Consider the following 72089-nt stretch of genomic DNA (forward strand, 5'->3'; position numbering starts at 1 on the left):
AAGTAAAATCACAAAATTACTGATGATTCCAAGGAAAATTCAAAACGGAAAATCTGTAATCAAATGACAAAGTCAAAAGCTCAAACACATCAAACGAATGGATAACAACTGTCATATTCCTGACTTGGTACAGGCATTTTCTTATGTAGAAAGTGGTGGATAACACCTGTTTTTTTAAACTAGCTCAACCTCTAACTTGTATGGCAGTACATCAAATTCCAATATATCGATAACAATGTGTGAAGAAAACAAACAGTCATAAGAGGTAAAAAGGTCACAAATAGGGCTACAGCAGTCTACATCGTGATATAATCTTAATCAATATAAGACACATTAGCAATATGAAAAATTAACAAATATGGAACAATGAAGCACAAAAAAAACATAAAGACAAAGCACATTAACAAAAATGAAAGACAAGAATACAAAAATTACAATAGCACTATTACACAATGACGGGATGTACAAGTACAGAGCCACGTCTTATGCATTAAATAAAACACAGAAAGGCATATAGACAAAGCACATTAGCAAAAATGTAAGACAATAATACACAAATTGTCACAGAACATTTACACAATGACGGGATGTATAAGTACAGAGCCACGTTATATGTATCAAAGAAACACTACAAGGCATATAGGCAAAGGACGTTAGCAAAAATGAAAAAAAAAATTTTTTAGAACAATAACACCAACACGGGATGTATAAGTACAGAGTCACGTCAAATGAATACCACCAAAAATAAACTACACAGTGAAAGTTAATCGTCAAATTGATACGGAATATGTATCAATGAAGTCATATATAAGTACAGATTCACGTCAAATGGATAGCACAAAATATAGACTAATCAGTGAAAGTTATTCGTTAAATTGATACGGAATATTTATCAACAAGGTATTGGTTGGTACCGTCCGATGAACGTTTTTAGAAAAAGGACGAAACGTTTTTTGACATACCCCTGGTTCATCCACTTTCTCCTGAGACATTGGTGACATTTTACAAGGTCTGAGAAGAAGCTGGAAGCTCTTGTATACCGAATAAGTTGGGAAATATATATCCCATATGCAGTGAGTAGGAGCTAGAAGCTCTTGTATACCGAATAAGTTGGAAAATGTATATCCCATATGCAGTGAGTAGGAGATAGAAGCTCTTGTATACCCAATAAGTTGGAAAATGTATATCACATAAGCTGGTGAAGTTGGTATATTGATACTAAGGTGAGGGAAATCGGTAAATCTTATTTTGCTAGTTATTTTTGCAGTTCACTTTTTAATTGAAGTTATAAAGGAAATTAATAAGATACAAAAAAGAATTATAAAAAAACCAGTCCCAATAGACCACGATCGCACCACGCTCACCGCAATCTAAAATAAATTCAGATCTTGGTAAGGTCGCGGTATGAGCGGCATGAAAATGTAAATTTTCGTTGCTTTCACGATGCTACTACGTCCTTACGCTTCTACAACGATCCCGCTACGATTATACCACGTTCTCACCACGCTTTTTCTACGATGATCACGTTCTCACCCCGACCATACCAGGAGTTATCCGATTGCAACACGATCTTACCACGCTTCTAATGCGATTATCGCACGTTCTTTCCATGATTATACAACATATATATATGTACGTTCATACCGCGATCTTACTACGTTTTCAACATTAACGTCAACATCGTGTTCCATACAAATACGGTCCCTTTCCTTATATTTTTTTTATTAATACGTAGATTTCTCGGTATCAACACAGTCATAACACCACAATCTACCAGACCACGTGGACGTGGCGGTGGTAGTAGATGTAGAGGCAGACGGAGTTCTGATAGTAACGAATCCAGACGGAGTTCTGATAGTAACGAATCCTGATCAAGTAGATATGTCGGACCCAGGAAACCAACCTAAATCACAACCGTTTTGCTGGTCCATCAAGCTCAAATGGCTATATTTTAGTGAACGATAGCAGGGATGACACAAATGTGACAAGCAAAACTAAGCCGTTGGAAAAATGGACAAGAGGTTCATACAGACAAATAAAACCTGGAGAACCTTTAAATATTTCATGTGAAAATGACAATGAGCAATTAAGCTAGGTTCACACTGCCGATCAGATCAACTCGATCAATCCCGATCAGACCAACTCGATCAATCCCGATCAGACCAACTCGATCAATCCCGATCAGACCAACTCGATCAAGCCCGATCAAGACAAACTAAGCGATCTGGAGACTGATCTGGCTCAACCGAAAAAGATGTTCGGGATGGTCTTCTTTGGTCGTCATCGATTTGACTTTCTACCCGAGAGTTTTTGACATGTCAAAAACATTCGAGTAAAGATCGAGAAGCCAGTCACTCGAAAAGAGATCGAGAATTTGTCGAGTAGTGGTCGAATTGATCGAGAAAGGATCGTGTAGAGATCGAGTTTGGTCGGAATACAAATAATTTACCGCTCTTTACTCGATCATTTCGATCCTTGCTCGACTTATTTCCGATCATTTCTCTGTCTTTTATATTATTGTTTTCAAGAAATTGCAAAACGCTAGAAATCATCTTTTCATAAAAAAATCCTTCAATTATATTTATACCTTATCGTGCTGATCATTTGTTAAGCTAGGTTCACACTGCCGATCAGATCAACTCGATCAAGCCCGATTAAGACAAATAACGTGATCTGGTGACTGGTCTGACTCAATCGACAATAATGTTCGGGATAGTCTACCTTGTTCGTCATCGGTCTGACTTTCTACCCGAGAGTTTTTGACATGTCAAAAACATTCGAGTAAGGATCGAGAAGCAAGTCACTCGAGAAGATATCGAGAATTCGTCGAGTAGCGGTCGAATTGATCGGGAAAGGATCGAGTTTGGTCGGAATACAAAAATTTTACCGATCAGTACTCGATCATTTCCAGATTAACTCGACCAATTCCCTATCGCCTCCAGATCACTGCGACTTGTATATTTATTTCATCCTAGACCAACTCGACCAATACGCGATTCCTTCGCGACCATATTCGACCACTCTTCGATCTCTACTCGGCCATACACGAGAACACATGACAAATGTCGAAAACAAACCGACACAACCATAGCGAAAAACAAAAATCGACGAGAAGACAAACATCACAGTCCGCATAACATAGAAAACTAAAAACTTAGCAACGCGTAACCCAACAAAACCTGGAATGATCTAAGTTGTTCCGGATGGGAAGAAAATCCTGCAACTTTGGCACCGGCGGATTTTTTAAATATTAAAGTAGTTGTGCAATAATATTCATTGTAAGACTGCTGATGACTAAATTATCTTTCAAAGTTTGTTTATAAGAAAATCAAGATTATATTTGACCTGTTTTATGGGCTATTTTCTGTTTTGTCTGTCCGTATTTTCCGTTTGTCCAGAAATGTTTGTAGCATTTGAAAAGAAGATGTGGTACACATGTCAATGAGACAGCTCTTCACAGAACACCAAATGACACAGAAGTTATCAATAACAACACGTTTTGATAATTTGTTACTAACATACTTTTGCAAGTTTGCATAAACTTTGACAAACTATACATTCGCTGCAAATGCGTCTATAGTTAGTCGTTCGTCGTTTGTTATTTCAAACGTTTCATTTCTTTCTAGCTTTAACATTAAACCAATTATCTAAACGTGTTCTTGCTTGTCATAACTCAAAACATTGTCTAAAATTACTCAAAACCTCAATCCCCCCTAACCAAACGATGCATTTGTTTCTACTTCTGTAACGTTTAACAAACTATAAGAAACGGCACACAACGTTTAGCAAACTTTGGTTAGAAAGAAATACACTCTTGATCTCTTGATAGATATATGTAAAGTTGAAAACTGTTTCAGAAAAGGTATCACTCCAGGGGATTGAAATTCTACTTAGGGTCAAATTTTGGGGAAATATGTGAAATCTTTGCCCTCTTTTAGCAATATTGTTGGCAAATACATACAGGTTGTTGTTATACAGCAAAAAGAAAATAAATATCTTTAACCATTCAACTACTGGATATCAAATCTATGAAAATACTGATTACATATTTATGCACATATATTTGACAAACAGTACGCTTTATTTGTAAGAAAGCAAGGAAATAAGGATGGTAAAGTTTATGTATATTGCTATTTAACATACGTACTAATCCAGTGAAAAATCTCATTTTGTGGTGTCATTTCCAAAAAAGAGCAACAAAACTACCATTACATATCAGTGTCCACTATGAGGAAGTATTTATAAGCATTGGGTTCCTCTTTGTTGATTTAGTGCAAGTCTCTCATACTGCCCACACAGTGGTCGTGTTGTCAGCCACTGCCTCACCTAGATTTCTCGGCGCCGGTGCTGTCTACACCATCTTCTCTGCACTCTTCAAGCTCCGTCAACGCTATTAACCTGTCTCTCTGAGCCCTTACCACCTTGCCCACTTATCCAATTGCTTTATTTCTATGTAGATATTTTGAATGTATGATTTTACTCGGACCTTCTACTGAATATAACCAAATGAACGGAGAATGAGTTCATAGGACACTAATAATGCCACAGCTAGCATATATAACATTATAAAGGGTTATGTTGGGACGTATTTGCGTACGGACAGACAAGGGTAACACTTAATGCCCACTCCGAAGCGGCGGGGAATAAAACATTCGGATGTTTTTATACTAAAATGTGCATACCTGACCAATTCCCGATTATCCGTACGACCCATATACGATCAGGTCGATCTGGTCTGGTTGATATCAGGCTAAGATCTTGAATAGTTGATTTGGTCTAGCTAGTCGAGTATAGATCGTGTAAATGTCGTGAATTGATCGGAAATATTGAATAAACCGATTCATTTTGTTGTCGGGATGGAGTCGTGATGGAGTCACTAAGGAGTCGTGATTGGTCGAGTTAAGGTCGTGTACAGTCGAATGGCGGTTGAGTAGAAGTCGTAAACAGGCCCGATCAAGAATTTGGTTGAGCCTTGTCGTGGAAATTTGGACAATCGGGATCACCGAGTTGATCTGATCGGCAGTGTGAACTTAGCTTTATGTCCATTTTCTTTCATCTTTTATAGTTGTAATGATAATTGTAAAAAGGCAGATGAGTTAAGCTACTCTTAACACAATCAAAAGTTTAATAGCAATAGACAATACCATGACCAAAAATAAAGACGACGAACAGACAAACAACAATAACAATGCTTTACCCAGACACATGAAAATTGAGAACCACAAACTCCACCAAAATCTCGGATGAATCAAATGCCCCGGAAGAATAGTTATTCCAGTTTAGGCACCCGTTGGGTTAATGATTACAAGTTAATGTCCAATGATGAAACAAGTTGGTTAATGGAGAGTGAGTGAAAGAGGATAAGATCTAGTTATGACATATCAGTTGTCATCTATGACACAACAAATACATTTTACTAGACACTTTTATGATGATTCAGCAATGGTTTGGTTAAAGTTGGTGCTTTTCAATAACATATGATCAAATCGTTGAATGACCCTTCGTCTAATGGTTGAAAACTGCATTGACAAAAAATGTCTTGATGTAAAGTAGTATCACTCACCAGGAGCTAATATATATATAAAGTAGTATCTCTTACCAGGAGCTAATATATATATAAAGTAGTATCTCTTACCAGGAGCTAATATATATATAAAGTAGTATCTCTTACCAGGAGCTAATATATATATAAAGTAGTATCTCTTACCAGGAGCTAATATATATATAAATGAAGATGTGGTAGGATTGCAAATAAGACAACTTTTTACTAGACCAAATTACACAGAAATTAACATATATATAGGTCACTGTATAGCCTTCAATGATGATCAAAACCTATACAGCATAGTCAGCTGTAAAAGGCCACTTAAGGACAAATGTAAAACAATTAAAACGAGATAAATAACTGCTTAATTTATACGTACAAAAATGAACGAAAAACTAATATGTAACACAGCAACATACGACAACCACTGAATTTGAATCGACCAATGCTAAAACGATAGTAATTTATCATTATGTACATGTAATAATTCCGTACTGTTGCTTAAAGATCATGCAGGTACCGTCACTGTCATTTAGCAGCTGACATGACCCTTCTGGGGTTCAACCAGTTTTAACCCACTTTAACACCTTAATTTTGTTTTTACTTTACAATGACAAAAACAAAATAAATGAGATATTGTTGAAAACGTCTGGAGTTATAATTATCCATTATTCTTCGTTAGCACAGTATATCATAATATTAAGCTCAGGTAAACCAATAGATTGTTTAACGCGCTGATTGGCTATTATTGTAAGGAGATTTTCTTCACAAACACAATATAAAAAGTTCAAAATGAAGAAGAAAACTTCTGTTGTCGTTTATTGATTATTGATAAGTGAGAGATGTATGTTATTGTGATCTAGAAATGGATACTACGGTTCTTATAACTACGATTTATAAAGATTTACAAATGTGCAAACTGTGATGGAAAAAGTCATCAAAAGACATTATCTATAAACCTGTGGTTAAAAAGTTATACGCCTGACAATGTTCGGGGAACAGACGCAATGCTAACCTACGATACAACGAATAGTTAAAGTACTATTTTGGTTTATTTTCAAACAATGGATGTAGAAAGTTGGAATATAATTTTGTAGATAATGGTTAATGATAGCAATGGGAGTCTAGTTCTACATCCGGGTACTCCGTGGAACCAGTCAACATTCTGGACCCCAGATTTTAATGACTCCGATTTAGTTCTGTCAGATTTCGACGGAATCATTGAAGCGTGGAAACAAAGTTTGATCACTTTAAACCAGCCCAATACAATTGTTTTAATAGCTTTATATGTGCCTGTATTTTTGACCGCTATAATAGGGAATCTGACCGTCCTGTTTGTGATTATTCCTAATCGACGGATGTGGAGTGTTACTAATAATTTCTTACTTAATCTGGCTATAGCAGACCTCTTAGGTAAGTCAAATTTTAGTAAAGTAAAACAGGGCATATAGTATATAATGTGGAATAAATGTTATCTTTCAAATTTACAGGGCATATAGTAATTACTGTGGGATTAATGTTCTCTTTCAAATTTACAGGGCATATAGTAATTACTGTGGGATAAATATTCTCGTTGAATTTTACAGGGCATGTAGTATATACTGTGGGATAAATATTCTCTTTCAAATATACAGGGTATGTAGTATATAATGTGGGATAAATACTCTCTTTCAAATTTACAGGGCATGTAGTATATACTGTGGGATAAATACTCTCTTTCAAATTTACAGGGTATGTAGTATATACTGTGGGATAAATATTCTCTTTCAAATTTACAGGGCATATAGTAATTACTGTGGGATAAATGTTCTCTTTCAAATTTACAGGGCATATAGTAATTACTGTGGGATAAATATTCTCGTTGAAATTTACAGGGCATGTAGTATATACTGTGGGATAAATATTCTCGTTCAAATTTACAGGGCATGTAGTATATACTGTGGGATAAATATTCTCTTTCAAATCTACAGGGTATGTAGTATATACTGTGGGATAAATGTTCTCTTTCAAATCTACAGGGTATGTAGTAATTACTGTGGGATTAATGTTCTCTTTCAAATCTACAGGGTATGTAGTATATACCGTGGGATAAATGTTCTCTTTCAAATTTACCGGGTATGTAGTATATACTGTGGGATAAATGTTCTCTTTCAAATTTACCGGGCATATAGTATATACTGTGGGATAAATGTTCTCTTTCAAATCTACAGGGTATGTAGTATATACTGTGGGATAAATGTTCTCTTTCAAATTTACAGGGCATATAGTAATTACTGTGGGATTAATGTTCTCTTTCAAATTTACAGGGCATATAGTAATTACTGTGGGATAAATATTCTCGTTGAATTTTACAGGGCATGTAGTATATACTGTGGGATAAATATTCTCGTTCAAATTTACAGGGCATGTAGTATATACTGTGGGATAAATATTCTCGTTCAAATTTACAGGGCATGTAGTATATACTGTGGGATAAATATTGTCGTTCAAATTTATAGGGCATATAGTATATACTGTGGGATAAATGTTCTCTTTCAAATCTACAGGGTATGTAGTATATACTGTGGGATAAATGTTCTCTTTCAAATCTACAGGGTATGTAGTAATTACTGTGGGATTAATGTTCTCTTTCAAATCTACAGGGTATGTAGTATATACCGTGGGGTAAATGTTCTCTTTCAAATTTACCGGGTATGTAGTATATACTGTGGGATAAATGTTCTCTTTCAAATTTACCGGGCATATAGTATATACTGTGGGATAAATGTTCTCTTTCAAATCTACAGGGTATGTAGTATATACTGTGGGATAAATGTTCTCTTTCAAATTTACAGGGCATATAGTAATTACTGTGGGATTAATGTTCTCTTTCAAATTTACAGGGCATATAGTAATTACTGTGGGATAAATATTCTCGTTGAATTTTACAGGGCATGTAGTATATACTGTGGGATAAATATTCTCGTTCAAATTTACAGGGCATGTAGTATATACTGTGGGATAAATATTCTCGTTCAAATTTACAGGGCATGTAGTATATACTGTGGGATAAATATTGTCGTTCAAATTTATAGGGCATGTAGTATATACTGTGGGATAAATATTCTCGTTCAAATCTACAGGGTATGTAGTATATACTGTGGAATAAATGTTCTCTTTCAAATCTACAGGGTATGTAGTATATACCGTGGGATAAATATTCTCTTTCAAATCTACAGGGTATGTAGTATATACTGTGGGATAAATATTCTCATTCAAATTTACACCTGGCATGTAGTATATACTGTGGGATAGATATTCTCGTTGAAATTTACAGGGCATATAGTTTATACTGTGGGATAAATATTCTCGTTGAAATTTACAGGGCATGTAGTATATACTGTGGGATAAATATTCTCGTTGATATTTACAGGGCATGTAGTATATACTGTGGGATAAATATACTCGTTCAAATTTACAGGGCATATAGTATATACTGTGAGGTAAATGTTCCCGTTTAAGAACCACTATTATAACATGTACAAGATAACTAAGTGTTACTTTTCATTTTTGGAAATGTGTTTTTTTGGAAATAAAAAGAATAAACAAACCCATAGAAAAGGCAACAATTAGACATAGATATAGGAAGATGTGGTATGAGTGCCAATGAGACAACTCTCCATCCAGTAAATATAGGAAGATGTGGTATAAGTGCCAATGAGACAACTCTCCATCCAATAGATATAGGAAGATGTGGTATGAGTGCCAATGAGACAACTCTCCATCCAATAGATATAGGAAGATGTTGTATGAGTGCCAATGAGACAACTCTCCATCCAATAGATATAGGAAGATGTGGTATGAGTGCCAATGAGACAACTCTCCATCCAATAGATATAGGAAGATGTTGTTTGAGTGCCAATGAGACAACTCTTCATCCAATAAATATAGGAAGATGTGGTATGAGTGCCAATGAGACAACTCTCCATCCAATAGATATAGGAAGATGTTGTTTGAGTGCCAATGAGACAACTCTCCATCCAATAGATATAGGAAGATATAGAAAGATGTTGTATGAGTGCCAATGAGACAACTTATAGTATAATAATAATAATAATAGTATAATACAAATTATAGGTCAAGGTACGGCCTTCAACACGGAGCATTGGCTGACACCGAACACTCTATAAAGGGCCCAAAATTACTAGTGTAAAACCATTCAAACGAGAAAATGAACGGTTTTATCTATAGTAAAAAAAGGAGAAACGAGAAACACGTATAAATTGCATAAACAAACAACAACTACTGTACATCTGATTTCTGACTTAGGACAGGTGCAAACATTTGCAACGGGGTTAAACGTTTTAATGGTACCAAACCTTCTCCCTTTTACTGAGACAATAGTATATCAACTATTTAAGTTTTATATTACAGATGTTATTATTTTTGTAACGAGTTTATACATTATGTATGTCATATCTATATACTCCATGTACTTTAGCATGTGCAATTTCTGATCACAACGTTATCTATCTATACCGGTAACCAGAGATGTATTATATGCTTATGTGTTATATCCATGATATCTGAATACTACATCCTAATTTCCGGTCACTAAGTAAGATAAACTTCACAGCAACGCAATAGAAAACAAATAAATACGTAACTCAAAGGTCATAACGACCGAACAGAAAACAATTTAACAAATTACCAAACGGTAACGGCAACCCAACAGGAAACAACTTAACACATAGCTTAGCGGTGACAGCAATCCAACGGTAAACAACTTAACACATAGCTTAGCGGTGACATAAACCCAACATGAAACACCTTAACACATATCTTTACGGTAACAGCAATCTAACAGAAAACAACTTAACACATAACTCTACGGTGACAGCAAACCAACAGAAAACAACTTTACATATAGCTTAACGGTGACAGCAACCCCAAAAAAAACCAACTTAACACATAGATCAACATTGACATCCCTACAAGCAAAACTCATCAAGATGCAGGTAATACCAGTGGACTACCTCTAGAAAAGAAGAAACTATATGTATTCTCAGTCACAATGATCAGTCATAACACTGGTAAGAAACGGATTTAAAGATTTGTAAAAAGTTGAATGTAGTACCGGTTATGATCAAAAGATAATTAACTGTAAAATTACAGGTCGACGTACCTGTAACATGCCGTCGTTAATAAAAGATAAATGGTTTACGAGGCTCTCTAAACATAACAATAAACAATGTACAATAAATACTTCACATGTACGGTGAAACACAAACCATCTGTTGCTGCTCGCGACATAATTTATTATATAACTAATTTACATTAGCCTTTTTATTATATACTTACTTTGTAAATGATTCTGTCATATAAATATAAAGTAAAAAGACATTTCGCTTGAATTCAGACTTTAATTTCACTTTAAAGTGTTCATCATGTACTAATGCAACAACATACAAATAATATATAGGCAAAAGAAGTTTAGTCACAGAATTAAAACCGAGTTTAAACGGGAAATGTTCATTACGCTTATATAAATTTGTAAAATTTTGAACTAAGAACATTTAACATTTTTGGTCTATTTATGCTGGTCGCCGATTGGTACATTTGACATTTTGGGTCTACATATGCTGGTCGCCGACTGATACGTTTGATATTTTGGTCTACTTATGTTGGTCGCCGATTGATACATTTGACATTTTGGGTCTACTTATGCTAGTCGACGATTGATACATTTGATATTTTGGGTCTACTTATGCTAGTCGACGATTGATACATTTGATATTTCGGGTCTACTCCTCGACGAATGACAAATTCAGTACACTTTGATATTTTGGGTCTACTCCTTGACGAATGACAAATTTAGTACAGTTTGATATTTTGGGCCTACTTATGGTGGTCACCGATTGATACATTTGATAATTTTGGTCTACTTCTCCTCGGAGATTATGCCCGAGTGTGCTTTACCAAAGTTAATGCAAATGTTCGCTTCATTATACGCCACATGTTTGAATTTTCATTGTTGTAAATTTCTATTTCAATAAAAGATACCAAATGTCTCGTCATTTATTTTAAAATTCGTAAGAACTCATCAGCTCGATTCTCTAAGGTATACGTTACTTCCTCATTCTACCAATTATCATCAACAAATACAATAAAACGACATTTATTGTTTGAATTCTATAAATACGATAAAAACTGAAGCGATATTATATATTTGATACTTTTCTTATACAATGTGTCCATGTTTCTTTTTATGGCGATTTCTTCTTTAGTGAAATATTTCAATATAAATCTAGACATGTTATAAAATGTTTAATTCAAACTCGCTTATGGAACTGAATTTTATTTGACGCACTGAAAATTTCACAGCTCGTGCATAATATCTTTTTTTTTCAAGTGCACAGTAATTTTTCTTCATTCAATTTCAAATATAATTTGTGAACTTGAAATTTTTTATTAATCCTGATTAAAGCACAGACTGATAGTTCTGGTGTAGAACTGAAACAGATCAACAGAAGAACGCAGTTGAGTGCAACTGTTAATTCCCTTCTAGTTCCTCCAAAGCCCGAAAGTACGCTGTTGAGTGCAGCTGTTCGTTCCCCTATAGTCCCACCAAACCCCGGAAGTACGCTGTTGAGTGCAGCTGTTAGTTCCCATCTAGTCTCACCTAATCCCAGAAGAACACAGTGGTGCAGCTGTTAATTCTCCCTCTAGTCCAACCAAACCGCGGAAGTACGCTGTTGAGTGCAGCTGTTAGTTCCCCTCTAGTTCCACCAAACCCCGGAAGTACGCTGTTGAGTGCAGCTGTTAGTTCCCCTCTAGTTCCACCAAACCTCGGAAGTACACAGTTGAGTGCAGCTGTTAGTTCCCCTCTAGTCCCACCAAACCTCGGAAGTACACAGTTGAGTGCAGCTGTTAGTTCCCCTCTAGTCCCACCAAACCCCGGATAAACGCAGTTGAGTGCAGCTGTAAATTCCCCCTCTAGTCCCACCAAACCCCGGATGTACGCTGTTGAGTGCAGCTGTTAGTTCCCCTCTAGTTCCGTCAAACCCCGGAAGTACGCTGTTGAGTGCAGCTGTTAATTCCCCTCTAGTCCCACCTAACCCCGGAAGTACGCAGTTGAGTGCAGCTGTTAATTCCCCTCTAGTCCCTCCAAACCCCGGAAGTACGCTGTTGAGTGCAGCTGTTAGTTCCCCTCTAGTCTCACTATATAATGGAATTTGATGCGACTGTCAAAAAAGTGAGAGGTTTCGCGCCATAAAACCAGGTTATATCCACCATTTTCTACTTTTGAAAATGTCTGTACCAAGTCAGGAATATGACAGTTGTTGTCCATTCGTTTGATGTGTTTTATCATTTGATTTTGCAAGTTGATTAGGTTCTTTCCGTATTGAATTTTCCTCGGAATTCAGTATTTTTATTATTTTATTACCTTTTTCTCAAATCTATGGAATTTGATATGCATTATTTCATGTCCCAATATAAAGGCAACAATAGTATACTTGTATATATTAAATAAGATACATTTAAAAATATAATTTTCTCAAGTTGTACTTCGAAAAAGTTATCCCTAGCTGCAATATATTTGCAAAAGAGTACTCAAACTCTCCTTGCGCATGAGTAAAAAAAAATCAAATTATATTGATAAAAAAAATAAATACCGACTCCAGCACCGAAAAAACTGGTACTGCAAGTGACCAATAATTGAAGTTGATATTGATATTGATTGTATCCAGCTTGTGTTGTCACTAGGGCGATGGCTAGAAAACAACAAGATGAGGATTTGCAAGAAAACCCGTTTGATTACATGGACCTTTCTGACACTTTCCTAGCCGACATTGAAGGTCCTGGTAGCTCAGAAAAGGCCATAATAAGACCACCTAATGTTAACAAGAATGTAATTATGCCATGGCCAGACGTAAGCAGCCATTCATTAAACAAAAAGAACCTTTTCGAGGAACAAAATAAAGACCCTGAAGTTCTTCAGCTCCGCAAGAGGGCTCAACCACAGGAGGAAGCAGACAAAGTGGCTGAATGCTATTTCCATCAGGACAGCATTTTAATGAGGAAGTGGAGGCCTCCTGATGCTACCCCAGAGGAGGAATGGAGAGTGGTATACCAAGTGGTGGTGCTTAAAGTTTATAGGCAAGAAATTATTGGTATTGCCCATGACAACCCCTTGGCTGGACACTTAGGTATAAGGAAGACTTGCCTTAAGATATTGCAGCATTTCTACTGACCCAGACTTCGAAATGATGTCGCAGAATACTGCAAATCATGCCATATATGCCAGGTTGTTGGTAAGCCTAACCAGAAAATACCAACAGCACCACTTCTGCCTATTCCAGCCTTTGACGAACCTTTCAGCAGAGTTCTAATTGACTGCGTTGGACCTTTACCAAAGACCAAAACTGGAAATGCGTATTTATTGACAATCATGTGTACATCCACTCGCTTTCCTGAGGCTATTCCGCTAAGAAATATCAAGACACCTACTATTGTCAAAGCAATTATCAAATTTTTCACATTAGTAGGACTTCCTAAGTCTATACAGTCCGACCAGGGATCAAATTTCATGTCAGGTTTATTTCAGCAAGTCATGTACCAGTTAGGGATTGCTCAGTATAGATCAAGTGCGTACCATCCAGAATCTCAAGGTGCCTTAGAACGTTTTCATCAAACATTGAAGAACATGATTAGAACTTTTTGTCTTCAATTTGACAGAGACTGGGATGATGGAGTTCACTTTCTATTTTTTGCAGTCCGAGAGGCTGTTCAAGAATCCCTTGGATTTAGTCCCTTTGAGTTAGTATTTGGCCATACTATAAGGGGACCGTTAAAATTGATTAAGGAAAAGTGGCTTACTGAACATACTGACTTGAATCTTTTAGACTATGTATCTAGATTTAAAGAAAAATTCTATACTGCTTGTCAAATTGCTCAGAAAAACTTAAAAAATGTACAGAACAAGATGAAAATTTGGTATGATAAAGATGCCAGGGATAGAGTTTTTGAGCCTGGTGATAAGGTACTTGTATTTTTGCCGGTCCCTGGACATCCTTTACAGGCTAAATATTGTGGTCCTTATACAATAGAAAGTAAAATCAATGATTTGAATTATATTGTAAAAACTCCAGGTCGGCGTAAACAAAACAGAGTGTGTCATATTAATATGTTAAAACCATATTTTGAGCGTACTAATGAATGTGAGAGTAAATACTAACTTCAAAACTTGATATTACCACGCTAAAACTTGATATTAATACACTAAAACTTTATATTACTACGCCCAAACTTGGTATTACTCACGCCAATTCTTGTTACGAACGTCGAAACCGCAAAAATAATTAAATAAAAAGGAAAACAAAATAAATGTGTTTCATGAAGTTCAATATCGGTATGCCAATAATTCTCGAGATTCTATACATATCATAAAACACGACAAAAAAGGCATATATAAGAAAATGTTCTATGTATAATAGATAATGATCTTTTTTGAAATTATAGATAAAGCAAAGACTCTAAGCATTCTGCATATTCCTTTATATGTCTGTTGATAACTATATTACTGCTATGTCTAATGAGATCAAGTAACATCCAAGCATGGAAGTAATATTTAAATATTACTTCCATGATCCAAGTAACTGCATGAAATATATTTCATTGACTATAATTGATTATATCTCAAATTTTGAACTTGTCTGAGCTTATATACTTATTATATATATGACTCAGGCAAAGTTGGTCTTAGCTGAATTAGGTTATTGTTTTAATTATATATATATATTAAAATTATATTAATGTCCCTTTTGTTTATATAAATCCTAACATTTCTACATATTCTATGTTTACACTCGTGGATTTTAAATGTTCCCGATGGAGGTAAAAGTACAAATACCACTAAAGTAATAAAATGCAGCTGATAATGACATCTAAAAACTTTTTTTTAATTATTTTTCATGTTTTAACAATCTTTAGAATTACTTATTTTTTTATAGTAGTTATATTATGTTTTATGTTGTGTTATTTCTGTGCGAATTCAAGCGCTTCTATTATTGGGCGACAGACAGTCGGTTAAATAGTTTAATATACAAATAACACGTGTTACATATTCAATGTGACAGTCTTGATACTATATTTTGAACAATTATCTTTCCATTTTAGTCCAATGGAATAATTAGCGTCACGTCTTTTCTGAATAGTACTCTATCAATGTTATGGATATAAATATTCATTATTATGGATATGAATATTCATTTTGCGTTGATACTGGGTTAATTGAAAATTATAGTGTAGTCACTTGTTATGTTGTCTTCAATAAGTGGAGCGTCTTCTTAATTTGTCAGAATAATGTCTTGACTTCAGTCTGTTAACATTTCATATGTTTTAAAATGTTCTTCCTTGAAACCTTGAAAACGATTAATGAACGAATCTAGCCCTCAAAGTATCCACACAAGAGTACCCGCGGTTACAGAAACATTTCAAATTTCAAACAACAATCAAACCATTTTCCTCAAACTTGTAACAATCTGTACAAGCTTACTAAACGAAATGACGACGTTATACAGTGCTGCCAATATCACAGACAAACAGACAAATGGCGAAAAAATAAGAAATGTATCAGATAAAGAAATTATACCAATATGTACACTAATGATCACAATTACTTAAATAATGCAAAGAATGTCTGCTACCATTTAAAAAAATCATAAATGATTTTAAGCTCTAGTCTTGTTTTTGTAGATAAGATGAATTTCTACAATGTTAACAACTGTATTTATCTATTTCTCAAAGGATTTTATCTATTGCAATAATATATACAATCCCAAAACATTCTTGTAAACAGATTCTTCATGCTCTCAAAATAACGGATTCATAGATCGAAAACATTAAAACAATATTTCTATCAACAAATAGCTTATTACAAGGCCTAATGTTCGTCTTTTTGTTTACATAATCTGTACAAAGAATGAACTAACGAAGTTCTGTCGCCAGGTTCTTTCTGGTTTGTTTGGTCTTTGTGGTAATTGATATATTTGCTCTTGTTAATTCGGTATTCAAACTAAACAGTAACAAGGTAATAAAAATAACAAAATGTACACAATATGATGACAAGGACAGACATTGATGTATCAGTGGGTCTGAAGATTCGCCTTATAATGGTAACAGCTACAACAGGGAATCTCCAAGTGATAATCAAGTTATAATAAGTTGGGGAGCGACCATTTAACTTAAAAGGGGAGAGGAGTTATTGTTCTTTTTTCAAAAAAATAATCTGATCCCTAAGATGATGAAAAAAAAATATATATTGGTCAAGCAGACTTCCCTCAAACCTTAGGCTTACAGTGTTAAATTTTGGAGGAAAAAAAATGATAGAAAGCGTCGAAAAAAAATGGTTGCTCAATTGTCGGACTAGGAAATCAAATTTTATAAAAAAGAAAAAAAAAAGATATAAAAAGAAGATGTGGTATGATTATCAATGAGACAACTCTCCACAAGAGACCATATAATAACAAAAAAATTAACAACTACACCTTCATCTATAAAAGGGCCGAAATGACAACGTTAAACAATTTAAACGAGAAATTAACGGCCTAATTTATGTACAAAAATTGAATGAAAAACAAATAAGTAAGACATAAATAAACGACAACCACTGAATTACAGGCTCCTGACTTGGGACAGGCACATATATACAGAATGTGGCGGGGTTAAATATGTTAGCGGGATCCCAACCCTCCCCTAATCTGGGACAGTGGTATAACAGTACAACATAAGAACGAACTATAAAAATCAGTTGAAAAAACTTAACTCATCAGATGGACAAAAATACAAGTGGACGTGGACGGGTACTTGTACATCCTTACAACAAACAACACCAGATGTAAGCATAAAGATTGAAAGACTCCAAACAAAGACATTTATAGAAAAATAACACTTTATATGACTTTAAACGCGACTCATACTTTTATAACATTGCATATTATTTGTAGTGATCTTAGAAATCATTTTACCTGTCAAAGCTCTATGTTGAAGGCCGTAATTTTGACCTGATGGTTTACGTTGTAGATGTAGAGTTGTCTCATTGGAATTCATACCATATCTTATTTTATCTAAGTCGATATCTAAGTAGGAAAGATGGAAACAATGCGGTATTATTTGTGGTGACATTTATATTGCGGAAAAAAATTGGCAATTTTCCACACCTTATTTGAAAATGAGAATTTTAATATCCAATTATCTGCAAAGGAATTATAACTCAATCAATAACAGTAAAGAAGTATGAAGAGGTTAACACACCAATTATGCAACAGCTTGGTCGTAAGATTTAACATATAATTGCCGGTTTGTATCGTATTACATTGACCGAATGGTCAACCATCAATGTATAAACCCAACCTTCCGATGACATGTCAACAACCGAATCAATTGATTCAATGGTCTAGTACTAGTTCACAAGATAAAAAGGTGTAACATATGCACGCGTTTAATATCATGAATAGTAGTGTAGCAGTTCACGAAGTAATAATCTATCAATTACGTCACACGCGTGTGAATCAGAACTTGACTCAATAAAAGTGAGACTGGTTGTGTAACAAAAGGAATGGCTTCATACAATAGTTAATCCCATAGTTCTGTTGTCTGGTATGTGGCCTATTTATTTGAATGAAATGACCTAAAACCTACCGACAAGTTAAGAAAACAGTGGATTAAGGTAACCAGATGCTTCCATATTGATCGCATATCGTGAAATTATTACACAAGTACTAATATAATGTTATGGCCGTTGAAAAATAGTAACTTCTGTATATATTGACTTAAAAGGTTACAAACAACAGAAGGACATGAAGAATTAGAGAGTATTCTGAGATCTGAATCACAACGTATAAACATTGATACCCATAATAATTGTCAACACGAATATTGAGTCTTTGCCTCATATAATATAGACTTTTTTCTGGGATGTATAGACACGCTGCCACGTCAGTGTTTTCAATTGTTGTTTTCTGCTTTGTGTCGATCTGGTGAATTCAACCTTATTTAAATGATTGTTACTGGTGTTCTAATGTTGTACTGTACGTTACACCGCTGTCCCAGGTTAGGATGGGGTTTTGTGCCAGCAAACTAGTTTAACCCTGTCACGGTCTGTATGTTCCTGTCCGAAATAAGGAGTCTGTAGTTCAGTGGTTGTCGTTGGGTCATGTCTGTCATACTAGTATTTATTTTTCGTAAATTGTTTAAATATTAATTAGGCCGTTAGTTTTACTCAATTGAAATATTTTCTATTTTTCCTGAAGTTATATGATCTATAATTGCTTACGTCAACTTCATTTGAATGTTGATGGGTAGTTGTTTCTTTTTATATCATCGTTAATCATGACCGCACCCCCCCCCCCCCCCTTATTGAATGGAATCATTCCCACACTATTTAATCAACTTTATCTTTCATCTAACAAATCTATAATTAAATAGTAGAGCATATAATCATGAATTATATTTAATTAAAACCGTCTGAATCATTTGACCTTGGTCTAATTGTCATGGTTAATTGGTAGACATGTTTTCGTAATTTGGTTCAATACTAAGATACTATTTAGTAATACAATGAGTGTAAATGTCTGTCTAATAAGGTTTCGTTTCATCTTCAACTTCAAATTGATTACTTGTCAAAATTCATACTGGACATCTAATAACGAGGGGTTGTGTGTGTGTGACTAGTGTGACCCGAGTCATTTGCTCATTTGCTAGGTTCATTGGTCAATCTTAAATATTTTGTGTATACATTTTCAGATACTGTAAGCGGTAGTTGAACTATTTTTTATGAATAGAATATTTGAAAAAAGTCCATAAAATGTTTTTAAAAATCAAACAAAGGAAAACAAAAGCTCTAAAACTGTAACAGAGGTCAACAATAAACCGAGAAAGGTGGACGAACTGACGGAAGACCCCAGCCTCCAATAAAAGGACCATCAAATCCTTTCTATGGGCTATCGTGAGGAGTGGTGAGCTTTGCTATAGGCTGCAGTGGTGACTACACAATATGCAGTAAGAACATAGAAGTAACCAAAACACTTATGCAACAATTTAATGACTTGTATAACAATTAAAAACTTGAGAGTTATCTCATTTTCAACTTGTATGCCAAATATTGATTTAGTCTAAACGGGATTTTTTGTTAAAGCATTACAAATTATTTTTTCTTTCTGTTTTTATATATTTTTATTTGTCTGTCTATTTATGTGCATATAATACTCTACAAATATATTCATTATTTGACCCAAATCCAAGTATAAATTGTATGTGGTATAGTTGATAAACTACGACATCCGTTCATTTTCATGCTGATTATATAAAGTTATATTTTATAATTATATATGACATGGGTGTTTCTCATATGTAAACTTTTATGTAAGTTTTCATGAAACTGTCAATCAAATTGTAAACAGAGACGTGAAAAATGGGCCATAACATTAAGCCAATGTATTAATAAATAGTCAACACTTTTGCCGTCTTGGGAATCGTTCCAAGGTTTCAAATTAATTTTCGTAAAATAAAAAAAATGTATTATATCGTATTATATATACTACTTGTACATTTATTTGTAAAAGATATCTTTTACAAATAAATTTATTTCAAGGATTACTTAATTTGTTTGAGGTGTATTAAGATTGACGTGCTTTACAAACAACATTATTTCAAAAACTAAATGTGCTATCCTGATTTATACAAATTCTATATATATATATATGTCCAAACTACAAGATCAAGTATTTGTAGCGTTTTGAATGAATTTGAGAATTTCAACGTTATATTGTTTGGTTTGATACATTTAGTAAGGATTACAGGGTTTGTAGTAACCCGTGAACGATATATTAATCATACTTGACTGACATATCCATCATTAGTTGATTTATAAACCCGGTCAATGTGTTACTTTATAATTTTAAGTAACTTTAAGGGAATAATTTCTTATGCATGACGTTACTTCGTTAGCGTCTTGTCCACATTAATTTTCATTAAAACGCTAAAATGCAACGGCTGTAATTGCCTTGTTAAAGAGCATTAATCGTGCGTGAACAATTCCACGAGACTAAAAGAGTTAAAAGCAACTGAGCAGCCTTTTTACCAGAATAGGTTGGTTACAATTATTGATGATTCTGTTAAACGCCAACGACAAAGCATACTTAATCACCACACTAATGGTGACAAGACATTACTGCACTCAAATACTATTCAACCATCCCCCACAAACCACGCAGATGAATGTAAATGGACAGTGGGGGCTTGGTTTAGGCGGCTTATCCCAGGCATAGATTACCCAAGTCGTATTTGGCACAACTTTTTGGAATTTTGGGTCCCCAATGCTCTGCAATTTTGTAAATGTTTGGCTTTACAACCTTTTGATCTGAGTGTCACTGATGGTCTATATAAAGTTATTCCAGATAACTCTACCTTCAGTTTGAAGAAGTTTTATCTCTGCTGGTTGCCTGTGCATATAATAATGGTGTGCATGTGGTCAGACTTTTTGGTTTTTATATTGATATTTGCTCTTTAGAAAGATCGTTGAACTTTGTTATTTTTTAGAGTATATACTTGCATAAGAGTTGCAAAGCATTTCGGATATCTTCTCCTACAGTTTGAATGTCAGCATACACGAAGTTCACCTCATTGAAAAATGAATTGATATAATCATATTGAAATACTTGATCCCAAACAATAAATAAATGGTTAGATAGCCCCGAATTTGGCCAAGTTGAAGTAATGGGTAAATATCAATATCAGAAAACATAAACATCCGTCAACGAAGTCCGTTCCTTTGTTCCTTTACAGATCTGTGGAATAACGTATAACTAATTAGTTCGAAAGATTCTCTCGTGTTTTACAAATTGTTCTGGTATCTTTATGTCATGTTAAAATCTATGTATTTGTTAAAATCAGTGTTTTTGTTAAAATCAGTGTTTTTGTTAAAATCTTTTTTTTTTTTTGTTAAAATCAGTGTTTTTATTAAAATCTGTTTTTTTTTTTTTTTTTTTGTTAAAATCTGTGTTTTTGTTAAAGTCTGTGTTTTATTTTAAATTTTCACACTGAGAGCTAAGAAGGGAATCCATGATTGTGAAAACAAAACATACGAAAAATACATATGACCTTGATAAAAAGGTGATACCATTTTTTTGAATCTTTTATTGGGCAGGGTAAAAACATAATAAAAGTACACAAGACTTCGAAGAAAACGTAGTTTAGCAACTACAGGACAAGACGATCGATTTGTTGTTGTATCATCAATGGTGATTTTACTTCAAAGAATCTATTAATAATATATCTTTATTCTTAATCAAACGGCGTCAATTATTCATCCAACAGGAGAAATTAAAAAAAATATCAATAATTGTGAAACTACCACTAAGCGATCAGACCATTTATATGAAACGTATTGGTAAATGTCTGTTAGCACCGCTTACGTCAACATTAAAGATTGTCTGGATATGGGTAAACTATATCTTGTTTTGAAAACCTTAACTGACGAAACTAACAAGTTGTTAACCGAAAACAAAATTGGTCCTGTGTTAAATACCTTCACTGGTCCAGTCGTTAAAATGCCGAATGGGTGTCCTCTGGGGCATGATAGAACCCTTAGGAATTAGTTGAATAGTACACTACAGTACATACACAGACGTAATAAATACCAAAGTTCACTCTAGAAATAACAAAGTAGTCCGCTAGAACAGTACATGAATGAACATGTTAACGCGTTTTAATACTAATTAGTTATCAAAGGTACACAAGACTCACCAGTGACACTCAGATCAAATTGGTTAGAAGACCAAACAAGGAAGTATTGAATATGTCAACATCTTTTACATTTCTACATTGGCTAGAGGTATAGGGGGAGGGTTGAAATCTCATGAAAATGTTTAACCCCGCCGCAATTTTGCGCCTGTCCCAAATCAGGAGCCTCTGGCCTTTGTTAGTCTTGTATGATTTTTAATTTTAGTTTCTTGTGTATAATTTGGAGTTTAGTATGACGTCCATTATCACATTAAATACATCTTTTTTAGGGGCCAGTTGAAGGACACCTACGGGTGTGGGACTTCTCGCTACATTGAAGACCCATTGGTGGCCTTCGGCTGTTGTCTGCTCTATGGTCGGGTTGTTGTCGCTTTGACACATTCCCCATTTCCTTTCGCAATTTTATCTATATTGGGAAAACAGCTGCTGCATTCCGAAACCTAAATAACGTATGAACAAACAACAGAATATCAAGAAAGATGGGGTTGTATGTGAGCAATGTTAGATCAGTTCTGCTTTACGGTTCATAAACATGAAAACAACTAATCAAATAGAAAAGTCGAATTAAGGGATTTGAAGGACGATGTTTGAAACGAATTATTAACATCAGATGGCCAAACGTAATTATTAACATCAGATGGCCAAACGTAATTGAAACGAATTATTAACATCAGATGGCCAAACGTAATTATTAATATCAGATGGCCAAACGTAATTATTAACATCAGATGGCCAAACGTAATTATTAACATCAGATGACCAAACGTAATAATTAACATCAGATGACCAAACGTAATTATTAACATCAGATGACCAAACGTAATTATCAACATCAGATGGCCAAACGTAATTATCAACATCAGATGACCAAACGTAATTATCAACATCAGATGGCCAAACGTAATTATTACATCAGATGGCCAAACGTAATTATATAGTAAATGACACCATGAGAAGGTGGTGGAAATATATTGGACATATATTGTAAATGACATCATGAGAAGGTGGTGGAAACATATTGGACATATATTGTAAATGACATCATGAGAAGGTGGTGGAAACATATTGGACATACATAGTAAATGACATCATGAGAAGGTGGTGGAAATATATTGGACATATATAGTAAATGACATCATGAGAAGGTGGTGGAAATATAGTAGATGACATCATGAGAAGGTGATGGAAATATATTGGACATATATTGTAAATGACATCATGAGAAGGTGGTGGAAACATATTGGACATATATTGTAAATGACATCATGAGAAGGTGGTGGAAATATATTGGACATATACTGTAAATGACATCATGAGAAGGTGGTGGAAATATATTGGACATATATAGTAAATGACATCATGAGAAGGTGGTGGAAACATATTGGACATATATTGTAAATGACATCATGAGAAGGTGGTGGAAATATATTGGACATATATTGTAAATGACATCATGAGAAGGTGGTGGAAACATATTGGACATATATTGTAAATGACATCATGAGAAGGTGGTGGAAATATATTGGACATATATTGTAAATGACATCATGAGAAGGTGGTGGAATCATATTGGACATATATAGTAAATGACATCATGAGAAGGTGGTGGAAACATATTGGACATATATTGTAAATGACATCATGGGAAGATGGTGGAAATATATTGGACATATATAGTAAATGACATCATGAGAAGGTGGTGGAAACATATTGGACATATATAGTAAATGACATCATGAGAAGGGGGTGGAAACATATTGGACATATATTGTAAATGACATCATGAGAAGGTGGTGGAAATATATTGGACATATATTGTAAATGACATCATGAGAAGGTGGTGGAATCATATTGGACATATATAGTAAATGACATCATGAGAAGGTGGTGGAAACATATTGGACATATATTGTAAATGACATCATGGGAAGATGGTGGAAATATATTGGACATATATAGTAAATGACATCATGAGAAGGTGGTGGAAACATATTGGACATATATAGTAAATGACATCATGAGAAGGGGGTGGAAACATATTGGACATATATTGTAAATGACATCATGAGAAGGTGGTGGAAATATATTGGACATATATTGTAAATGACATCATGAGAAGGTGGTGGAAACATATTGAACATATATTGTAAATGACATCATGAGAAGGTGGTGGAAACATATTGGACATATATTGTAAATGACATCATGAGAAGGTGGTGGAAATATATTGGACATATATAGTAAATGACATCATGAGAAGGTTGTAGAAATATATTGAACATATATTGTAAATGACATCATGAGAAGGTGGTGGAAACATATTGGACATATATTGTAAATGACATCATGAGAAGGTGGTGGAAACATATTGGACATATATTGTAAATGACATCATGAGAAGGTAGTGGAAATATATTGGACATATATAGTAAATGACATCATGAGAAGGTTGTAGAAATATATTGAACATATATTGTAAATGACATCATGAGAAGGTGGTGGAAACATATTGGACATATATAGTAAATGACATCATGAGAAGGTGGTGGAAACATATTGAACATATATTGTAAATGACATCATGAGAAGGTGGTGGAAACATATTGGACATATATTGTAAATGACATCATGAGAAGGTGGTGGAAATATATTGGACATATATTGTAAATGACATCATGAGAAGGTGGTGGAAATATATTGGACATATATAGTAAATGACATCATGAGAAGGTGGTGGAAATATAGTAGATGACATCATGAGAAGGTGGTGGAAATATATTGGACATATATTGTAAATGACATCATGAGAAGGTGGTGGAAATATAGTAGATGACATCATGAGAAGGTGGTGGAAATATATTGGACATATATTGTAAATGACATCATGTAAAGGTGGTGGAAACATATTGGACATATATTGTAAATGACATCGTGAGAAGGTGGTGGAAACATATTGGACATATATAGTAAATGACATTATGAGAAGGTGGTGGAAACATATTGGACATATATAGTAAATGACATCATGAGAAGGTGGTGGAAACATATTGGACATATATTGTAAATGACATCATGAGAAGGTGGTGGAAACATATTGGACATATATTGTAAATGACATCATGAGAAGGTGGTGGAAACATATTGGACATATATTGTAAATGACATCATGAGAAGGTGGTGGATTCATATTGGACATATATTGTAAATGACATCATGAGAAGGTGGTGGAAACATATTGGACATATATTGTAAATGAATAATAACCGGTATGAGAAAAAAGTGCTGGTATCGACACCACAAAGGACAAGAGAGCCCGGAAGACATAAAAGCACACGGAGAAGAGTTATAGCATCAGAGGTTAAAAGACATAGATAGAGAAAATCACGAAAGATAGAACGAGTTGGAAGTTCCTTGTTGATGTCTTATATGTTTCAGAACATGAAGAGGATCCAGACAAACCAGATTATTAATTGATATTAATTTATGACCGTTGTATTTTAAATGTTCTCAAGAACAATGTCATTTGTCTGGCGTTCGACAGACAGTAGGAATAAACAGAAACAGTTACAGGACAACGGCCCATTCACCCAAGGACATCCGTATTATCTCTGTCTACTCAAAGAACATAAAGGATGAAATAATTAAAACGTTATACAATGTAGAAGAAACAATTATCTCTGAGGAACACATTTATCATTGTTTCAAGATGATTTGTTTAGCCGGGGTTATTTAACGTCGATACATCCTCATTTATACTAATAGTTTAAATTGCTGTTGTTCAAATAATGATGAACGACATACTTGACTTTCACAGAAATTTATCTACAATTCTACAACATGGCATGGTGGTGGTTTGAATTGTCTAAATCAGCCTGAGAGAAGAATCATAACATGAACTACTTTGAAAAATCTGCCAAAAAATCAGCAGTTTTAAATATCTTAATTGCTTTACAAAAAAATAGGAAAATACAAACATATTTCAGTTTGGGAAAATCTAAAACAAAAATCGATATATATATATACTTGCTATGCATTGAAATACTTGGAGATTGACTGTCAGAGTGCTGGCTAACTTGCTATAAATAATTTAAACTATCCTCATGGGAACACTAGGTAGTTTGACTGTCATAGCGCTGACCAGCTGGCCACATATCGAAACTATATTGATGTAAAACAAAGAGCTTGACTGGAATAGTGGTTAATAGCTAGCTTGTTACCTAAACGATCCTCGTAAACTATTTGGAGGATGACTGACTGTCATAGTGCTGATTAGCTAACTAGTGATCTAAACGATCCTTGTAAAACATTTGTAGGGTGACTGACTGTAATAGTGCTGATTAGCTAACTAGTGACCTAAACTATCCTCGTGAAACATTTGGAGGATGGCTGTAATAGTGCTGACGAGCTAACTAGTTACCTAAACTATCCTCGTGAAACATTTGGAGGATGGATGTAATAGTGCTGACTAGCTAACTAGTGACCTAAACGATCCTCGTAAAACTTTTGGGGGTGACTGTAATAGTGCTGATTAGCTAACTAGTGACCTAAACGATCCTCGTAAAACATTTGGAGGATGACCATCATAGTGTTGATTAGCTAGCTAGTTACATTTGGAGGATGGCTGTTATAGTGCTGACTCACTGGCTAGTTACCTAAAGTTCCTCGTTAAACATTTAGAGGGTGACTGTCATAGTGCTGACTAGCTAGCTAGTGACCTAAACGATAAGAATGAGTAGTTAATTAACTCAACAAATTCATTACGTTTTACTTAAAGTTGCATGTAATGCATATAGCTATGACGTCGCGATAACATGCACATTTAATCGGTCGCCCCACTGTCTATAACACTCTGCTCAGCTCTTAATACTATTGCATATCACAAGTTTTTGACGTCAAATATGTTGATCCGTTCTTAATAACTTTGACCCGGACAGATCAGCGACGTCATAATGTTTGAACCGACTCCGATAAGTTTGACCCGAACTTATACAATCATCTTCCGGTTGCTTGTGAAACTAAGAAAACAGCTCCAAAAGACTCAAATACAGCCCGATAAATCGACTATCATATTAATATTGTAAATTATCAGCTGCTCGACACATTATGAATGCTCACTCGACAAAAAGCTTCGTATGATGTCTGGCAGCATTTTCAGCCAGGCGTTGTCAGTTTATTTTCCATTTATGAGTTTGACTGTCCTTTTGGTATCTTTCGTCCATCTTTTATATTTTACTATATCAATATGCAGACAACCTGATAATCGGCACGGAGGCATCCATGTCAGAACCTATAGCTGATGCCTTGTTTGTGGTAGTTTATCGCTTACACGTTTTCAGTATATACTTTACATGTGCATCATCAAATTTATCATAAGGTCTGCTGCATCTTTTGAAGATTCTGACTTTCGAACTTCAAGACATTGGGGTCAATTTACATGATTTTAATATCCACGGGCTACAAAGTTTACTCGACTTAACCAAGTATTCGTATCAACCAAGTTCATGCATTGATAAAACGGCAAATTTACGGTGACCGAAAAATTATTTCGACTCATCCGAATTTTCGACACAACCGACTTCGAGTGTGATAAAACTACCTATGATTTCGGAAGATGAAACACTTATAAACATGGAAAAAGTCAGCCTCAAACAAACAGTGATAATAATACTAGAGGAACTAAAATGGGTTAATTCTCTTTCTCGTCCTTGAAACCAAATACAAATATATTTCAGTCAAGATAGGTGGTCCCATTTTTCCTTGGAATATTTTCAAGGCTAGAGTAGGGAAGGTGTGTAATATTGATCTAGGGAATATTGTTTTACTTTGATTCGCTAGTGATCACGGGAACATGCCTGAGACATGAAATGGTATAACATAACTTTTACATATTGCAAAAACGTTTATTGGGAATCATTTCATCGCAGTGCAATCTTCTAACTGTCAATTATCTTTCATCGTACAACAAAAAACAATAACAGATAATACAAAAAAATCATATGGTTAACATTGCTAATGTCGTGTGAAAACATGCGGTTAACATTGTTAAAGCCTTGTGAACGATTGACATGTTTGGATGCTTGCATTCAATAGTTTGTAAATGCATCTTATTGTAATTTCAATGAAAAAAATCAACACAATTATTTGTACACTTTAATTTAAACTGTAATTGTACTGCTCCCGGGGGCGTCTTGATTGACAAATAAAAATTGTTGTTGTTGTTGTTGTTGTTGTTGTTGTAAGAGGTCGTGGTGAATAAGTTGAATAGTCAAACATGTTAAATGATTGGTGTCTATGTCGATAGCTTGGAAAATAACAGAGATTAAAAGGCGAAAAAAATGACTCAAACACAACAGTCACCAATTCCCGAATGATATAAATAAAAAATATTTATCACAACTAATTGATTATTTTTATGATTCTTACTCAATTTGTCCTTTTCCTGATCTGTTGATTTTTTTTCATCTACAATGTAAAAAGTAAAATACCAAAATACTGACCTCCGAGGAAAATTCAAAATGGAAAGTCCCTAATCAAATGGCAAAATCAAATGATATAACACACCAGACCAAACGAGAAATTCTACGTCTTTAAGCATTTTTAAAAGTCGTATAAAAACCCAAATAATAAATGCCCTAATTTTTACTACACTGGTACAAGAATGGGTCAAGTATTACATGCCAGGTTAAGGATGAATAGTAGTTCTCTAAATGAACATTTGTTCAAACGAAATATAGTAGATTCTTCGAACTGCTCGTGTGGTTTGATCGAGTCTACAGCTCATTTGTTATTGCATTGTAAAAAATATGATGAATTGCGTAATGACATTATTTTCTCAATTAATTACCCAGTCACACTAAATACAAATTTACTTTTATTTGGATCACAAGCTCTAAATTTAGACCAAAATTAAGATATTTTTGGAAAAGTACAAAAATTCTTACTAAAGTGCAAGAGATTTACAAGATACATTGTTATTCACTATTTTCACAAAGTTGCATTTCATCTAAACATGTGTATATTATTTCAGTGTAGTTTTCTTTTTTCCTTTTTTTCCTTTTTTTTTCTTCTTTTGTTGTATTTATTTTCATTATTTTAAAAAATAAGTTTTTTTTTCGCCTTTCCTTTTCAGTTATATAGTTACTTATTTATTCTTGTTCCATATCATTGTAATATTGCATGCTATTTTTATGTAATAGTTAACTGGAGTTGGTATTTCAAGGAAACGGATTAATATAAGCTGTATATAGCTTGTTCGGAAACACATCACACGAATGGATAACAACTGTCATATTCCTGACTTAGAACACGTGAGGTTAGGTTGATTTTTTTGTATGTTGTCGATAACATGGATAACTTATACGGGTTTTAAAAGAAGTGAATATAAGCCAAATCTAAATTTAAAAAATGACCTTGACCTTAACCATGACTTACTTTTAGTTTAAACATAGTTTATTTGCTGAATTAAAGCAAAATGGATTAGACACAAGTAAATCATACTTATGAAGTCTTCTCCATAATACAATATAAAGTTACAATAATAGTATAATATAATGGACATGCATATAAAACAAACAGTTTATACAATATAATACTAGCTTTCATAGGTGAACAAAGAGGAGACAAAGTAAAAAAGGAAAAAGAAAGTTTGAAAAATCGTATACTTCTGTGACGATGACTTGTGGATTGATGGCAACGATGACGTCCTGTGTCAGCAATAATAACGCTCTATCAAGGCATAAGAAATCTGTTTGACCTTTTTATGTAATTCTGAACATGTTTGAAAATTTGAATATTTTGTTCGTTCGAAAGTTCCAAGTGTCCGCAAATTAATAGTTTTGTATCTAAAACAAAGTTTTCAGATAGCCAGTTAAGGTTATCGAATAAGTTTTTCCTACATAATGTGTATTTTGGGCAAACGAAAAAGTAATGGTAGACATCCTCAATATCGGACCCACAATGACAAGAGGGATCATTTATAATGTTAGCTCTAAATAGGTCATTGTTTAAGGATGAAGCGGAACATCGCAATTGCGTTAAGATAATATTTAATTTCCTTGGGCCGTACAAATAAAACGTTTCAATTTTACATACTAGACTATCGTTTTTTAATTCTTTCTTAAATTTAGAAATAGAGTCGACACTGCGAATTTTTGGATCAAGTTTATTCCATTCACGTATAGTAGAGGGAATAAACGATTCAGTAGTAAGGGAAAGTCTACAAAATGGAACAATAATATCTTGACCATTTCGCAACGGGTAGTTGGTTGTACTTTGTACACAAGGAGGTACAAGATTACATAGATATTCTGGTGCATGCTTTTGGTTCATGTTATAAAACATCTGTAATTTTCTTCTTCTTCTTTCAAAAAGAGATTCCCAGCCAACCTCAGAATATAAAGTTTCAGTTTTTGTAAATATTGGTAGACCTGTTACTATTCTTGCGGCCTCCAATTGTAAATTTTCTAATTTATTTGAGTAGCCTATTCCACAATTATCCCACACTTCCGTGGCATATTCGAAAATGGGTCTAATAAAAACTAAGTATAGTTTTTCTAAATTATTTCGAGATAATCGATATTTAAGTTTACGTAAAACATTTAAGTGTTTCTTTACACTTGTAATTATACTTTCAATATGATTGTTCCATTTTGCGTCACTACTGAAATTAACTCCCAGGTGCTTATGAGATGTACTTAAAGGTATATTTTTACCATTTAAGGAAAAGCTGAGGTCTGGAGTCTCAATATTTGAAAAAATCATAATTTCGGTTTTATCTGGGTTGAATGACATAAGCCATTTAGAAGACCAAACATCCAGCTCTTTCAAGTCGCGATCAATAACAGATCTAATCTGTTCTCCATCGTTACCAGAATAGTTGAATGATGTGTCGTCAGCAAATAGCCGACACAGTGAAGTAAGCTTATCAGCAATATCATTAATATATAAGACAAAGAGAAGAGGGCCCAGAACTGATCCCTGGGGGACACCAGCTGAGACATTACAGAAGGAAGAAGACGAGTTATTTAATACTACTCTCTGTTTTCTGTCGTGTAGATAATCCTGAAACCAATTCAATACGTTTCCGTCAACACCATAAGCTTTCATTTTATATATAAGACCCCTATGCCAAACTTTGTCAAAAGCTTTAGAGAAGTCACAGAATACAAAACAATTTATATCTTTTTTTTCCAAAGAGTTTAAAATGCAATTATATATTTCTAAGAGTTGATGAACAGTTGAATTTTTAGGGAGGAATCCTGATTGATACTCATAAATTAATTTATTAGCTTTTAAATGATTGTATAAGTGCTTAAACACTACTCTTTCCATAACTTTTCCTACACAACTAATTAAGGATATCGGTCTATAATTTGATGGCAAGGATGAATCTCCCTTTTTGAAAATGGGTATCAGATTTGCTATCTTCCAGCTAGTTGGGTATATTCCCTCTCTTAAGGATTTATTAAATATAATATGGAGTGGAACTGCTACCTTTTCTGGACACAGCTTTAGCATCTTATGACTGATCACATCAGGACCAGATGCTTTGTTTGGATCTAATATCTGAATAATATCTATTATTTCTTTTATATTTACTTGAATATCTGAAAACTTACTATTAGTTTTTGTATCAAATTCGGGCAAATCAACATGATCCTCATCTAATTTTGAAATCATACTAAAATATTTGTTCAACAAATTACATTTCTCCTCATCTTCATATACAGTATCATTCAGTTCATTATCATTTATAATATTTTGGAGAGGGGGTATGGTTTCTGAACCTTTTTTGGATTTAATTAACGTTTTCATTAATTTCCAATACGTTTTTGAGTTTGAGGGTTGTTTTGATATTAGACAGTCCAAATTTGTTTCAAAATTTTCTTTGGCGATTTTTTTCATATTATTTACCTTATTTCGTTGTTTTTTGTACTTCATAATATTATTTTCACAATTATATTTAATCGCTTTTTTTCTTAATCTGTCTCGGATTCGAATTTCACGTCTTATGTCATTATTGAACCAGTGTTTGTCATTATGTCGTACTGTTACTATTTTAGTAGGAATGCATTTTTTAGCTATTTTCAAAAATTCTATTGTAAAACATTCACACATCTCATTAGTGGTTTTACTTTCGGGAAGCATAGTATTCCAGTCTATTTCGATGACTTACTTTTCAACTTGGACTAAGGACCTCAAATCAAAAGATCTTATATACACATGGAAAAAAGTATTACAACACCAAATAGAAATTGAAATTAAAAAAACACTCTTTATTTTTTTGTGATGTAATTTGGTAAAATAGAACTAGTTAAACATTATTTAAGAATCACCTGAGTTTAATCAATAAACATCGACTCGATAAGTTTTTATCTGCGCATGCAGCTACTGTACCCGTAAACAGCAAAACAGATGTTTTTATCCTCATTGTTTTCAACACTTTAAAGTTATGCGATTAACACCTTGTAATGGGTCCTTGACAACTCTTAACTGCAGCAAGATGGCAGATTATCAGCATAAGAGAAGCAGGGATGTGTCTTAACAACTGCACGTATTGTTGGTCATCACCATTCCACTATAAGTCGTTTTGAGAATAAAAATAAGGCAATAAACGCTGTTAAAGACCTTCCGAGATAATGAAGACCCCCTATACCATTTGCTAGGGAAAATCAAGCATAATGAAGGTTGGTCAGAAGGAAACCCATTGCATACAAGACAATCCTAAAAAGAGAGTGGTGGCCATACAGGAGTCTTTTAACAAGAACTGTTCGAGATCGACTCATCGCTACTGGTTATCGTGCGATAAGACCATTTCGGAGACTTTTGCTAACGAACAGACACACAGTTTTCCGTATCCAATGTAGTGCAGAGCTCGCCAAAGTTGGAAATTAGCATCGTGGAGGAAGATCCAATGTTCAAATGGAATTCGGTTCATCTTCCTTGGCCCGATCGTAGCCCGGATTTGAACCATATCGAGCATATTTGGGACACTATTGGGCGGAAAATGCGCGAAAGGACACCCCAGTTCAAACACATCATGAAATAAACAATGCCCTTCATCAGAAATGGTTGCTGCTTCCTTAGCAACAAATTAGTCGATTTATGGCAGGAATCAGAAGACGTTTAGATGCGGTTATCCGTTTGAATGGAGGCTGCGCACAAAGTACTAATTCTTTGGCGTATAACGATCAACCATGATGTGAACAGTCATCTGAAGATTAATTTTGAAATGTCTGACATTGTAAAGTTCGACTACAGTAAAAGTTGTAAAATGCATTTTTTTTGTACAAAAAACACTTCATTTTGTTATTAAAATTGTGGTTATATAAATCATTTTTTTTCAAACATTTTTTGTTCGTTTCAATGCCAATGTTATCATAAACTATGTTTCGATAATATTATACACATATTTTATTATATTTCATCCAAAAAAAGAGGCTGATTTTTCAAGTTTTAAAAAATCAAGGTGTTGCAATACTTTTTTCCATGTGTATATATATAAGTCACTCATTAAATACCAGTTATAATTATATTTCACTTATTTTAAATACAAAAAGGGAAATAACTCTCATATGGAGTCTCCGGATAGTTTCTTTCAAAATAAAACGTCACATTCTGAGGATTTTAATGAGCAATTTGGAAACATAAATGTGTGGTTTTCTGTTACGGGGTTGCGACGGAGTATTAATAGCAAGAACAACAGTGTTCGGGGAGATAACTCTTACAAAGAAAAGTGTGGCAGTTTCAAAGGCGTATACACTGTATGATATAATATACACAAAAAAAGATGATTACAAAACCAATACTAAAGCATATTATTATTATTATCTTTGGTTTTAATAGTCTGACTTTTCGAGAGAATATCTCTGACTTTTATCTTCCTATCGTAACGGTTACAGATCAGGTTGGTCTGTTGTTCGTTTTGCTTTCATCTGCCATCGAGGAGTCGGGTATGGTCTGGCCGTTCCAAGGTGGACATAGCTGTAGTTACTGCCTCTGGAGATGGCATTGTTGATGGAGATGTGTGTGGTGGTGAACGGAATAACTTGGGATCATCTAGATCAAATCCCTTGTCAAAGTTAATCCGACATCGCCTGCCTCTGTGGTTTGTTGGGTGGAGATAATACTGGCGATGGCATGTCTTCCTGGGGTTGAATGGGCTGATAACAATGTCCGTTTTAATCCCTCATGTTCACCTTGTTATCTCTCTGATTCCCTCTAGCCATGTTCTGGCTTCTGTCTGTTGGTTCTGATCTACGCTGGCACTGCTGGGTAGTATTACTTCAGCAGAGCGTTTGACCTGCACCCTCTAGTCGTAACGCTTGGTGTCCCTTCTCCTGGTTGATGGCGGTTTGTGCTTTTTCTGGTCCGGCTTGGTATTACTAGAAGGTGCCTCTGGTTCCTTAGCCTTTGTCCATGTTAGCTGTACTGTCACCTGGTCAGTACTTGCCGACAATTTCCAAACATGTTCATGGCAGCAAATAAAGCGTTTAATTCATCTGAGAATTCCATTATGATTTGTCTAAGAAGTGTGTTGTGTTGTGAGCTGTGATCAGAAATGAATCATATGTGATCATATTTACCTTTTATACAAATGTAATTATATAAACTATATTTTTTGACATGTAACAATATGCTAAATTCAGATGATGAAATATTTGTAAATAATTTCTTTCACTTAAAAAATACGCAGCTGAACTTTGGTCAAAACAATTATGTTTACAATAACAGGAATAGTCGGAATAAGTGTGTAATGAATCAGTAAGATTTCCATTATCAATACACATGTGTGGTCAGTTTAGCTCTTGTTTCCAATATCGAAAAAAAAATATGTTTTATCAGCATGGGATATGACATTTCCTTTGTGCAGTATTTCGTATTTTCTTAAAGAATTAGATAAAAGCGACTGGAAATAATGAAATCGTTGGTACGTAATCAGTAAATCAGTAGGAAGAAAAAATTTAAGAAGCTTTAGAACATTTACCAGTTGTGTAATGAACTTTACCGATAACAAAATATTATATTATATATCAAAATATTATATTATAAATCAAAATATTATGACATAAATCATTGATATAGAAAAAAAATATGCTGTAGAGAAAACAAAATCGGATTAAAAACTAGCGCTGCCTGAAGTTCAAACAGTTGAAAATACACAGGATTCATACCACTAAGTACATATGATATCGATTAAATGACTTAATACATAAGATATCGATTTAACGACTAAATACATATCATATCGATTAAACGACTAAATACATATGATATCGATTAAACGACTAAATACATATGATATCAATTAAACCACTAAATATATATTATATTGATTAAACCACTAAAGGCATATGATATCAATTCAACCACTAAAACATATTATATCGATTAAACTACTAAATAAATATAACATCGATTAAACCACTAACTGCATATGATATCGATAAAAGCACTAAAACATATGATATCGATTTAACCACTAAAACGTACGATATCAATTAAACGACTGACGTTAATTCATGTTCAATCGATTGGAAATATTCTGGTTTAATACCACTTAATACATATGATATCGATTAAACGACTAAATACATACTATCGATTTAACGACTAAAAGCATATGATATCGATTTAACGACTAAAAACATATGATATCGATTAAACCACTGAAGACATATGATATCGATTAAACCACAAAAGACATATAATATCGATTTAACCGTTAAACCACTAAATACATATCATATCGATTAAACGACTATATACATATAATATCGATTAAACGACTAAATACATTTGATATCAATTAAAGCACTAAATGCCTATGATATCGATTAAACGACTAAATACATATGATATCCATTAAACGACTAAATACATTTGATATCAATTAAAGCACTAAATACATATGATATCGACTAAACGAATAAATACATATCATATCGATTAAACGACTAAATACATAAGATATCGATTAAACGACCAAAACATATGATATCAATTGAACGACTAAATACATATTATATCGATTAAATCACTAAAGATATATGATATCGATTTAACCACTTAAACATGATATCGATTAAACCACTAAATAAATAAGAAATCAATTAAACCACTAAATGCGTATGATATCGATAAAACCACTAAAAACGTATGATATCGATTGAACAACTAAAGACATATGATATGGATTAAGCCAATAAATACATATGATATCGATAAAACCACTCAAGACATATGATATCGATTAAACCAATAAATACACAGATATTGATTAAACCACTAAAGACATATGATATCGATTAAACCACTTACTACATAGGATATCGATAAAACCACTAAAGACAATTGATATCGATTGACCCACTAAATACATATGATATCGATTAAACCACTAAAGACATATGATATCGATTAAACGACTTGCACTGGTTGATGTTCGAGCAATTAGAGATAAACTGGTTTAATACCATTAATAAATACAATATCGGTTTCTCGACTAAACTGGTTCGAGTTCGAGTTGTTGAAGATAAACTGGTTTAATACCAATTCCTTTATCGCACGGTGGGTATTTTTTTCCGTTGTGATTGGTTTTAACGACGTCTCTCGCTGATACAAGTATTCCCCATTCCAAACTAAAAGACAAATCGAAAGAGTTGGTATTACTTTGTTTCATAAAAAAATAACCAACGTAGATACAAGTATGTTGTCTAAGGGAGGGATAAATCATACTTTAAAGAAAATACTTTGGTTCAAACACATAATTTTCTGAAATTGACAATATCAGGTTGCTTGATTTCTTGATTGACAACATTTTTTTTACGTTTGGAAGACGCGTTTTTCAACAAACAATCGGTATTCCCATGGGAACCAACTGTTTCACTCTTCTTGACGACTTGTTCCATTATTCTTATGAGGCTGACACCATACAAGAACTTTTTAGAAAGAAAGAAAAGAAATTAGCAATATCCTTTAATTTTAGTTTCCGTTATATAGATGATTTTCTCTCACTAAGTACAAAATTTGGTAATTATGTTGAACGCATCTATTTTATCGAACTAGAGATAAAGAATACAACAGATACATTTAAGTCTTCCTCATATCACGACAAAAGAGATGATTTCAGCTTCCAAATTGTGAACTTTCCATTACCATGTAGCAACATTCCAGCAGCGCCTGTATACGGTGTGTATATCTACCAACTAAAACGACATTCCCGGGGTTGTATTTCGTATCATGATTCCCTTGATAGAGGAAAGTCACCATTAGTTATATTATGGGGCATTTTGATAAACGCAATTAACTGTCTGTTGTTTCTTTTTTTCAGTTGCGTTCATATGTGTGCCAATGACCGTTGCAGAGAAGATCTATAAAATATGGATATATGGAGATGCGTTATGTAAATTAGTTCCGTATCTTCAAGGTAATTTATTGTATAGAATCATTTTCATAACAGAGTGGACAAGACTGGCTGGGTCATATTAGGTGAACTTTCGTCTGTAACTTCCACTTGTCATAGTGTGCGTGTTTAGACTTTTAAACTGATAGGCAGCAGAAGGTTCTAAACGCCTACATCATATAATACTAATAACAAGCAGAGGACTAAACCTTGTGTGTTCATTTAAATGTTGAATACTTTCCTTTTTTCTCTCGTGTGCCTGCATGTACTTCGCTCTTTTATTTTATTTAAATCCCCATTGTTTCTATACCTAGTTGAAATTGGTTTCGCATCTTTAAGGTATCAGCAGTCGTTTCTTAGCTATTGTGTCAAAATTGATTTTTTTTTTTCATTTTTCACAAGCTGTTTGGAAGTTTTTGTGTCAAATACCTTTTTTGTTCATTTTTCACCAGTGTTCGTTCGTTCGATCCTTGTGTCAAATAGCTCCTTTGTTCATTTTTCACCAGTGTTCGTTCGTTCGATCCTTGTGTCAAATAGCTTATTTGTTAATTTTTTACCAGTGTTCTCTTGAACTGAATTTTAATGTGCGTATTGTTATGCGTTTACTTTTCTGCATTGGCTAGAGGTATAGGGGGAGGGTTGAGATCTCACAATGTTTAACCCCGCCGCATTTTTGCGCCTGTCCCAAGTCAGGAGCCTCTGGCCTTTGTTAGTCTTGTATTATTTTAACTTTTAGTTTCTTGTGTACAGTTTGGAGTTTAGTATGGTGTTCATTATCACTGAACCAGTATATATTTGTTTAGGGGCCAGCTGAAGGACGCCTCCGGGTGCGAAAATTTCTCGTTGCATTGAAGACCAGTTGGTGACCTTCTGCTGTTGTTGTCTCTTTGGCACATTCCCCATTTCCATTCTCAATTTTATTCATTCGTTCTTTGTGTCAAATAGCTTCTTTGTTCATTTTTTACCAGTGTTCATTCGTTCTTTGTGTCCAATAGCTTCTTTGTTTATTTTTCACCAGTGTTCGTTCAGTCCTTGTGTCAAATAGCTCCTTTGTTTATTTTTTACCAGTGTTCGTTCGTTCGGTCCTTGTGTCAAATAGCTTCTTTGTTCATTTTTTTACCAGTGTTTATTCGTTCTTTGTGTCAAATAGCTTCTTTGTTCATTTTCACCAGTGTTCATTCGTTCTTTTTGTCAAATAGCTTCTTTGTTCATTTTTCACCAGTGTTCATTCGGTCCTTGTGTCAAATAGCTTCTTTGTTCATTTTTCCCCAGGGATCATTTGGTCCTTGTGTCAAATAGCTTGTCTGTTCACTTTTCACCATGTTCATTCTGTCTTTGTGTCAAAGAGCTTCTTTGTTAATTTTTCACCAGTGTTTTTTGGTCCTTGTGTCAAATAGCTTCTTTGTTCATTTTCACCAATCGTCTTTTGGTCCTTGTGCATTTTTCACCAGGTTTAGAATTTTGTTCGCTACGCTTTTCTTTCTTTTTCAAATAATTACATTAGATGTATGTTTCATTATAATACGTTATTCTGATTGGCTAACTAGCAATCTCGTGATATTCCTTAATCAATTGCATTACACAATGCAACTTTTCATTCATGATGACACAAGGTCCCACAATAAAGTCACAGGTAAATGAAATAAAAACTTGATAAAATGCGTGTATTCATGATCCTATAGGTAAAAATGTAATTATAAGTATTGAATGCTTTTTTTTGTAACTTTATAGGGTTGTAAAAGCGTTGACCGTGCGCACATTTTTAGTATGAAGCGCTTCCGCGCTTCATACAAAATGTACTTCGATCAACGCTTTTACACCCCAATAAATTTACAAAAAAGAGCATTCAATTCTTAAATATTGTATGCATAATGTTTTATTTATATCACAAAAAATGTAAAGCGATCGTAATCCTATTGAAACTAATTCGTTCATACGTCCTTTCATGTTTTATTAATAAAAATATACTATCTTTCCTTGACAACAATGAACTACGCATCAAAGAGTTTTCCTTTGTTTCAAAACAAAACTTCATCAAAGTAGAATCTTTTAAGAAAACCTTATTCCTATGCTTAATTATCATTTGAAACGACAGATTGAGAAACTAGTCAATTGTATAGAAGTTCATTTTAAACAGTGATGTTAATATACTGTAAAAATTCATGAAAGGATATTCGTTTCTCATTATTAGAAACAGATTGAAACTGAATATAACATGGTCATATAAGGAAACAGTATGACATTGAATAATGAAATTATATCAGAAATCAAGCACTTCCGTCAAGATACAACTTTAACTTCATATGGTCGAGCAGTGAGAAAATACAACGAATTTTGAGTTGATTCTTCTCCTATCATATCGCCGAGAGAGAGAAATCGAGTACCTCTTTCACAGATCGTACCGTACCTTCTCCTTCCATTAATGCTAGTTTGGTACAATTTTTGTGGTTGTTAAATTTTGCATCAAAGGACTCCATTTTTTCGTTAAGATGTTATTATAATTTCGTTCTTATAAAAAAAATATGGTGATGTGGTATGATTGCCATTGAGACCACTATCCACAAACTATCAAATGAAATGGATATAATCAATGATTAAGGGCAACCTACGGCCTTCAATCAGAAAAACCCATCCCGTATGGTCGGCTATAATAGGCACTGACATGAACAAAATGAAACAATTCAATTCAGAAAACTAGTGTTTTAACCAAAATGAAGAATAAAAAACATTTATCAAACTTTCGGGTTACAATAGCATACACAGTTACGTCGCTCAGTGAAAATATATTTCTATTTTCTATTTCATTTAGTTTTTGAGATACTTTTTTTGTAAAGTTACTGTACATTATCTTTTGAATCATATTGAAAAATTGAAATCGAGTTTTTTAATTTTCAAAACAGTAATACAATTCTCCTTGACATATACACAATTCTCATTGACATAAAAGTTTTAAATAAAAACATGCTGATCGTTGCTGGGCTTCCAAAATGTTGTATATTACAAACTTTTCAAGAAAATTATATTTCACAAACAGGCTTTGAAAATTTTCACAAAATGCATGCTTCCAGAATGTTGTATGTGAACTTGAACATTTTTGTAAATAGCAGTGAAATAAAAATTTTGACATTTCTGGATTATCCAAGAACTTAAATTATTTTCACAGAAATAAAGAAATGTACAATAATTTTATTCCCAAAGCCATTATACAACGATTTTCAAGTTTTCATACAACATTTTGGAAGCAAACTTTACAAACAACAAGCATTGGCAATTTTGCAGTAATATGTCTTTAATTCAAACGTTTTGATTGGTCTAACTGTATGCTATTTTTTAATACTAAAGATTTCCTCCTGCCCAGACCATTGGTGTCAAAAAGTATTTTTAGCCAAAAAAGTCATATACGACATTTTGAAAGCCCAGTGACGTGGTGTATTATAACAAATGACCCTCTAGAGACTTAATCCATGAAAGCAAATGTCAATCAAATGAGAACCGATATATTTAATCACATTTCTTGAAAATACGTGGTGTATATAATGTATAAATCATATATAATATTTTATAATTACCTCTTACGCATTCAGATGTGTTAAATGTCAATAAAATTAAAGCTGTTTGTTGATTTAAATATAATATCATTTAAAAACGCGTGCTTTAAATCTAATATAATACACGAAACCTATGTGTATAGGCTACTTCTTCGTTTAGTTTCAGAATGAATGTAATAGCCATTATTGTAATAACATTAACTTTACCAATTTTTCTGCACAATATGCATATTTCGACCATACATGTCTCTTCAGTGATGCTCGTGGCCAAAATATGTAAAATCCAAAGCTTATTTAAAAGATGAAGAGCTATAATCCAATAGTTCCAAAAAGTATAGCCAAATCCATAAAAGGAATCAGATCTTTGCATGAGGGAGATACATTCCTTCATTTATAATAATTTTTAACATTTTGTAACAGCAAATTTAATAACACAAAAAAAATCCGTATTTTCATGACAGTACCGGAGAACTGGCTACTAGGCTGGTGATACCCTCGGGGACTAACAGTCCACAAGCAGAGGCGTCGACCCAGTGGTAGTAATGGTATTAACGGTACCAATTTTTCCGCACCAGATGCGCATTTCGACAATACATGTCTCTTCAGTGATGCTCGTTGTAGTTAGCTTCTCTGGAGGATAAAAGATAAGAAATGATATTTGCCAGATTCGCCTTGAACGATACTCTTTTCGATCATAGACTAATTGATTTTTGATCGATTTTGTTACACGTAAAATTACGCATGTTGGGGCGGACAAGGCATTCTTTCTTTGCTAAAAGCCGGACAAGGCATTCTTTATTTGCTAAAAGCCTGACGTTTCAAACGTTAGTGAATCTCTCTTTTAATCGTTCAAAATTTTTTTTATCAATTTGTCTCGTCCGAGGTGTTTTCTATATTAACCATCATCAGCGGTGCTCAAACCTAAACATTTAAACACCAGTGATGTGAACATATGTGGGAACGTTAAGATTTATTATGACCAAAAGGCAGTATAAACGGTATTGGTTTTTCTCATTGTTGAAGGCCGTATTGAGGCTATAATTGCTAACATTCACTTTATTTGAACTTTAGTGGATAGTCATATTGGCAATCATACCACATCTCCTCAGCTATATATATATATAAATCAAATCATATCAAATAAATTTATTAGTTTAAACATATTTATTTATAGTGGATTGTGAAACAAGTTTTGCAACTTATATCAATCCCTTTCCACTTTGCAGGTGCGAGTGCTGCATTGTAGCGGCATTAGCCTGCTCTTTTTCGAAATCTACAAGGGTGTCTTTAACGTGCAAGAGATAATGGCTCTCTTAACACGGGTCAGCCATTTATCGTCCCCGTCCGACGGACTATCATCGTTTCCTCAAGACCATACTCGCAAATGGTGTCAAGGGAGAGTTTATTGATGGTGTAAATGCCAATACAGTAATGATACCAGCTGACATTTACAAAATACAAATATAAAAATAAACGAAATAAATAAAAAACAAATATACAGAGATATAATTTGTCAGTTGTAAGAGACACATATATAATATCTACATTGCGTGGAGTTGTTATTCCTACTTTATTATTAATTCAAGCTATTACAATAAACACTACAACAGATCTTAAAAACATTATGTTTGCTTTCAATGAATGTTCGAATCATACATATCGCTTTTTCCAGCTACACATACAGTACAAATGTCAGTATCATTACTTTATAAAATGAAACTAAATTTATCTTCTTCGGACATATTAACAAAAGATGGAACTATATAAGTGGACACATTATATCTAAAAGCGTTCTAGTATATCTACCAACTTGTCTTAGTAATTTGCTATTACTAATTCTAATTTTTACCATTTTAGAAATATCACTTTTGTAAAGGTCCAGTAGGAGATATTTTTCTAATTCGAAATTATTTTTAACTTTGTAATACGTTCTTATTTTATTACCATGACTATTTTTATGAGGGTCTCAAAAAGGAGCTTGTTTCAGGATTTTATGAATTCCTCCTCTAATTTCTTTCGAACTGAAAAAAAAGTATTTTTTTCTTTGACATAGTATTTTGATTTTCCCAAACATGCTGAAACCCAACTTTGCCTTATACCACATTTATTTTACTACAAATACCATGAGACATGTTAAAGTTTTCATTGTATGTTGTCTTTACCATACTCTCCACTGTCCATATTAATGATATGAAGCCAGAAATTAGTTGTATTTTTAAGGGCTGACAATGAAAGTGGGAATAAACCTAATTCAGAGAGTACAGCATTATTAACAGCACCTTTATTTACATCCAATAAAAAATAAGCAAATTTAAATCTAATTTGCTCTAAAGTTTGCATATACATAAAATTGAGAAAGGAAATGGTGAATATGTCAAAGCGACAACCACCCGACCATAGAGCAAACAACAGCCGAAGGCAACCAATGGGTCTTCAATGCAGCGAGAATTCCCGCACCCGCAGGTGTCCTTCAGCTGGCCCCTAAAATATGCATAATAGTACAGTGATAATGGACGTCATACTAAACTCCGAATTATACACAAGAAACTAAAATTTAAAATCATACAAGACTAACAAAGGCCAGAGGCTCCTGACTTGGGACAGGCGCAAAATTGCGGCGGGGTTAAACATGTTTATGAGATCTCAACCCTCCCCCTATACCTCTAGCCAATGTAGAAAAGTAAAAGAATAACAATACGCACATTAAAATTCAGTTCAAGAGAAGTCCGAGTCTGATGTCAAAAGATGTAACAAAAGAAAATAAATAAAATGACAATAATACATAAATAACATGTATGACTCGATGGTAGTAATTTGTTTCACTAAACTAACAGTAGCCCAAACTTTATTGCTAAATATATAATAAAATAGGTTTAACACATGAATCAAAAATCTTTTAAGTGTGGTAGTAAATTTATTTTTTCAGAAAATAATAATTTTCTAATACAAAATATAAATTAGTAAAAGATCAATCGTAACAATTTCACGGAATCTTAGATGCTTCAATATCATTTTTTTTTTTTTTTTTTTTTTTTGTTATTTCTTGTCTCACTACGCCCGTAAATCTTTGATAAGTATTGAGTATGACGAAAAAAAAAATCACTTCTGTACTCATATTGTGCACAACAAATTTATTTATTATGTAAAACATATTTCCTTACTCCTAACAATAAAATTATCATATTTGAAATTACTTGTGTACGTTAATTTATTTAACACTATTTTGTCCCAGGTCAAAATTGCCATTATGATATTATTCAACATCTTTTCTTGTTAATATTGTATTTATATTGTGTCATAGTTTAGAATTATTCGTTCAGTGTATGTTTACTTGTTTTTGTCGGACCTCAAAGAGCACCCTTATGGGTAACAACAACAGGTCTCATAGTAACCAAGGATAAAGGGCTGAGTTCCAATGAAGTTTTCGTTAACATATTGCGCAGACGATCAATTTATGATGGATTACAATTAAGCATTTATTAAAAGTTTTTGTCTTATTGTCTTATGCTTCAAGTGTATTTTTGTCCAAACATCTAACTATAAGCGTCCCTTTTCATTCAGACTTGGACATTTGTTCACCATTTTGTAAAAACTAACGTAGTTATATAACTGTGTGGAATTGATCCTTATTTGTAACAAAAAAAAATATTTGACTTTGTCATTACTTTATCATTTAAATTATTATGTCTATTTTTCAGGAGTAGCCATAACAGCCAGCATATTAACAATTACGAGTATGAGTTTAGATAGATGTCTAGCAATACGACATCCGGTTAAATACAGACACATAAGAACGACAAAATATGTCCGAATTGTCGTAGTAGTTATATGGATTATTTCCCTTTTATTGGCTATACCTATGCTGTTTGTAAGGTCTACGGTCACAACCGAAATAATACCCGGTGATTTTGTAACGTTTTGCTCAGAAAACTGGGAGAATAATTTGCATCGACAGATTTATGATATAATTTTATTGGTTCTGATCTTTATTATTCCAAGTTCTACGCTTCTTGTGTCATATTTCTTGATGGGAAAGAAGTTATGGGTTCCAGACAGGAAATTAAGTGCAGAAAGGCCAATTACTAGAAGGAGTGGACAAACAAGTAGCGAACGTGAAAGAAGTATGCGAAATCTTACTCTAAATCGACGGAGATTAGCTAAATTGTGTATTGCTATAGCAGTTGTATTCATTATGTGTTGGACGCCATATTTTATAGTCAGTACGTATTTAGACTTCCGGTCTGACGTAAGCGATATTGACATACTGAGCTATACACTTTTAATAGGCCATATGCATTGTGTAACAAATCCAATTGTATATTGCTTTCTCCATAAAACATTCCGCCATTATGTATTCCGGTGTTTCTCAGGAAACGTCAAGAAGAGGGCAACAGCAGGAGTATATGAAGCGGTAAGATATTTCCTAGCATTATCATCTTTATCAACATTTTTATAGTTGTTCGACATACTTCACGACAGGATCCCGGCTCTCTTAGTACGTATTCCTTACTGACTTTTGTCCAATAGTATCTTTGCAATTGATAACACCAACATATAATTTTGTAAATCGATTCCATAATTAGTTCACAGAGTCTAAAAGTCCAACTGAACTTTTCTCACAATAACGTTGCGTTGCGTCCATCGTCCGTTAACTTTCACAATAAACTTCTCTAAAACAACTTGGCCAAATTTAATTAAAAATTGCCACAATTATCAAATGGATATTAATTTAAAATTTTGTCCGATGACACTGCCTATCAACCAGCATGGCCGACATGGTTAGAAAAAATGGGATGTTAAAATTATCATCTTGGAAACCTTTTAATGAGTAGAGAAAGTCTGACAAAACAATATTGATAAGAATGCTGAGATCAAACAACTGTCAAATAACATCGAAACTGTCAGACAACTTTTAGACGTTTTTACACTTTAATTGGGAATTCTACAATTTATTTCTAAATTTTTGCCAATTATATTAAAAAACATTGAAACAGAAGCTGCCAATATCAAAAATATCAGCAATACAAGCTTTATAAATAAGTTTAAAGGAACGAAAGCGTCAGGGAAATCCTTATTAAAGTTATTGCCCTTTATGGCGATGTTTTGCCAATTTTGCGTGTGTATATAAAAAAGAAGATGTTGTTTAAATGTCTCATTGCTAATGTGACAACTTTTCACAAGACACCAATTGACACAGAAATTAACAACAGTGATAACAGTGACGATACCGAAATTTAAACTTGATTTTAGTTTTGTGGTAATAAGTATTGTGTATAGGTTTCATAATGTTAGTTGAGGAAAACTAGTTCTAAAAATGTAACAGTCAACAGACAGTTGCTTTTTTATTGACTATGTAAAAAGTTTCAACTGCCATTAATCTATGTCTTTTAATACGCAGTGAATGCATCTTAACCTTTTCAACTGTTGGTAAGAGCTTGCATGATCGTCATACACCAACCTTAGTGCTCTTTCTTTTACTACATTTCTCAGTACAAAATCCCGTGACAAAGGGTAAAAATGAAATTGCTCAAGATAAATGTATGTAATTCTCATAAAAGAAAAATATTTTTTCGATTGTCTGATAGCTTGAAAGATAATTTCGGGTCGATATGGAACAGACCAGGTATTAATCGGTTTATTATAATTTATGCCTCAGATTCGTGGTTCTGGGTGCGCATCACTGTATGTCGTTGTTAAGTGGTTTGAATATTTTGTCGACAGTTATATTATTTGTTTGTGCGTTTTCTGTGTTGAATGTTTCCGCCTGTGTTTGTGCTATATTTTATCCACTTAGTGTTGTCTTTCAAGAAATATGTTTTAACATTGTTATAAAACGGGAGGTTTGACTAGCCATTAAACCAGGTTTTCTTAAAATGTCTTGTACCAAGTCAGGAATATGACCTTTGTTATCCAATAGTTCGTTTCTATGTTTGTTGGTGTTTGTTTTTGTTGGCGTTTGTTTTTGTTGCACTTCAGTGTTCCTGGTGTTCCTTCCCCCTCGTTTAGTTAATGTGTTTCCTCGGTTTAAGTTTGTAACCCGGATTTGTTTTTTTCTCTATCGATTTATGACTTTTGAACACTGGTGTACTACTGTTGCCTTTATTTAAAAGCTCTTATCAATATGATTATGTACCAATATGGAAATATTATCCGTGTGCCATTAACAATATATGTATTAGAATATATAACCTTTTTAGGTAGATCAATACCAGACGGACATGAAAATCCGGAGAATAATAGAAAATTAATAAACGGTTAATGTCTCCCATTAATCAAAACTATTGAATGAAACCCTACGCAACTTGAACCAATATTGTTTCTTTACGTTATTCCTTGTTATTCCTGGTGTTTTTATTAATATAAATACAGGAACATGTTCTTCAATTTGCAATAAACGTTTTTCTCGTATTTCGATTTTGAATTACCAAATATTTAAGATAGATAACTAAAAATGAATAAAAATCGTTATCTGAATGAACTCATCATATACTAAGCAACGATATGTCCAGTCCTGTATATGTTATGAGTCGAATTTCATTTACCACAATAGATTTCATATGCGATTGTTATCCGGGATGCTCGAAAATGTATGATCATTGGATAATTTTAATCGATCGAGCTTTGACTGACCGTTACTTTCAATTGTCATTAAACTATTTTTTCAACTTACATAACTTTACCTGTTTCACAAAGTTAGGATTTTATATCACATGACATTCCAGGGGCGGGTCCAAGATTTTCGAAATGCAGCCTAGTTTTATACATCGTACTATATACCACGGCGCAGACGTACTATATACCACAAGGCGCAGACGTACTATATACCACACGGCGCAGACGTACTATATACCACGGCGCAAACGTACTATATACCTCGACGCAGACGTACAATATACCTCGGCGCAGACGTACTATATACCAAGGCGCAGACGTACTATATACCACGGCACAGACGTACTATATACCTCGGCGCAGACGTACTATATACCACGGCGCAGACGTACTATATACCAAGGCGCAGACGTACTATATACCACACGGTGCAGACGTACTATATACCACACGACGCAGACGTACTATATACCACGGCGCAGACGTACTATATACCACGGCACAGACGTACTATATACCTCGGCGCAGACGTACTATATACCACGGCGCAGACGTACTATATACCACGGCGTAGACGTACTATATACCACACGGTGCAGACGTACTATATACCACACGGCGCAGACATACTATATACCACGACGCAGACGTACTATATACCACGGCGCAGACGTACTATATACCACGGCGCAGACGTACTATATACCTCGACGCAGACGTACTATATACCACACAGCGCAGACGTACTATATACCTCGACGCAGACGTAGTATATACCACGGCGCAGACGTACTATATACCACGGCGCAGACATACTATATACCTCGACCCAGACGTACTATATACCACACGGCGCAGACGTAGTATATACCACGGCGCAGACGTACTATATACCATGGCGCAGACGTACTATATACCACGGCGCAGACGTACTATATACCACGGCGCAGACGTATTATATACCTCGACGCAGACGTACTATATACCACACAGCGCAGACGTACTATATACCTCGACGCAGACGTAGTATATACCACGGCGCAGACGTACTATATACCACGGCGCAGACATACTATATACCTCGACGCAGACGTACTATATACCACACGTCGCAGACGTACTTTATACCTCGACGCAGACGTACTATATACCACGGCGCAGACGTAGTATATACCACGGCGCAGACGTACTATATACCACGGCGAAGACGTAGTATATACCACGGCGCAGACGTAGTATATACCACGGCTCAGACGTACTATACGCGGGTAGGTTAATGCGGTTTCAAATCGATTTTTGGTGATTGCATCGAAATCTCATCTATTACGTCATTTTCGAAACTATACGAATTTTGATTGGCTAAATCGAACGTTGGGAGAATTGGCTATGGAGTGGTGATTTTTTGGCTACACCGAGGTCAAAGATTTATCAACTTGTTGTTTTTCGACAACAGCATTGCGACATTAACAATATCTTAATCCATGACCATTGTTCCCTTGAACACTTACAGTTTTAAGTAAGAAAATCGCCAAAAACTAAGATTCATCAACGTCAATGTTTAGCTTGTCACGTCACACTCATTATCATCAGCTGTTGAGCACCTTGTCACAGAAGTCGGCACATGGAAATCACAATGGAAAGGTGGATTTTGCATACATTTTGAGGTAAATACGTTGTAAATTGTAACTCTTTATCACCGGTACCCATTTCTTCTTATTGAATTTGTTGAAGTGAATCAAAACATTCACAATTGTTCATTTATTTCGATAAACGACGACGAAAACCGTTGATCTTATGAATCAATCAATGAATCAATAAAGTTAGCTAAATGGAAACAATGCTCGGAGAAAGATTATTATAATATTAGTTATAATTAATAGACTTGATTTTTTCCAAGCTAACTGTTACATAATAATTACCCCCCCCCTCCCCCCCTCTTAATTCCCCCTTGGTTTAGTATATGCAATAAATTAAAACTATTCATTTATGTATACATATATATAGCTCCATAACTTGGACAGTAAGGGGTGCACCCCCTATATTATTATATCCACCCAGTCTACCTCTCTTTAGGCTTAGTCATTTATTTATACTTTTATACACCACTCACACAAATGAACAGTGTTGGTGTTTTTTTTTACATGTTAAACAGAGAATGACATTGTTTCAATTCAGAATTATTTTGTTTCATTGTGATTTAATTGAGCATGAATTTTATGAATATAAAACTTGGATTTGTTTCACAAATAGTATTATATCCATTGTAATTTTCTAAGTTTATGAGAAAATACCAGTCACACAAAGACAAAGAATTTATAAATGCATGTACAAACAAATAAAATGTACTATTAAGTCATATTTCAGTTAACAGGCTACTGAGATTTTACAAAATGAGAGAATTTGCTCATCTCAGTTAATATATTATCCAATTTAATTTTTAGTAATAGACATGAAGATTTTAAATTGATCACCTCAGTCTTCCATTCAATTGACATAAAAACTATTGATTACTTGTAGGATTTGCTTGATAACTATTAAAATGTTATAATCCAAATAAGTGATTATTAAATTTACTTGAAAAGTTGTCAATCTACATTGATGTAAATATTTCAATATCATACAGATTAAATACCTATCGGTTTTTAATTAAAAATATCTCCTTTATTGCCTAGTTCCTACATGTTTCAAAAAACTTTTGGTGTGTTTATTGCTTTTAAAGTTTTGATAATGCAATTTTATATATATTTGTCTTTTGCAGAATTTTTATTCACTGGGTTTTTTTACTGCTTCCAAGTGACTTGACATGTAGGAAGTCTGCATTATCATGTAAGCATTCAAATATTATATTATTTTATAGTCACATGAAGTGATAAGAAAGCTATTAAAAGATCCATTGCTTATGAGTTTAGATTAATCTATTTGTTAAGAAAGTAAACAAACATGGCAATTATTTTATTACAAACATGTAAGTTTACTATTGGTTTTACGAACCACTGCTTATAGGCTATTAAGCTTACTCAAATTTGATTATATTGAAGTTCTCTTTTTGTATCAGAATAAGAATAAGATAATTTTTATGTTCAAAATATTAATAACAGGGCACATTATTAAGAGCATATAAATCAAGTACAATGACTGAAGTAATAGATATTATGCATATATATATATAGCAATGGGGCTTATAAATTAATTATATTGTGTATAATAATATTATTTTTTTTGCAGGATTTTAAGATGAATGAGAAACAATGGCTTAACTTCCAATACAATAGCACATTTGATAAAATTAATAAGACACAAGGACTGCACTTTTCATTCTAAGGAAGATCAACAAATGAAACAAGGATATCATTTTCATATCAGATTCCTGTACATGAGATATAAAGAGAAAATTAATTTACTGAAAAGACAACTCTTTACTTATACATATGTGTGACAAAATGAATGGAATGAAGGCTGTTTTAACTGTGCTAAAAGGAATACAAATTAGAAGTTAATTGTATTAAAAAAAAGTGAGAAAAAAATTTACTGTATGAAAAAGCAGGTTCAACAAAAGGAAAATATATGTTGAAATGAATGAATAACTAACTGCAATGATTCTGGAACTTGTGTTAGTTCATGATCAAAGAAAGGAAAAAATTATAAGAAAGTGGAATACATATTATATGTGATATTGTGTCCTAATTATGATCACTGAAAAGAGGATGTTTCACAGAACTTTTATAATACTTCATAAATGTGTCACTGTGTACAAATTGTTATTTCATTCGTTTGAAAAAGTATATTCAGCTGTGCTCCATGGAATATTAAATCAAAATTATTAATATTGTTTATTAATATAAATGTGAAACAAAAGCAAAAGTGTCAGGAATGATGAAATGTTTTCACATACAAATTAGCAAATAGATTCATCAATAGGATCACCCATTCCCTAATTTCAATGATTGTGAAACATGTTTTATAACAAAAACAAAAAAATCTATGTAATTTGTTTATGATGGTCAGTTTTGACACATTGAAAATCATACCACATGATAAGTCTGTTTTGCTGCATTTAATACACAATTTCAAATCAATCAATCAGTGAATGTGTATTTTAAATTACTTGGGTTAAATGAAACAACTTTGAGATTGCCCAGTAGTGTTTTCTGTCAGACACTGATCATATATTCCCTTACAAAAAACATTCACTCCCCCTTTTCAGAAAGTACCTGTAACAAGTAATGCTTATTGAAGAGCAATAATCAATATTAATTTAATTATCTAATAACATGGAGCTTAAAAAGATGGTAAATATTATAACTTTTCTTATTCAGTTCAACATGGTTTAAACTGATGCCTGCTAGTTTTATGCTGTTATCCTTAAAAATAAACACCTCATTGATGGTTAGCATTGCAATTAATATAAAAGATAATATATTATATTGATATAAATAAAATATAGATAATCAAAACAGTTGTCCCAGTTCATGATTTTTTTCTAATTTATAAAGATTTAGGCCACAGATACATAAATGGGGGTCTGAACTGGAGGGGGTGTCAATTAGTTGTTTAGAGAATTGTTCTCTTTTTTTTTTATTCAAATAGCATCTTTTCTTTACCCTACAAAATTATTATTATATATTCTTTAAAAAGCTTTACACCCTATATATACCTATATACCTGTTTCCTGTACCTTAAAAAGAAGGGACATATTACAGCTAATTTCCTTATGCATGTAGAGCAAGACTTTGGTTACCTTGCTTGCTTTGTTTGTATATTGTATAATAATAATTTAGATAACATCCAATTGAATTTAACTATAATATTTACAGGTTAAAGTTTGCCTATATTTATTGTTTGAAGATGACAATATTAAGTGTTTTAAGCTTGGGTAAATGTTTATACAAACAAAACAAGCAAGCCAACCAAAGTTTTACTCTACAAGCTTTAGAAAATTAGCTGTAAAAGAAAATATTCTGCAGTTTTAGAATATTTTATTCTCATAAACTAAATACAAAGTTACAGAGAATGGTACATATATACATAAATAGAATAAATACATATTCTGGAGTTTTAAGTGTGCTTGAATGTGACACAGAATGTTCATTGAATGTGTACATTGTGTAAGGGTATGTGTGAAAAAAATGTGGCAGGATTTGAAATATAATTAAATATTCATTTGCTCTTGGACATTCATATTTGGTATAAATTGATTGAATAGTCCCATACTTACTGACCATCATAAGGATTTTTTTTTTATGAAATCAGCATCTATTTTTCTTAAACTATGTTTCCTATCAGTATGTGGTAATTAAATTTATTGAGAGAAAAAATAAGTAGGAAATTGAATATATATTCTAAGCTGTCATTATATATGGTGTGATTGCCACTGTGACCAACGACCGAATGATGTACAGTGTATGGCTCTGTATGATTTATAAAGAATGAGCAAGATTCAAGATTTTATTGTACACTCTGACAGTTTACACTGTTACAAGAGGCAAAACCCAAACATGAGAGGCACCTCATCTGACAAAATAGAATACACTATTCAAAGAATTATCTGATTGATTGAATGGTGTTTAACAACATTTTCCGCACTGTTGTGCGAATATACGGAGGTCATGTTTTATTGGTACTGGTAGATAAAGCTACAGTGTACGTAGAAAAATTCAATACATATTTTTTTACAGAGAGAAAAGGGGCTTCATACCCCAAGCCGATGTGTAATTATAATCATTCTGATCTATTCTCCGAGTACAATATACATTTACAAAGTTTGTTTCTTTATTAAATCAATTGATTATGGAGGAGATGCAACAAAAAGTACATTTAAATAAAGATCAACAACAATTTCCCGATGACTGAAATTTTTATTTCTGTTTACAGAATTACTTCCCTTTGAAAGTCACTTGTGCGTTTGTAAACAATGTCGGACCCGAAAACTTGGGAAACACATCAACTTTGACTCAAAAGTGCTAGCGTGTAGAAATGATGAATTTTCGAGTCAAGTTAACGTACAGAAAGCTGAATATTAATAATTTACGAAAACTGCTACTCGGTTCATGTTGTTTATACCGTTTAAGTATTAGACGTTGTAATATCTGAAGGTCATAGTATTTTTGGCGCAATTCAGTCGAAAATCTCAGTTTATTCAATTAATCTTTTTATTCAAAGGAGGCGAGTAGCACTTTTCTATTACTTTGGTATATAAGCTATCCACAGTTAACAATACTTAGAAAAACAAGACTGTCTACACGCTAGCACTTTTGAGTTTACTGTTTTTCACGTTTATAAATAGATTTTGAGTGTCACGTGATAACCACGTGATAATTTGAGAATGTTATTTTTGAAAACGAAAATCCATATTGTCAACATACTAGCCAAACTAAAAAATTTAACAAATTACACTATAAATGAGTCACAAAGTCTTTTTATTAAAAGTTGAAATTTAAGTATCATTTTTTCATTTTTTTTGAAAATACAGCATTAACCTACCCGCGTATACCACGGCGCTGACGTACTATATACCACGGCGCAGACGTACTATATACCTCGACGCAGACGTACTATATACCACGGCGCAGAGCGAGTTCACATTTTTTGGACATGCAAATCGTTTTAGATATAATTTGTTGATGATAATTCAAATATTTTTGACAATAAAAAGGGTGTACACACTATCGAGGATCCGCATCTACTTATTCGAAATTAAAAAAAAAATATAAAGAGAGGTAAAAGATATCAGAGGGACAGTCAAACTCATAGATCGAGAAATAAATTGACAACGCCATGGCTTAAAAATAAAAAGCCAAAGAGACCAATAATAGCACAAAAGACGCAACATAGAACACTAAAGAATAAGCAACACTAACCCCACCAAAACTGTGGCTGATCTCAGATGCTCCGGAAGGGTAAACAGATCCTGCTCCACATGTGGCACCCATCGTGTTACTCATGTTATTGCAAGTGTAATTTGGCAGGTCATATTCGTGGTGACAAGAGAAATAAATTTTAGTTACGACATATTTGATCCTTCAATTTTTGTATCATGGCATTTCATTTATCTGTTTCAGACATTTTATGTTGATTTGCAAGTTTGTATACGTGTGTGATAGATTTATTCGGATATGTTCTTGTAACATAGTGCACTTCCATAATCGTCTATTTGGTTGAACATCGAATGATTAACTTTGGATGAATTTGTATTTTGTGTTGTTGTCTCATCTCCTTCATAAACAAGAGAACTTCATATGATTAAAGTGATATATTGATTTCTTTTGTAGCCGTACATGACTCTAAACAGAGGAACACCTAACAATTCAAATAGAAAAGGTTCTATCAAATCATTGAGTTCACAACGACGTGCCTCGTCCTCGACTTCAAGTACACAGGGACACGAGAAAGGAAATCAAGAAATGCCGGAGACTTTGAAGGGGAAGTTATTATTAAGAAACAATTTCACTCCTCTGGACATAGAGAAATATAATTTACCACGGAAACTTGAAATTCCTTCAATAATCAAAGAAGAATCGAAAGCCTATTCCAGTCAGTCGAGATCAAGGTCAGATTTATTCTGAGCCTTAATGTGATCTAGAGACAAACTAGAGGCTCTAAAGAGCCTGTGTCGCTCACCTTGGTCTATGTGACTATTAAACAAAGAAAGCAGATGGATTCATGACAAAATTGTATTTTGGTGATTGTGAGGTGTTTGTACATCTTACTTTACTGAACATCCTTGCTGCTTACAATTATCTCTATCTATAATGAACTTGGCCCAGTAGTTTCAGTGGAAAATGTTAGTAAAAATTTACAAATTCTATAAAAATTGTTGAAAATTGACTATAAAGGACAATAACTCCTTAGGGGGTCAATTGACCATTTCGGTCATGTTGACTTATTTGTAAATCTTACTTTGCTGAACATTATTGCTGTTTACAGTTTATCTCTATCTATAATAATATTCAAGACAATAACCAAAAACAGCAAAATTTCCTTAAAATTACCAATTCAGGGGCAGCAACCCAACAACGGGTTGTCCGATTCACCTGAAAATTTCAGGGGGAGATAGATCTTAACCTGATAAACAATTTAACCCCCGTGTAAGATTTGCTCTAAAGGCTGCGGTTTCAGAGTTTTAAGCCAAAACCTACATTTCACCCCTATGTTCTATTTTTAGCCATGGCGACCATCTTGGTTGGTTGGCCAGGTCACGGGACACAATTTTTAAAATACATACCCCAATGATGATTGTGGCCAAGTTTGGTTAAATTTGGCCCAGTAGTTTCAGAGGAGAAGATTTTGGTAAAAGATAACTAAGATTTACGCAAAATGGTTAAAAATTGACTATAAAGGGCCATAACTCCTAAAGAAATCAACAGACCATTTTGGTCATGTTGACTTTTTTGTAGATCTTACTTTGCTGAACATTTTTGCTGTTTACAGTTTATCTCTATCTATAATAATATTCAAGATAATAACCAAAAACAGCAAAATGTTCTTTAAATTACCGATTCAGGGGCAGCAACCTATCAAAGGGTTGTCCAATTCATCTCAAAATTTCAGGGCAGATAGATCTTCACCTGATAAACAATTTTTACCCGATGTCAGATTTGCTCTAAATGCTTTGGTTTTTGAGTGATAAGCCAAAAACTGCATTTTACCCCTATGTTCTATTTTTAGCCATGGCGGCCATCTTGTTTGCTTGGCCAGGTCACGGGACACAATTTTTAAAATACATACCCTAATGATGATTGTGGTCAAGTTTGGTTTAATTTGGTCCAGTAGTTTCAGAGGAGAAGATTTTTGTAAAAGATGACTAAGATTTACGAAAAATGGTTAAAAATTGACTATAAAGGGCAATAACTCCTAAAGGGGTCAACAGATCATTTTGGTCCTGTTGACTTATTTGTAGATCTTACTTTACTGAACATTTTTGCTGTTTACAGTTTATCTCTATCTATAATAATATTCAAGATAATAACCAAAAACAGCAAAATTTCCTTAAAATTACCAATTCAGGGGCAGTAACCTATCAACGGGTTGTCCGATTCATCTCAAAATTTCAGGGCAGATAGATCTTGACCTGATTAACAATTTTACCCGATGTCAGATTTGCTCTAAATGCTTTGGTTTTTGAGTTATAAGCCAAAAACTGCATTTTACCCCTATGTTCTATTTTTAGCCATGGCGGCCATCTTGGTTGGTTGGCCGGGTCACCGGACACAATTTTTAAACTAGGTACCCTAATAATGATTGTGGCCAAGTTTGGTAAAAATTGGCCCAATAGTTTCAGAGGAGAAGATTTTTGTAAAAGCTAACGACGGACGACGACGACGACGACGACGACGGACGACGGACGACGGACGACGGACGACGGACGCCAAGTGATGAGAAAAGCTCACTTGGCCCTTTGGGCCAGGTGAGCTAAAAAGGGGGTCTTTCTATTTTTCTTACACTTGCCAAACATATATTAGCTAATAAAAACTATACAATACAACGCGACAGAAATTTCATTTTTTTTTTTGGTATTTTTTTTTTTCAATTTCACAACTGATACTTACACATTTTTTAAACATGTTTTCATGTCATGGAAGGTTTGTTTCAAAGTATAATGTCAATTGCATATTTTGTATAAAATTATTTTAAATTGTCCGGACTTTTTTCCTCTTTGTTAGAATCTACTGTTTTCTGTAAATGATTCCAGGAAGTTTCTATATAAACAAGTTGTTTTGTAACGATTAACATTTGTCGCCTCATCACAATGTCAAAGTTAAATTATGGGATGGATACCCATGTGTACTATGATCTGCCTTATTACAATGTCAAGGTTAAGAATTGAATACCCATGTGTATTATGTTATGCCTCATTACAATGTCAAGGTTAAGGGGAGGATACCCATGTGTATTATGATATGCCTCATTACAATGTCAAGGTTAAGGGGAGGATACCCATGTGTATTATGATATGCCTCATTACAATGTCAAGATTAAGAGGTGGATTTCCATGTGTATTATGATATGCCTCATTACAATGTCAAGGTTAAGAGGTGGATTTCCATGTGTATTATGATATGCCTCATTACAGTGTCAAGGTAAAGGGGAGGATACCCATGTGTATTATGATATGCCTCATTACAATGTCAAGGTTAAGGGGAGGATACCCATGTGAATTATGACATGCCTCATTACAATGTCAAGGTTAATAGGTGCATTTACATGTGTATTATGATATGCCTCATTACAATGTCAAGGTTAAGGGGAGGATACCCATGTGTATTATGATATGCCTAATTACAATGTCAAGGTTAAGAGGTGGATTTCCATGTGTATTATGATTTGCCTCATCACAATGTCAAGGTTAGAGAAAGGGTATCGTGAATTATATTTGCTCAATCTTCATCTAGTTGGATGTTATGCCTTATGCTTTTGTTGTTTTATACATATTAAATATTAATATAAAATGTTTATGTGTTTCATTTCAATGATGCAAATGCTACAGGACATAATTTTTGGACATTATATTAGTGTTATTACGTTAAACTAACATGGCATTCAATATATCAGTCGTGTTATGCAGGATATTTTTTACGGACATTGTTTCAGAGTTGTTACGTTAAACTAACATGCCATTCGATATATCACTCGTGTTATGCAGGATATTTTTTTACGGACATTATATCAGAGTTGTTACGTTAAACTAACATATCACTCGTGTTATGGGAATATTCCAAACTTTTTATTGTAATCATGACTCTGTATTATTAATGAATGTTGTCATACGGTAATAAATAAAACATTAAAAAAGTCAAAAATAAATATCCACGGAATCTTCAATTTACATAAAAATGTCATAACAAATGGCGTAGGAATATCTCTAAGACAGCTACACAATCAATCAGGCGCCAAACCAATTGAAGCTTGATATCTACATTGACACAGCTTCAAGGTTTATTTTTAGCCCACCTAGCCCAAAACGCAAAGTGAGCTTTTCTCATCACTTGATATGCGTCGTCCGTCGTCTTTTACCTTTTAAAAATATCTATTTAACCGAAGCTACAATTTGGCCCGATTCATTATTGTGGTATCTTTTTTTAAAAAATGTGGCCGATGACGAGTCTTGCAAACAAGGTGGCCGTCATAGCTAAACATATAAAATATGGAAAAAAATGCAAGTTCTGTCTATTATTTTGAAAACCGTTATAAATAGAGTAAATCAGATAGAGGCATATTTTGTTTTAGCTCTACAACTTGTATGCATATGTCAAAACTGTCAGATGCCTCCTTTATGAGTTATTTCTCTTAAATGACAATTTTTACTATTGTTTTCATGTTCGAGAGATTTGATAATGCACCAATGATCAATAAGACACGTTTACAAATAAGTCTACATTGTAGAAATCGTCAGTCGACTCCTTATTAGAATAAGTGCCCTATAATGACGATCTTAACTATTTTTTTGTGCTTTGCCTTATATGATAAAAATTATAATAGATACATACAAACTTTAAATCAAAAAAATCATTAGCAACTTGAAGGCAAGATCTACTAACAAGTCAAATTTAGCTGATATAGTTAGTAGACTGTCACTCTATGATTTAATGGGATTTTTTTTTATCCTCTTTTGTGTTTTAAACAAAACAAAAGAAGAAGTAGATTAACTAAACAGACAAAATGATGAGCAGTGGTTTTGGACTTGCTTTATTTGCAAGCAATTTATTTTTACTTACATTATAAAAAACTTACTTTGTTTCAGCAACAGACATTCCGAACATACAATTAGTTTGGAAACTATTTAGTTTTACCCTTTTTTTAATGGAAACATTCTTTACTTCTTTACTTCTGAAAAAAACTAATCATAGGTTTGAACGTTGTTTTCAATTTGGACTCGTTTATATTTTTCCGTTTAGGCTTGTCTTATATTTTCCTTCGGGTTTGTATGATCCGTTCATCCTGTTTTGACTCTTTAAAATTCCAGAGTCTATCCTTAATTGAGGTCAGTTATATAGCCTTTCAAATATCATTTCGATCCCTAAAACCACTGAAGAAACATTGATTGTTTAAATATGGTATACATATTTTTCACCTCATGTTTGCGGTATACCATCTTCTCCGCAAGTTTATTGTTTTCTGTTTAGTTGTAAATTATTAATTAAGATCCATGTTTCATCTCGTGATCAATTTATTTGGCAATCATCAATGACAGTATGGCAGGGTTTACGAACACCAGCTGTTCGACCTGTTTGTCAAATGCGTTTTGTTAAAATATACTTTTCACTTTTTTGGTCTTTTGGAATATGTTGTTAGTGTTGTATTTAGACCCATCTACCAAGATTGTTTTTACATACACACGTATAAAAATTGAGGTTTTTATCCAACGCTATCATAGGTTTAAACGTGGTTTTAGTTTAGACTTGTATATATATAAGTACGTCTGAACCTCGCTTGAATTCGAACTCATGGTACTGAGATTTCGAGGCACAAAATCACCTTGCACTATACCCGACGCGCTAAACCATTCGACCATCGACCACTCGACTACCTTGGCTCTCCCTCTTTCTCCCTCTCTCTCTCTATATATATACAACTCGTCTAAACATCAACCCATCAATGTAAGATCTGTAAATTTGCTTTCGCAATTTTTTTGTTCTTCCCTCGTCGGGATTCGAACCCATGATACTGAGATATCGTGACACCAAATCGCCTGCAATGTAGCCGTCCCGCTAGACCACACGACCACCTGGGCTTCATAAAAATGAAGCTTTCGGTGGCCGGGTGTTACCTTTCCACGTCAGTTTAAATCTAGCGTCGTACTACAGTACATGATATAACTAGTGTGGATCTAGCCGTCGATAGCAGCCGGCGTTAATATTCATGAGGCCAGCCTTCAATAATATTCATGAGCCGGCAATAATATTCATGAGATGACTTGCGTTCGAAGAAGTGTTGTTAGAAACTATGAACGATAACTATGATTAAATAACGTTCCTATTTATATGTGATATTACTTCAAACAGGCATGTCAATGGGTGTCTTCTTCGAGGTCCGCGTTTACTAAATTAACTTTTGGTCTTCTTCAAGGACTTCTAGGTCTGCGTCTTTAAATAACATTGTAAATGTAATAAAAACAATGCAAATGCTTCCATAAATATAAAACAAAGTCATGGTCTTTTAACATTCAGTGATAAGAGAAATAATGTAAACTGAAGCAATAACAAGTTGAAATAAATATAATTAAATATAGAAATTTAATGAGACATTACAACAAACAAATAAAGTAAAGAACAGTTCTTATTAAAATTTTGTGATTATTGAATTAATGTAAGCTACAATAAATAAAAAAAAATGATTGAATACTAGTATAGAAATTTAGGAATTACAGAGAATTGCTGGTCAAATGGGCATTCCATAATTTGTTCGTTGTTCGTTGTCTACAAATATAGTCCAATCATGAAACTAAAACATATAATACAGACAGTATTTTCTATTTAAACAGATCAGAAAAAATAGAAACATAGTTAATTGCAGAAATGAAAACAACAGAAAAATAAAAACTGTCAAGTACTATTTCAATGACATATAATTCTTCAAAATTACGGAGACCAATCTCAGTCATTAATCTTAACATTAACAATTTATATCATTGCCTTTAAAATGGCCCATAGCACTTATGCCCTGAACCCGTACGAGTTAGTCAGGAAAGGATAAGGGGGGTGGGGGGGGGGGTACCCTGGTATATCACAAATTCGAAAATGAACTATTGCCGGCTGGCCGAACGAAGAGATTCTCCACGTGGGCAATAATACCAGATGAAGAGGTACTTATTGCCTTTAAAATGGCTCTTAGCACTTGTACCCTAGACCCGTACGAGTTTGTCAGTAGAGGGTTAAAAGGGGGGATATGGTATTCCGGTTTACAACGAATTCGAACTGAACTATTGCCGGCTAGCCAAACTAAGAGATTCTCCACATCGACCATCATACCAGAGGTAGAGGTTGGTATTGCCTATAAAATGGCCCATAACACTTATGCCCTAGACCCGTACGAGTTAGTCTTGAAAGGATAAGGGGGGTACCCTGGTATATCACAAATTCTAAAATGAACTATTGCCGGCTGGCCAAATAAAGAGATTCTCCACTTGGGCAATGATACCAGAGGAAGTGGTTCTTATTGCCTTTAAAATGGCCCATAGCACTTGTACCCTAGACCCGTACGAGTTTGTCAGTAGAGGGTTAAAAGGGGGGATATGGTATTCCGGTTTACAACGAATTCGAACTGAACTATTGCCGGCTGGTCAAACTAAGAGATTCTCCACATCAATCATCATACCAGAGGTAGAGGTTGGTATTGCCTATAAAATGGCTCATAGCACTTATGCCCTAGACCCGTACGAGTTAGTCAGGAAAGGATAAGGGGGGTACCCTGGTATATCACAAATTCTAAAATGAACTATTGCCGGCTGGCCAAACGAAGAGATTCTCCACGTGGGCAATGATACCAGAGTAAGATGTACTTATTGCCTTTAAAATGGCCCATAGCACTTGTATCCTAGACCCGTACGAGTTTGTCAGTAGAAGGTTAAAAGGGGGGATATGGTATTCCGGTTTACAACGAATTCGAACTGAACTATTGCCGGCTAGCCAAACTAAGAGATTCTCCACATCGACCATCATACCAGAGGTAGAGGTTGGTATTGCCTATAAAATGGCCCAGAACACTTATGCCCTAGACCCGTACGAGTTAGTCTGGAAAGAATAAGGGGGGTACCCTGGTATATCACAAATTATAAAATGAACTATTGCCGGCTGGCCAAACGAAGAGATTCTCCACGTGGGCAATGATGCCAGAGGAAGATGTATTTATTGCCTTTAAAATGTGCCATAGCACTTGTACCCTAGACCCGTACGAGTTTGTCAGTAGAGGGTTAAAAGGGGGGATATGGTATTCCGGTTTACAGCGAATTCGAACTGAACTATTGTCGGCTGGCCAAACTAAGAGATTCTCCACATCAACCATCATACCAGAGGTAGAGGTTGGTATTGCCTATAAAATGGCTCATAGCACTTATGCCCTAGACCCGTACGAGTTAGTCAGGAAAGGATAAGGGGGTACCCTGGTTTATCACAAATTCGAAAATGAACTATTGCCGGCTGGCCAAACGAAGAGATTCTCCACGTGGGCAATTATAGAAGAGGAAGAGGTACTTATTGCCTTTAAAATGGCCCAGAGCACTTGTACCTTAGACCCGTACGAGTTTGTCAGTAGAAGGTTAAAAGGGGGGATATGGTATTCCGGTTTACAACGAATTCGAACTGAACTATTGCCGGCTGGCCAAACTAAGAGATTCTCCACATCGACCATCATACCAGAAGTAGAGGTTGGTAATGCCTATAAAATGGCCCATAGTACTTAAGCCCTAGACCCGTACGAGTTAGTCTTGAAAGGATAAGGGGGGTACCCTGGTATATCACAAATTCGAAAATGAACTATTGCCGGCTGGCCAAACGAAGAGATTCTCCACGTTGGCAATGATACAAGAGGAAGAGGTACTTATTGCCTTTAAAATGGCCCAGAGCACTTGTACCCTAGACCCGTACGAATTTGTCAGTAGAGGGTAAAAAGGGGGAATATGGTATTCCGGTTTACAACGAATTCGAACTGAACTATTGCCGGCTGGCCAAACTAAGAGATTCTCCACATCGACCATCATACCAGAGGTAGAGGTTGGTATTGCCTATAAAATGGCCTAGAGCACTTATGCCCTAGACCCGTACGAGTTAGTCTGGAAATGATAAGGAGGGTACCCTGGTATATCACAAATTCTAAAATGAACTATTGCCGGCTGGCCAAACGAAGAGATTCTCCACGTGGGCAATGATACCAGAGGAAGAGGTACTTATTGCCTTTAAAATGGCCCATAGCACTTGTACCCTAGACCCGTACGACTTAGTCAGAAAAGGATAAGGGGGTATCCTGGTATATCACAAATTCGAAAATGAACTATTGCCGGCTGGCCAAACGAAGAGATTCTCCACGTGGGCAATGATACCAGAGGAAGAGGTACTTATTGCCTCTAAAATGGCCCATAGCACTTATGCCCTAGACCCGTACGAATTAGTCAGAAAAGGATAAGGGGGTATCCTGGTATATCACAAATTCGAAAATGAACTATTGCCGGCTGGCCAAACGAAGAGATTATCCACGTGGGCAATGATACCAGAGGAAGAGGTACTTATTGCCTTTAAAATGGCCCATAGCACTTGTACCCTAGACCCGTACGAGTTTGTCAGTAGAAGGTTAAAAGGGGGATATGGTATTCTGGTTTACAACGAATTCGAACTGAACTATTGCCGGCTGGCCAAACTAAGAGATTCTCCACATCAACCATCATACCAGAGGTAGAGGTTGGTATTGCCTATAAAATGGCCTAGAGCACTTATGCCCTAGACCCGTACGAGTTAGTCTGGAAAGGATAAGGGGGGTACCCTGGTATATCACAATTTCTAAAATGAACTATTGCCGGCTGACCAAACTAAGATATTCTCCACATCGACCATCATACCAGAGGTAGAGGTTGGTATTGCATATAAAATGGCCCAGAGCACTTATGCCCAAGACCTGTACGAATTAGTCTGGAAAGGATAAGGGGGGTACCCTGGTATATCACAATTTCTAAAATGAACTATTGCCGGCTGACCAAACTAAGATATTCTCCACATCGACCATCATACCAGAGGTAGAGGTTGGTATTGCCTATAAAATGGCTCAGAGCACTTATGCCCTAGACCCGTACGAGTAAGTCTGGAAAGGATAAGGGGTGTACCCTGGTATATCACAAATTCTAAAATGAACTATTGCCGGCTGGCCAAACGAAGAGATTCTCCACGTGGGCAATGATACCAGAGGAAGAGGTACTTATTGCCTTTAAAACGGCCCATAGCACTTGTACCTTAGACCCGTACGAGTTTGTTAGTAGAAGGTTAAAAGGGGGGATATGGTATTCCGGTTAACAACGAATTCGAACTGAACTATTGCCGGCTGGCCAAACTAAAAGATTCTCCACATCGACCATTATACCAGAGGTAGAGGTTGGTACTGCCTCTAAAATGGCCGATAGCACTTATGCCCTAGACCCGTACGAGTTTGTGAGGAAAGGATAAGGAGGGGGTACCCAAGTATATCACAAATTCGAAATGAATTATTGCCGGCTGGCCAAACGAAGAGATTGTCCCCGTAGGCAATGATACCAGAGGAAGAGGTACTTATTGACTTTAAAATGACCCATAGCACTTATTCCCTAGACCCGTATGAGTAAGTAAGTAGAGGGTTAAAAGTGGGGATATGGGATACCGGTTTACAACAAATTCGAACTGAACTATTGCCGGCTGGTCAAGCTAAGAGATTCTCCACATCGACAATTATACCAGAGGTAGAAGTTGATATTGACTCTAAAATGACCCATAACACTTATGCCCTAGACCCGTACGAGTCAGTCAGCAAAGGGAAAGGGGTTTATTGAACTGTTGCCGACTAGCAAAACTAAAAGATTCTCCACTAGGGCCACGATAACAGGGATAAAGGTAGTTATTACCTTTAAAATGGATAAAAGCACTGATGCCTTAGAACCGTAAGATTTTTCAGAAGAGGGTTAAAAATGGAAATTAACTATTGTTGACTGGCCATACTAAGATATTCTCCACGTTAGCCATTATTGGTTAACCTATCACGGGAGCATAACGTCCGATTTATTGTACTTGTCCATTGTCGACGTCGTACTGTCAATGACTTCGCCTTGGAATGCGAATATGTATATTTAATGTACTGGCTGAACAGTTGTTGTAGTACATATTGCCTTAACTATCATCTTTATTTATGATACCGTGACCCGGATCTCGAAAAAATGAAATCAGTCAGATCGGAGAACAGAAGACAGAAGCGCTGTTACCAGACTATTCCGAAATAGAATTACCGGAGAAATAATATCTCGGAAATACGTTGTGTGTCGCTTTCTCAAAGTCGCTTGCTACAGTAATCCTTAGAGTTTTCCGAAACGTGTTTATCCCAATTCAATCCACTTTTCCATAGATCCTGTATGAGCTTCTTTGTTCGTATTGTGACCGGGCTAAGTATTCTAAGTGGATCGTATTTTTTCGAAGAATTTTCAAAATCTCACTTTTTGTTACAATGTCTAGTATTGGAATATCACATTTAGTCCGGCGGCCACAAGTATATTTCAGACGAGTTGTGCACATCCTGATATAAGCATGAACATTGGCATAGACCGTCCTGAAATATTACTCTTTTATTTCAGATAAGAAGGCATTTGAAAAAAATGTCTCACTGCCGGTTAAATAAAAAATGGCGGACATCATACTTTAATCGGCCCAATATAGAAGGCTAGTACTGTTGATTCATTTATTTTCGTGGGTACCAATTTTCGTGGATTCAGGGAAACTTACATATTCGTGGATATTTAATTTCGTGGTTTTACCGAAGTCTGCATACCAGTACAAGCCTTTGTAAAATTTGTCATTCGTTGAACATCAAATTTCGTGGTTTGCCTGTACCAACGAAATCAACGAAAAATTGGTATCCCACGAATAATAATGAATCCACAGTATGTGAAAAGGATCTATCAGCATGCTGCTATAATAATATTTGGTACAAACCTTTGTTATGTAATACTTTTGGATATATTATATAGATAAAATGTCTCTAAAAACCCTACTTTCGGTAGAATCCAATATGGCGGACATTGACTAAAATAAGCTTATTTTTTAGGGAGGGGATTGAAATGTGTTTTAACGTATTGTTACTATCATTAAATTGTACAGGAACATTTCTTTGATGCTTCCAAGGGATACAATGTATAAGATATATGTCTTAAAAATCCTTTCTTCCGGTAATATTCAAAATGGAGGACATAAATATGTCATTTTTTTATTTTGATATTTATCTTTTTTTCAAAATGTGAAGAAAGTGGGGTTTTTTTTGTGGTGGTCATCAACTTTAGGCTTTAATTTATCCTCTAAACCACTTATCATATTCTGTAGTTAATATTTAAATACAAAGTTAAAACTTCCGGTAACAAAAACCCAATATGGCGTAAATGTCAAAGATGAGTCCTCACTCCATATGTTCGATGTAGAGCTTTGGATAGATTGATTTAATCAAAATAAAATCACTTAAGTACTAAACCTTTTAAAAATTACCACTATTTGGCAAAAAAACTTGTAAATTCCCAGTTACCACCACATGCACACGACGCAGGGCACGGGAGACTTGATTTTCCTCATAAAAACAACCGCGACAACCTTTCTTACATCCACAATGTGCAAGCTTCTGACAACATGATGAGCCCTCAGAAAGAGTTTTTTAAAAGTGATCCTCTTTGTCCCGTCGTCATCCATTAGCGCCTGGACTTGGTAGCATACGAGCCAATTTCAGGCTCGTCCCCTAAACACGTGTCTTAGTATATTGTACATTTTGCATGCTGGAAAAGACTAGACTAAGTTGATAACCTCAATTTACCTACCCTTTTGCGTAAATAGATATTTCTTGCTTTGTTAACCATGCTAACTCCATATGATTATTTTTTGCTATCTTACAGTAAACACCGGTGATTTAGGCGGATCAATTATCATTCTTTAAGTTAAAGTCACATCTTCAAATGCTATCAATGTCTCCCAAACAGTCTTTTCCCCCCTTTTCAAGAAGACAGAGAACCGTATCACAACCGGAAAATGGATCACAATATGGATCACGGAATAGCGAAACAGTAATGACAGCATCATCAGTAACGACTGTTCGAATAATGACTTGTTTAATTTCGTGTTTCACTGCATCAGACACATGCACCATGATTCTAGTGTCAGCCTTTTAATACATATGTATTAATATGGTGTTTAACTTGAAACGCATCACGGCGGTAAAGATAGAATATCCTGAACATGTGTTGCTACAACTGTCATATGCATCCAAGACTTTATCATAATAGTTTCATGCTTTTTAAGATAAGGGCATAATACCCTATCAGCATACTCGTTATGAAACAACTTGAAACTGTAACAGTGGAAGAATGCATATATAGACAATACCGGTAGTTTGAATGCTGCCACAAGAAAAAAGAAATACACTTAGGGGTAAGAGAATACAAAGACGAATCCAGAGTCGAAACAAATCTCAAAATTGGTAAAGTTTTCTGAGAGATGACGACATTAAGAAAAAACTTTTTAGTTTTTATTCACAGGCGCTTGCTCAATAGATTTTGAGGAAGAGTTAGTTGTAGCAACAAATGCTCAGGATGTTTTGTGTTATTCACCACATGATGGTGTTTCAAGTTTAGCCCATGTTAAAATGAATAGGCTTATACTATAGAATCAATATACAAAAAAAAACATGTGTCTGATGCATTGACTTAACTGACTCATGACTTGAACAGTCGATACTGATGCTGCTGTCATTGCTGTGTCATTATTCCGTGACATGGGGGCAGATGAACTTTGGCTTGTATTTGGAAGTGGAAAAAGCCTTAGATATAATCTATCCGTGACCTTTCAAGTGCACGTTTACTTGAAAAGGAACTTCGTTGTAGACATGGATGGCGTTTGAAGATGTGACTTAATGATTTAGAATGATGATTGATCAGCCAACATCACCAGATATGGATTTGATAATGCCATTGATAAAACGATACGTGGTTTTGTAGTAAGATCGAACAAACTTATCAGATGGGGTTTACGAAGCAAGAAAACATGTTTTTGAAAGTGGAAAGACTTATTGATGATATTTGAACGACTCAGTCTAATGTTTTTCATCATGTAAAACGTGCAATATACCATGGCGGGTGTGGATGAGTAACAAGCTTGAGATTTGGGGTTCTATGCTTACTATTCCAGACGCTTATAATGGCGGGTAAAATATGAAACATTGGAACCCCTTTGGACAACTCTTTGTGAGGCCTCTTCACCTTATCAGGAGCTTGTACATTATTGCTGTAAAAACCAATACCGCCGCTGTCTTAGTAAATGAGGAAAATCAGCTTTCCGATTGTGAATATTTGCGGCCATAAATGATCTGTACTTTTAAAGATGTTTTAGTACTACAGTGATTTTATCTTATTTTCATCAATCTATCCAAATAAAAGCTCTATTTCGAAGATATGGACTGAGGACTCATCTTTGAAATTTACTCCAAATTGGTTTTATATACCGGAAGTGTTAGCTTTGTATTAAATCATTATCTATAGAATACAATAGGTGGTTTAGAAGATAACTTAAAGCCAAAACCAAATGGTAACTGACCAGCACAAAAAAAAACCAGTTTCTTTACATTTTGAAATAAAGTTGAATATTAAAGTAAAATAATGATGTTTCATGTCCGCCAGTTTGACTATAACCGGAAGTAATGCTTTTAAAGACATATGTCTTATGTATTGTATCCATTAGCAGCATCAAAGAAAGGTTCCTGAACAATTTAATGATAGTAGCAATACCCTCCTTTAAAAATAAGCTTATTTTAGTACAATGTCCGCCATGTCGGATTTTACCGAAAGTAGGGTTTTAAAAGACATCTAATCTATATAAAATATCCAAAAGTAGTACATAACAAAGGTTTGTTCCAAATATTATTATATCAGCATGATAAAAACCGCTTTTCACACACTTACACTAGCCTCTGATATTTGGATGATTTAAGTATGATGTCGGCCATTTAAGATTTTTACCGGATGTGAGACATTTTTTTCAAATGCCTCCTTATCTTGAATAAAAGAGTAACAGCTGAGCTGAGTCTATGCCAAATTTTATTCCTGTAGCATGATTTGCACAATTTTTCACAAAGCGGCCGTATTAATTTCTGGTACATCAGATCATCGAATCAGCTATTCCATAACATACCAAGTACTTTTGTGTTTTGTCCGCATATAGTAGTACTTTTTCCGTTTTAGCTAGCTTACGTATATCCACACGGTTTGACGTCCAGGATCGTAGATAGAATCCAGTTTCCTCCATCATTGATCTCCCTTCCTTATAGTCAGCCCACCCTCGTTCTGTAAACTTAACAGAATGTTGTCCACATACAAATCAGTCATTCAAACTTTGCGAATTATGCGATGTCGACAAATGCAGTCGTAAACAATTTTGATAGGCATAGTGCTTGATTCCTTCTGTACAGGATGATAAGGAATGTAGTGATACTTTTCTTAAGTTCATCTGTTTCATCTACCTTCTCTATGAATCCTCTTTGTTCCTGTTCTTGTATAATGTTCCCGTACTTCTTTAACATATCTGAGTTTTGAGTAAGTCTTTGAAGGACGTTTTCTGTCCTTCTGTTCGTGACTGCTTAATGTATAGGCAATTCATTACGTTTTCAAGGTAACATAGCGGAATATTTGTTTTCTCAGAACTCAATTGATCTGTCCTGATAGACTTAAATATATGCATTGTCGTCTTCGTCTACCTCCCTACTATTTATTCTTATTGAATCTAAATTCCAAAATCTCTCCAGATTGAATTCTTTAACTTTGTGTGATACTAGAACATTACACATACTAGTCTTCGACGTGTTTGTTTTCTTACCGTATGTAAGTACCGAAAGCATTTATCCGATATTGGATTTCACGGCGGTCGGATCGTTTACACGGACTATATAATCTTTAACAATGTCCCCGTAGTGATATGCGCCTACCAGCAACGATATCGCGAATGAATCGTGCTTTGTCACCGTGTGCGCTATCTTTAAACCACGCAAATAACCGTTCTGTGTATCAATATTACGTATGTGATTCTGTATAGGCATGCCGATCATCTGTACTATCAGTACTTTGATTGACAATACGTGTCCTACATCGGTTTTCAGATAGATTGTTGACTTTTCTATGTGTCTCACGTTTTTCTCTGCACCTCCAAACGCCGATTAATATATTATTTATGTTCCCGCTATCTGTAAATTTAGTTAAGTTTTGCGTTTCAAAAGATGTTTGCCCTCCTTCGTCAAAAAGAATATCCGTATCGATAAAGAACTGATTTGAGCCTACTTGTGCCACGGCAGTTTTCAAAAGTACATTCGATTGCAATTCTGTCCGTTGAGAATACAAAATAGTAGTATTATGTTCCGTATCATCAATGTCATTCACGAGTTGAACGTTGGGCGAATTCGAAGATAGTGGGTTTAACGTGCATTACATTAGTTTGTGTGGTGTTTCTCATTACAATGTGCGTTTAGATTTACATTCGTTTAGTCTGTGTATACCAAGGTAGTTAAAGATAACAAATTTGTTCATACGGCATTATGTGTCGGCTGTTTTACTGCAATGAGTTGGTGGATGTATTTCGTGACATTAAACGCTAGGTCTAGTCTCAATATTCTTGTAAGATTTAGATTTCACCAATTTCGGATGTCGACTCTTTTGTCCTGTGTCCGGTATAACGATATCGTCTAATATGCTTTCAGGGAGGTCCGTTATACCAACGTTTTTGTTCTATGTCCTCGCGCGAGATATTTTCTGACTTCAACGGGTAATTTGTAGACAATAATGGGAAGAAGTAGTGTGCCGTATGTTTCATGTGTCTTACCCAAAGTTTCTAGACCTTGACGCTACCTCCAATTTGATCGTAAAAAACTTCGTAAGCTTGTTTACTGATTTATTGGCGAAGGAATTTCTAAATCTAGTGCTTCGTATTCTACTTCATGAGCTTTCAAGCAGTTACACTTTTGTATATTTGTAAGTAACTAGTTAAGATGTACGGACGACTCACATGAGTTCCAGAAGGTTTGCCATTCTGAAATCATGCCTTCGAAAGTTGGAAGCGTAAGTTTTGGTACGTTACTCTGATTAAAAGTTGCAGGAAATGTACTTTATTGCGTGTTGATTGTGAGAATGGCTTGGGCAAACTGGTTTTCAAACGACAGTGCGTTGTGTAGGTTTGCTATGTTTTGCGTTGAAACAAACGGTATAGTTTTTGGATTTAAAGTAGTATTTGATTCAATGTGAAGGGACTGCAGGATTTTGGACATTTGTATGAACTTACGTACGTGTCAAATCAAGGTTATCATATTAACCGAAAATTCATCTGAATGAAATAATCTAATTTACCACATCTTCCGGTTCCGTTAACTTTAGAATTTGTTCATTCAAGTCCTAAAACAATGTTTGTGTTTGCACAAGTTTTCCTAGTGTTGTAATGACTTCTACTTGATCGAATTTTGTATTCTCCTA

At 34.5% G+C, this 72089-nt stretch overlaps 1 protein-coding gene across 1 annotated transcript; it reads left to right on the forward strand.

The window, feature by feature from the left end:
- The first annotated feature begins 6440 nt into the window (after positions 1 to 6440).
- LOC143060314 (QRFP-like peptide receptor) lies at positions 6441 to 55504 on the forward strand. Its single transcript, XM_076233594.1, has 4 exons — positions 6441 to 6958; positions 37659 to 37754; positions 44977 to 45689; positions 55159 to 55504. Exons 1-4 carry the CDS (start codon positions 6646 to 6648, stop codon positions 55450 to 55452), a joined length of 1416 nt encoding a protein of 471 aa, XP_076089709.1. The 5' UTR covers positions 6441 to 6645; the 3' UTR covers positions 55453 to 55504.
- Positions 55505 to 72089: the final 16585 nt, after the last annotated feature.

The sequence above is a fragment of the Mytilus galloprovincialis genome, chromosome 1, assembly GCF_965363235.1.
Source record: "Mytilus galloprovincialis chromosome 1, xbMytGall1.hap1.1, whole genome shotgun sequence".
In the NCBI taxonomy this organism is placed as follows: Eukaryota; Metazoa; Mollusca; class Bivalvia; order Mytilida; family Mytilidae; genus Mytilus; species Mytilus galloprovincialis.

Coding starts and splice junctions, on each gene's coding strand:
- LOC143060314 (XM_076233594.1), top strand. CDS start 6,646: ATGGTTAATGATAGCAATGGGAGTCTAGTTCTACATCCGGGTACTCCG. Junction 6,959..37,658: donor GGCTATAGCAGACCTCTTAG/GTAAGTCAAATT, acceptor TCTTTTTTTCAG/TTGCGTTCATATGTGTGCCA. Junction 45,690..55,158: donor CAGCAGGAGTATATGAAGCG/GTAAGATATTTC, acceptor TTTCTTTTGTAG/CCGTACATGACTCTAAACAG.